This window comes from Triticum aestivum, chromosome 6B (assembly GCF_018294505.1).
Source record: "Triticum aestivum cultivar Chinese Spring chromosome 6B, IWGSC CS RefSeq v2.1, whole genome shotgun sequence".
Taxonomy (NCBI): Eukaryota; Viridiplantae; Streptophyta; class Magnoliopsida; order Poales; family Poaceae; genus Triticum; species Triticum aestivum.
The window spans coordinates 388,543,172-388,615,260 of record NC_057810.1 but is presented as its reverse complement, the minus strand read 5'-3'; the positions used below and the strand labels follow the sequence as shown (position 1 = coordinate 388,615,260).

Here is a 72,089-nt window from a genome sequence, read left to right as displayed (position 1 = left end):
CCGTGGAGAATAGTAGCTTGATCCCGACCTTTGGCGCATAGTGTCTTCCAAAAGTAGCTTAAGAACTTGACGTCTCGATCCGACACAATTGTCTTTGGCACGCTGTGCAACCTCAAGATTTCCCTACAAAAAAGATTGGCAACACGTGAAGCATCGTCTATCTTATTGCATGGGATAAAATGAGCCATTTTAGAGAAACGGTCCACAACAATAAAAACCGAATCCTTGCCATTTGAGTTCTAGGTAATCCAAGCACAAAATCCATGCTAATGTCTTCCCAAGGTTGATGTGGGATAGGTAAAGGCATATGTAAACCATGGGATTGAGAGTGTGACTTAGCTTTGCAACATGTAGAGCACCGGTTGGTGAAGCGGGCAACATCGCGAAACATCTTGGGCCAATAATAGTTCTTGGAGAGCGTGGTGAAATTCTTGTCGCGTCCAAAGTGTCCCATGAGTCCACCTCCATGAGCCTCTTGCAAAAGGAGCAAACGAAGAGAGAACTTGGGAATGCATAGTTTGTTAGATCTCATAAGGTAACCATCTTTGATATAATATTGTTCCCAAGAAGTATGCGTCACACACTTAGCGTAAGGAGTAGCAAAAGTCACATCACTCTCATACAAATCTTTGATATGATCAAATCCTGTGATATTCAATTCAAGTTGAGTAAGTAACATGCATTTGCGGGAAAGGGCATCCGCCACCACGTTTTCTTTGCCCTTAATGTACTTTATCACATAGGGAAAAGAATCAATGAATTCACTCCATTTAGCATGCCTTTTGTTCAACTTGGTTTGACCTTTGAGGTATTTAAGTGTTTCATGATCGGTATGTATGACAAACTCATGCGGTCTAAGGTAATGCTCCCACACATGTAACACACGCACTAAAGCAAACAATTCTTTGTCATAGATGGGATAGTTAAGTTGAGCACCGGAAAGTTTTTCACTAAAATAAGCAATAGCTCGTTTTTCTTGCATCAAAACTCCACCAATTCCGGTACCACTTGCATCGCAATGAACCTCAAAAGTTTTGTCAAAGTTGGGTAAAGCAAGAGTCGGAGCATGTGTAAGCAAAGATTTGAGCTCATCAAAAGCGGTTGATTGCAAAGGTCCCCAAACAAAAGGAGCATTCTTCTTGCTCAAAGCATGCAAAGGAGCGGCAATAGTGCTAAAATCTTTCACAAAGCGACGATAAAAACCCGCAAGACCAAGAAAACTTCGCACTTGTTGCAAATTGGTGGGTTGGGGCCAATTTTTAATTGCTTCAATTTTAGATTCATCAACATGGACACCCTTGGAAGATACAACGAAACACAAGAAAACCACTTTGTTAACACCAAATGTGCACTTTTTCATGTTGGCATAAAGACTTTCCTGGCGAAGGGTTTGCAAAACAGCCCTAACATGATTAATATGCTCTTTCATGGTTTTGCTAAACACAAGAATATCATCGAAGTAAACCACAACAAAAACTCCAATATAAGGGCGAAGTACGTGATGCATGAGACGCACGAAAGTACCAGGAGCCTCCGATAAACCCATAGGCATGACTAACCATTCATATAAGCCAAATTTGGTTTTGAAAGCAGTTTTCCATTCATCACCAACTGGTATGCGGATTTGATAATAGCCACTTTTAAGATCAATTTTTGAGAAAAAGTTGGCTCCACTAAGTTCATCAAGCATATCATCTAAGCGAGGAATGGGATGCCTATAGCAAACGGTAATAGCATTTATGGGTCTACAATCGGAACACAAGCGAAAGCTACCATCTTGCTTGGGCACAAGTATAATGGGAACGGCACAAGGGCTTAAGCTTTCACGTACATGACCGTTGTCGATGAGTTGTTGTACTTGCCGTTGAATCTCCTTTGTCTCGTCGGGGTTGACGCGGTAGGGAGCCTTGTTTGGAAGAGGAGCACCGGGGATGAGGTCGATTCGATGCTCAATGCCTCGAAGAGGAGGGAGACCCGGAGGTAGCTCATCGGGGAAAACATCTTGAAATTCCTGCAAAAGAGATTGAAACACCAAAGGTAGCTCATGAACGGTGTTAGTTTTTGGTTCTCCATCCTTGCACACAAGGACAAAGTGCATCACACTCAATGGGTTCTCACACACTTCTCTCATCTCACTTTTTGTGGCAAATAGTATGAGGTTTTTCTCTCTAGGCGAAGAGGCGCTCAAGTTTGGCTTGTGGCTCTCACTCACATTTGGGTGGCTCACTTTCTCACTCTTCTCTCCATGGTGGGTGGCTTGCTTGTCGGCTATCACTTGACTAGGAGACATAGGTCGTAGCACATATTCCTTCCCTTTCATCTTGAAGCTATAGTGATTGGTACGCCCATTGTGGATAACACCACGGTCGAATTGCCATGGTCGACCAAGAAGGAGGTGGCAAACGGTCATTGGGACCACATCACACTCCAAAGTGTCCTCATATGCACCAATTTTGAAGGAGACTTGTACCATATGCACAACTCGGATAGTGCTGGAGTCACTTAGCCATTGAACCCTATAAGGGTGCGGATGCTTCCTCTTGACCAATTGAAGCTTGGAGCATAGTTCCTCACTTGCCAATTTGTGGCAACTACCTCCATCGATGATGACCTTGATGGACCTTCCATTGATGTCGGCCTTGGTGTGGAAGATGTGGCACCGTTGGTCTTCTTCTTGGTGGTGCTGGAGCGTCAAGACCTCGGACACCACGAGAGAGGGACTTGAATCATTGTCACAAAAGACTTGGTCATCTTCATCTTCATTCACGCGCCGGTGCATGGCCACGTGCTCAATGGCTTCCATTTCTTCTTCACTCATTGAGTCATATGTGTCGTCATCGTTGAAGATCATCGTTCGCTTATTGGTGCATTGGAAGGACTTGTGGCCTCGGCCGCCACATGTGAAGCACTTGATTGAACTTGTCTTGACGGGATCATCGGGAGGCGCCGAAGATGAAGGAGTCTTGGATTTGTAGGTGCTTGCCGGAGGACGAGTCGAGGAAGGTGCCACTTGCTTGGAACTTGACTTGTCGCCGGTACTTGGTGATGCTCGAGTTGATGTAGGAGGTGCCGAAGTCGCGGGAGCTTGAGAGTAGGAGCCGTAGGTCTTGGACGAGTACTTGGCGTATTTGAAGTCATCTTGTACTTGTCGCTCGGCCTTGGTCGCTTGATGAACTAGCTCAAGAAGGTTGGAGTATGGTTGGAAGTCGGCGATCCGCTTGATTGGGTGGTTGAGGCCGTTCAAGAAACGTGCCATTGTTTGCTCGTCATCTTCCTTGACATTGGCTCGTATCATGGCAATCTCCATTTCTCGGTAGTATTCTTCCACCGTCTTGGTGCCTTGCTTGAGGAGTTGCAACTTCTTGAAAAGATCTCGAGTGTAGTGAGTAGGCACAAAGCGGGCTCTCATGACTTCCTTCATGGCTTCCCAAGTTGTGATTGGTGGTTCGCCTCTTGTATGTCGTCGCTCGATCACTTGTTCCCACCAAATGAGGACGTAGTCTTGGAATTCGAGGGAGGCCATTGCTATCTTCTTTTCTTCATCGTAGTTGTGGAGGCGAAAAATCTTGTCCACCTTCAATGCCCAAGAGAGATATTCTTCGGGATCATTACTTCCGGAGAACTTTGGCATGGTGAACTTGAGCTTGCCGTAGCGGAGTTCTTCATCTTGATAGCGGTTGTGATATCGCTCTTGTCTCGGAAAGTCCTCAAATGCTCGTTCCTCATGATGTCGCTCTTGGCATGGAGGAGGGTCTTGAAGCACTTGTTCCACTTGGTGTCACTCTTGTCTTGGAGGAGGGCGAGGAATGTGCGCTTGGTTGCGCCTTTCTTGTTGTTCTTCGCGTCGGGCGGCTTCTTCTTGTATCTCGCGTCGAAGAGCTTCCTCTTGTTCTCGCACTTGGCGGTTGCGGACTTCAACGGCTCTAGTGGCCTCGCGTAGAGCTTGTTGTGATTCAAGTGCTTGAGCTTCACGGTCGAGGGCTTGTGCTTCACGTTGCTCTTGTGCTTGTCGAAGTGCATCACCGTCTTGAGGGGCTTGAGGTGGTACTTGTGGAGGTATTTGCTCTTGCTCCATTGCTCCATGAGGGACTTGGTGTCGCATCCACGTGCTCGAACTCGGTCTTGTAATCCATTGCCATGGAATGGATTTTCTTGAGCTTGGTGAGCTTGATGATGATCACGTCGAGGAGGGCAAGCTCGTGGTGGACTTGCATCATAAGAAGATTAGTCCGAAGAGTGTCGACTTGTACGGTGACTTGAGTGGCGTCGTCTTGAAGAAGCCGATGAGGAAGACGGGCGTCGAACGATCATGTTGCGGAGCTCTTCCATTTGTGTGTTGAATTTGTCGTCGATGTTTTGACGAAGGTCGGAGGCGAGTTGTTCGAAGCGTTCACCCAAAGCGACGTTTTCTTGATGAAGCGCTCGTTGCGCGATGAAGAAGTGGTTCTTGGAGACATATTCGGAATCATCACCTTGCTCCTCGAAAAGTGGGTTCGACGACGTGCTTGGCCTATCCATCATAACCAAGTGGGGTGAGTAGGAAAGTGAGAGAACAATACCAAAGTTACCTTCTCCGAGGATTGAAGATGTAACAAGTGTCACTCAATGTAATGCCACGATAGGAGAATTGGAACCAGGTTTGTTTCTCACACCTACAAGTAAGAGGCTTATGGAGTAGCTCGGTTAGGATTGTGGCAAAAATTTCAAGCAAATGTTAGTTAAGATATCGATAAGGTTGAGAAGGTTCACAAAAATGCAAGTAAAGCAAATAGATCAAACCCAACGGTATCACTAGGTACACACGCACGGAAGATAGATGGGATCCGCACAACCAAGGAGTGAGCTCGAAATGTGCAACCACGAAAAATGATCTTGTTGTGCGAATGCTCGAGACACACTAGCTCGATTGCTCAAATGGGCAAGATACGCTCGTGCACCTACCTATGAGAGAACCGTTCCGTCTTCAATCCCAACTATGGTATATATGCGATGACCAAGATGATATAGGAATGCAAATGGCTCACTCTATTGCTTACAAGCTCTTTGTTTCTCCTCTTTTCTTAAAAGCTTTTCTTCTCTTTTTTTCTATGCTTGATGCTCGAGCCGAGTATGATATGAGACAAGTATGTATGATATGCACGGGAGAGACTTATGGCACTAAGATGATAACACGGTCACTACGATGCACAAAAAGCGTGGCCCGACAATTCTCAACTTGCTAGTCTCAATGGGTAAGCGACGCAAAGTGGCTCGGGCTATCAAAGCAAAAGCAAGGTAAGGAGTAAGTGTCGTCGAGGTTACCGTCCTTTCTTACGGTTAGCGATGAATATGACTCCGAGTCGATGATGGTGACGAAGATGTCACACGCTCCTAAGTAGCCGAAACACCTTAGGAAACGCAAATGGCAACACAAAATCGGTCAAATGCGGAAGGTTGGTGTTTTTGTGATGATTTTTTGGATGGGGGTTAATGGTGATGGTAGTGGGATGAGTGGATGGGGGATGTCAAGAGCTTCTAAACGAGCTAAAGAACACGAAAAACGGGCTTGGGAGGTGGAAGTTATGGCCAAAATGGTGTTGGTAGTGGGCTGATTTGGGTGGGTGCGGGCACCCAGGGGTGTGAGGTGCGGGTGCCCGGGGGTGGCTGGCGTGGTGCCGGTGCCCGGTGGTTCGAGGTGCGGGCACCCGGTGGTGGCCGATTTGGGCGGAAGTCTTTGGGGGAAAGGCCAAATTCGATGGATTTCATGGTGGGAAGGGTGGGGATTGTTGGGAAGGGGCTAGATCCACTTGCCAAACATCAAATCCATGGACCAAAACAACCAAATCTCACAAGATCCAACAAATTGCAACAAAAAATTTTGGGGCTATTTTTGTGGGGATTTTCGGATTTGGACGAAAAACAACAAAATCAAGCTAGCAAATGGGGGGATAGGACTCCAAGATGTGAATAAACCTTGCTCATGATACCAAGATCTTGTAGGGTCAAACCCTAGGAAGGATCTTTTCACACTTGGAGGGGGAAAAAGGAGGGAAAACTCAAGAACACCAAGGACAAATCTCTCAAACAAACCCAAGTATCACATCCACTAGAGTAGCACACATGAGATCCACAAGATTACAAGATCAATACAAGGAGATTAGCACTTGGTAAATTCTTCCCACTATGTGAGGTCTTGATGATCTTCTCCAAGAGGAGGCCTTGATAATCCAATGGATTCTTCCCTAGGTGGGGGCTTGAGCTCCTAAGAGGAGGGGATACAAGGAGCAAAGGCTCACAATGCTTAGTCTAATCTTTGCTACCCTTCCAAATGACCTAGGAGGTGTCCTTATATAGTCTAGGGGCAACACAATGCAAGAAAAGAGGGGTACAAGGCCAAAAAGGCCATCAACATGCGGCTGGGTGAAGGGGGCCGGGCACCCGGGCAACTTGGGCCGGGCACCCGGACGGCTCAGGGTCCGGCTGGCATGTGGCCGGGCACCCGGGGGCCCAAGTCCCGGGCACCCGGGGGTGGTGCTGGAGAGGACCGGGCGGGGCGGCTGGGCACCCGGGGGTGTCACTGGAGATGGCCGGGTGGAGCGGCCGGGCACCCGGGGCCTCAAGGCCGGGCACCCGGGGCCGAGCCCAGCTGCTGGGGCAGAGGGGGGGCGGGCACCCGGCCAGCCAAGGCCCGGGCACCCGGGGGTGCGGCTATAGGTGGCCAGGGGCCCGGGCACCCGAGGGCTGCAGGTGCCGGGCACCCGGGGCGTCCAGGGGGTTTGCCCCTTCTCCTTCCTCTTCGTCCTTCTCGTTCTCTTCTTCCTTCTCTTCCTTTCCTTGCTTCGAGGTCACTTGAGTCTCCGTCTTCTCCTTCTCTTGATCGTCTCCTTGGTATCCTAAAATGCGTAACATGTCCTTGTGAGGTAGAACCCAATTCTCATGTGAATTCAAATGAGACTCGAAGAGGAGAGAATCAACCTCGTTCTCGATGGTGCGTGCACGTGCTCGTGTCATTGGACCACTTGGAGCTTGCGGTGGTGATGGAGTGTCGGTGCAAGTAGTCGAGGGATGCTCCGCATGAGATACCCAACAAGTGTATGCATCATGCTCATCATAAGAAGGTACAAGGGAGCATTTCATAGTATGGAGGCATATGATGCGAGAACAACCAAATACAAGAGGCTCAAGTAAACAAGCATGCATCACAAGTAAGGTGTCAAGGTCTCCAAGATCAATAAGCATAGTATGGTTGCACTCAATATAAGTGGATATGAGAGAGGCAACTAATTGAGACATGAGACAATGATCAAGATATATCATGTGAGAGGCATGAGCATATATGTCATCAACCCAAGAAAGCGAGTAGTAGTGGAACATGGGTGATGCAACCAAGCAATCATAGTGATCAAGTTAAGCAAGCTAGTAGTGCGAAGATGCAACTTACTAGAAGGAATCATGGCAAGCATGTCATGTGTGCAAATAGTGGGCATGAATAATTCACATGACATAGCACAAGCATGAAAGCAAGATATGAGCAAAATATCATCAATGTATTGGCGAGGACCATATGTAAATAGCAATGTGTCATCATGACTCTCCCAACACAACAAGCATCAATAGCATGGGGCACATGATAAACATGACAATAGCAACAAGGATCTCCACCAAGCATGCAAATACACATAGAAGTAGCATAATGGTGAATCATGGGTAGATGCAAGCAAGGGTCACAATTGCATGGCAAAATCATGTAAAGAGGCATAACATGCAAAGTGAACATGACAGTATGGGCATAAGGTGAGAAGTGGTAAATAGCCCATAGCCGTGTGAGAGCCAAGTAGAAGAGATGCGCGTAGTCCTTGCGCAAAGGGAATGGTGGTAAGGATAGTCCGCGGGATCCCAAGTCATCGTTGCTCTCAAGAGCTTGTTTCGTCAACTCTTGGGATTGAGATGTTGACGAGTATATGTGAGTTCCTACACAAAACAAAGACAAAGGAAAAATTGTGTGTGCGTGATATATGTACACATCATCCATCATGATGCGCACATGCATGTGTCGGTTAGCACAAAATATCAAATGCTCAAATAAATGGGATGCGTGATATAGAAACATGTCATCCATCATGATGGGTTTGTTGTTATGTATGACATAATGGAGACTCAAATTGTGTAATGCATCATGAGCAATATCTAGAGCATTGTTATTCATGGAATGCATATGGTGCACGCAATCATGGGAATCATGCAAAGTATGAAATGCATCAAGATTTCAGAATATGTATGAGGAAACCATGGGGGTCTCCTCATGAGCATGAGTAGCAACATCACATGGAGAATATTGACAACATCCAAACAAAGCATATTTGGTTGAATGTGATCATGGCATGGCATAGTAGATGAATTGCGCAAATCATGTAAAGGAAGCATGGCAATATCATCACATGAAAAACAAAATCCAATGACCATCATCTCGTCATCTATGCCATAGGTGCAAATAGGATTTATTTTAATGGGGCATGCATAGTTACTATGTTGAGATTGAAATGATGCAATATGAGAGATCTCACTCATAGCATATGACAAGTTCAATGGGTTGTCAAACATGACGTGACCAAAAGAATTTTCACATGATATCCTATGGAGCATAGCATCACAACTAGGCAACTCAACATGCTCATCATCATATTCATCATAAATAGGTAAGTCAAGGCATGAAGAAGTCTCACTAGCATGAAGCATGGGAAATAGGTGGGTCAACATCATGGAAGCAATCAATGTCAAGATAGTCCACTAGTGGGATAAGAGAAGCACCATCACCTATGTTACCTTTGGAGCATCGCTCATGTGTTCTAGGTGAGGTGTCGAAGATCCACTCGTTGTCCTCTTCATCTTGATGGAACCATGTGGGGGGTGCATCATCGTCCATCATGGCCATCGTCATATCCATTGGAGGGATGGACTCATCGAGGGTAGGCATGTCGTCATGTAGGAGACCTAGCACCAAAGAAAACACACTCGGAGTAGAGGTTAACTCGTTAGAAATCACAGTGGCCTCACGTGCCGTGTCAACTACTTCACTCTCTAAGTGTTGTGGCTCACTCACTCCCTCAAGGATGCTTTCACTCATATGGTTGGTGGAGTCACTCAAATGGCGCTCAACCTCACATAGGATGTGTGGGCTCTCATGTGTGTGGCTAGTGGTGGTCACACTCATCCTCTCATAGGAAATGCTCTCAATGTCATATATGGTGGAGTCACTCATCTCACTCATGGGGTGGTGGCTCTCCCCACGAGACAAATGGGGCATCTCGACATATGTGGGTGTCGGAGAGATGTAGGTGCAAATGTCTCCATGCGTGGTCGCGTAGCTTGACTCCGAGTATGAGTCCAATATGGGCGTCATCTTCATGTGTTGTTGAAGAGGTTCGCGCTCGTCACTGTGGTCGAAGGGGATGGCCCTTGTTGGACCTTCTTGTCACCGTCTTGGTGTTGGAGGTCCATATGATGTGGCACCTCGTAGCTCGTCTCCATGACCTAAGGGAGTTTCCCATGATCGGTCATCTTCCTTGAGGGGCTTCCAAAGATGGAAGTGTCACCCTCGCTCGTAGGTAGTCGCCTTGTTGTTGAAGATGTCGGTGTAGGCAAACTCATGGGAAGTAGGCAAAGATGCCGTACGTCCAAAGGCGAAGATGCCTTGATAGCACTTGGCGAAGATGCCGAAGTGGTGGTGGTATTCGTAGCTCCGTCTTGGTGGTGCTAGTCTCGCGGTCTTCTCTTTTGATCATGAAGCTTCGACTTGGCGTGAAGTAGGGCTTGTTGGGACTTGTATGTTTGCGCTTGTGGAGCATCTTCATGATGATGGTGTCGTTGTCCTGCTTGAGCTCGTAGGCGTTCGTCGTCGTCGTGCACATGATGCTTGGAGGTGACTTGCCCTTCATGACGATGTTGATCACGAACGTGATGGTGGTCGCCATGGAGATGTGGATGAGGACGAATTGCGCTTGCATCATTTTCACGCTTCGAATACTTGTGGCTTGAATGTTGCTGCCTTGAAGATGACAAAGGGGAAGAAGACTTGATCAAGGCTCTAATCTCCTCCATCCTTGCATCTTGCTCCTCTTTATGTGCGGAAAGCTTCTTGTCGATGTAGTCCATTTTCCTTGCTTCAGAGTGACGAATGTCAATGGAGATGTTCTCGTTGCACTCTCGCAGTCTTGATTGTGCGCCTTGCATTTGTCATTGTAGATCGAAGATGGACGCTTTGTTGATGTAGTTGTTCACGCCGTCGTGGTTGTTGAAGACCGGAGATGAAATGCCTTGCCTATCCATCACAAGACTCGAGCAAATATGAGTGGTAGAAAGAGAAGAACTAGACCAAATGTACCTTGACCGATGTTGAAGATGGATCAATGATCACTCAAATGTGTAACAAGGAAATAGCACAATTGGTACCAATTCTTGTCGGTTCTCACACCTACACAAGTAAAGCTTATGGTGGAGCTCGGTGAGGATAGTGGCACAAAAAATTGATGCAAAATGTTAGCAAGAGTCAATAATGTTGAAAGAGATTCACAAATTTGCAAGCGAAACAAGTAGACCAATAGCAATGAAAGGTACACAGAAACACACACACGGATAGATAGATGGGGTCGTGCAACCAAGGAATGAGCACAAAATGTGGAATCCACCGAAAAGCGCTCGTGTTGCACAACTCAAGAGAGACGCTAGAACGATTGCTCTATAGGCGGATACGACACTTGTGCACAACCTATAAGGTGCAAAATGGATAAACTTTCTATCCCAAGTATGCTATGTATGTATGGTTCTGGGTGTTTCTCACAAGATGATCCAAGATGATCGGATATGACAATCTTATATGAAATGTGGTATGATGCTATGGCACTTTATTACAAGCTTCTTTGCTCTTTCTCTTTTGCTTAAAAGCTTTATTACTTTTTTTTTGTATGGCCACTTTTGCACAATGCACAAACCAAGATAGATATTATGTATATGCGGGAACAAACTTGTGACACAAGATATGATACCAATATATGCACCACGATGATATGGTATGTATGCTATGGGAAGTATGATAACTAATGTGCACAAGTCACATTGCCGACAATACTCAAATGGCTAGTCTCGATAGGCAAGTAACGCAAAATGGGCTAGGGGTTAACAATGCAATGGCAAGGGGAATATACAATGGAGGGATACCACGATACCAAGATGATATGGAGGTTACCGTCGAGTGTTTCTCGTATGTACGCCATGGACGGATGATGGTGAAGTGGTCAAAGTCGATGACGACCTCGAGGCGATGATGAGAGACGGTATTGTCGATGTCAACCCATTCCTAGTTAGCCGAAACACCCTAGGAAATGGAAAAACCGCAAACTCAAAATCTCAAACGTCAAATGTCAAGATGGTGGTAGCGGAAAGCGGTAGTGGCTTGCACTTGGCAATGCGGAAGTGAAATGATGGGCTATACACATGTCGTAGTTGAAGTTGTCGTCCCTAAGTAGCCGAAACACCTTAGGAGACACAAGCCTCAACTCAAAAAAACTCTAACAAAATTGGGTTAATGGGTTGGCGAAATGTATGGTGGGCAAGGCTATGTGGAAATGGTGGTGGTGGTCGATGAAGAAGTAATCGACCCTAAGTAGTCGAAACACCTTAGGAGACACAAATCACTACTCAAGCAACCACTAATGCTATATGGATCAAAATGAGTTAGGTTGCGGAAGTCGGTGGTGGTAATGCGGATTATATGGTGGAGGGCCTAGGCAAACTTGCCAAATTTCCAAATATTTGATGAACTCAAATGGTTATGGTGGTATTTTTGTGGGATGCGAGATGTCAATAGCTTCAAAACGAGCTAAAGAACATCAAAATCGGACTCCAGTTGAATTAGTTATGGTCAAAACGGTGAAAGGGGAAAAGCTGAAATGACAGCGGGCGGACATCCGGGGGTTTGGCCGGTGTCCGGGACCTGATGTCCAGAACCTTGCGCGAAAATGCGCTCCAGGACCTGGATGTCCGGGCTAATGGCCGGATGTCCGGGGGTCGGGCCGGATGTCCGGGCTCCAAATCCGAGGATGAACTCGAGGAACTCGATTTTGGGGCAAAAATTGATGATTTGGGGGGCAAAATTGGAGAGATTTCGTGGATGGAAAGTGGGGAAACTTGGGGAGATGCTAGATCCACTTGAAACCAAGCAAATCCATGGATCAAAATCAATAAAACATCATCAAACCAACAAATCATAAAAAAATTGGGGCTATTTTTGGTGGGGATTTTCGGATTTAGGATGAAATCAACAAAATCAAGCTAGAAAACAAAGGGTAGTGGCTCCAAAAACGTGATCAACGTGACTCATGATACCAAGATGATGTAGGGTGGAACCCTAGGGGCCGATCTTTCATGTTTGGAGAGAATCCCTACGAGGAACATGAAGAATGTGAGAAGTGGAACGAGGAAAATCACGGGGAAACACAAGAGGAAAACACTCAACCAACGAGAATATGATCACATATGTGCTAGATCCAAGAAACACAAAGAGATACACGGTCCAAATCCAACAAAGGATGATACAAGTGGCGGTAGTTCATCTCCGAGAGGAGGTCTTGAATCCACAAGGGATCTTCCCGTAAAGGGGTCTTGAATCCATGGTGGATCTTCTCCGAAGAGGCCGTCGTCTCTCACGAGGAGAAGATCCGTATGGATGAGCAAAGCTCTATCTCAAATGAGTTAATCCTTTGCTAACCCTAAAACGTAGGTGGAGGGGGAGTATATATAGTCTAAGGGGCGAAGGGGTACATGGGCCTCGGCCCAGACGCGCTGCACGCAGGCAGGGGAGGCCGGATGTCCGGGCCTTCACGAGGTGCGGGATGTCCGGGCTAGCGAGCCGGATGTCCGAGCTGGAGTGGCCGGTCTCGGAGCTCTCTGGATAGGCGGGGTCCGGATGTCCGGGCTGGGGGCTGGATGTCTGGCAGCTCGGGAAGAGCCGGATGTCTGGGCCTCTGGACAGATGTCCGGGCAGACAGGGTTCAACTTCGGGTGCGTTCTGTGATGGGCACCGGATTTCCGGGGGTCGGGCCGGATGTCCGGGCTGGTCCGGATGTCCGAGGCCTGTAGCAACTGGCTCTTCTTCCTTCTCCTTCCTTTGCTTCCGTGCATGCTTGGCCTTGGTCCTTGGGTTCTCCATGGTCTCCTCGGATGTACCTGAGTATGCACAAGGTCCGCGTTTGAAGTAGCAGCCATGTCTTACATGCGGAAAGGGAAGATTCGAAAAGGAGCGAATTCACCTTAGGTCCAATGGCGTATGTTAGAGGTCTCATCATATGTCCTCTTGGGGCTTGGAGAGTAGTCGGAGTGTACATGGGGATGAACATGGGATGCTCCGCATCAACCTCCCCGGCAACGGCGCCAGAAATCCTTCTTGCTACGTCTTGAGCTTCCGTTGGTTTTCCTTGAAGAGGAAAGGGTGATGCAGCAATAATAGCGTAAGTATTTCCCTCAGTTTTTGAGAACCAAGGTATCAATCCAGTAGGAGGCTCCTCAATAGTCCCATGCACCTACACAAACAAACAAGAACTCGCAACCACCGCAATAAAGGGGTTGTCAATCCCTTCTAGGCCACTTGCGAAAGTGAGATCTGATAGAGATAATATGATAAGATAAATATTTTTGGTATTTTATGATATAGATGGGAAAAGTAAAAGATGCAAATAAAAGTAGATTGAAAGCTTATATGATAAGAGATAGACCCGGGAGCCATAGGTTTCACTAGTGGCTTCTCTCAAGATAGCATAAGTATTACGGTGGGTGAACAAATTACTGTCGAGCAATTGATAGAAAAGCGAATAATTATGAGATTATCTAGGCATGATCATGTATATAGGCATCACGTCTGTGACAAGTAGACCAACTCCTGCCTGCATCTACTACTATTACTCCACACATCGACCGCTATCCAGCATGCATCTAGAGTATTAAGTTCATAAAGAACAGAGTAACACATTAAGAAAGATGACATGACATAGAGGGATAAACTCATGCAATATGATATAAACCCCATCTTTTTATCCTCAATGGCAACAATACAATACATGCCTTGCTGCCCCTTCTTTCACTGGGAAAGGACACCGCAAGATTGAACCCAAAGCTAAGCACTTCTCCCATTGCAAGAAAGATCAATCTAGTAGGCCAAACCAAACTGATAATTCAAAGAGACTTGCAAAGATAAATTAATCACACATAAAAGAATTCAGAGGAGATTCAAATATTTCTCATAGATAAACTTGATCATAAACCCACAATTCATCGGATCTCGACAAACACACCACAAAAAGAGTTACATCGAATAGGTCTCCAAGAAGATCGAGTAGAACATGGTATTGAGATCCAAAGAGAGAGAAGAAGCCATCTAGCTAATAACTATGGACCCGAAGGTCTATGGTAAACTACTCACAACTCATCGGAGAGGCTTGGAGTTGATGTAGAGGCCCTCCGTGATTGATTCCCCCTCCGACGGAGCGCCGGCGAAGGATCCAAGATGGGATCTCGCGGATACAGAAGGTTACGACGGTGGAAATAGTTTTTCGTGGTCGCTTCTGATGTTTTCGGGGTACATGGGTGTATATAGGAGGAAGAAGTAGGTCGGTGGACGCTCGAGGGGCCCACGAGGGTGGGGGCGCGCCCAGCCCTAGGGGGCGCGCCGGGCACCCTCGTGGCCGCCTCCCTTGTTTCTTGACTTCCACTCCAAGTCCTCTGGATCACGTTTGTTCCAAAAAGATCGCTCCCGAATGTTTCATTCCGTTTGGACTCCATTTGATATTCCTTTTCTTCAAAACACTGAAATAGGCAAAAAACAGCAATTCGGGATGGGCCTCCGGTTAGTAGGTTAGTCCCAAAAATGATATAAAAGTGTAAAGTAAAGCCCATAAACATCCAAAATGGGCAATATAATAGCATGGAACAATAAAAAATTATAGATACGTTGGAGACGTATCAAGTGGCATCTTGTATATTTCGTCCAAGGCTTCATGCACTCATTATGGTGGCTTCAAAGTCCTGAAATCATCACTTGTAACTTTGTTCTTGTTCCCCTTGCACATGCCATTGTCTCCATGCTTGGTCTTGCTCCAGTGTTCATCCCTCTTATCCATGCCAGGCCCTTCATTTGTAAGCAAAACAAATGTATCCGATTTAGGCAGCATCATATTCTCATGAACATTAGAATTATTACCAAAAAACGGAAGTACTTGATAATTTAATTGGCGTGCGCGAGCTCTAGTAATTGGTCCAGTATATGTAGCAGTAGGGGCTGTGGGTGTAACAATGGTATTGATGCCCTCATCATTGACGTAATGGGACTTCATCTTCATCCGAGCTCATCTCCTCCTTTCCCTTAGGCTCGTAGTCTTCTTCTTCCTTAGTGGTCCAGCCATAATGCTCCAAGTCCCCATAGACCTTAGGGTCTGCAAGGTAATCAGCCACATAGCTTTCTCCCTCCGAATCCTGGGACGACATATTGCTCTAATCTGTGGCAGAAACAACTCAAAACAAAAAAAGAGGATTTCGTTGTGGCACGGTGCTCAAAACCTTCGAGAGATCATATAATGATTTTTTACCGACAAAAAGAAGTACCATGTAAGAAAACGGAGTCCGGAGAGCACACGAGGTGCCCACGAGGCAGGGGGCGCGCCCTCCACCCTCGTGGATGCCTCGTGTCCTTCCCGAACGACTTCTTATTTTCCTATTCTCTTAAATATTCCAAAACGGAGAAAAACTGCTATTAGAACTGTTTTGGGGTCGGTTTACTTACCGTACCACATACCTATCCTTTTCGGAGTCTGAAACGTTCTGGAAAGTGTCCCTTATGTATTCCTCCGGGGTTACGATTTCAATAACATTGGTTTGAACATTTATGGGATTACCTGAGATATAATGTTTGATCCTTTGACCGTTCACCACCTTCGAATTTGTGCCTTCGAAGTTGTTGATTTTTATGGCACCGGAACGCTCCTCGATAACGTAAGGACCTTCCCATTTAGAGAGGATTTTTCCTACAAAAAATCTTAAACGAGAGTGAAAAGCAACACATAATCACCTACATTAAACTCACGCTTTTGTATCCTTTTGTCATGCCATCTTTTAACTTTTTCTTTAAACAGTTTGGCATTCTCATAGGCTTGAGTTCTCCATTCATCAAGTGAGCTAATGTCAAACAACCTCTTCTCACCGGCAAGTTTGAAATAATAATTGAGCTCTTTAATGGCCCAATATGCCTTATGTTCTAGTTCAAGAGATAAGTGACATGCTTTTCCATAAACCATTTTATATGGAGACATACCCATAGGATTTTTATATGCAGTTCTATAAGCCAATAATGCATCATCAAGTTTCTTGGACCAATTCTTTCTAGATCTATTAACAGTCTTTTGCAAAATCAATTTAAGCTCTTTGTTACTCAGTTCTACTTGGCCACTAGACTGTGGGTGATATGGAGATGCAATTCTATGATTAACATCAGACTTAGCAAGCATTTTACGAAAAGCACCATGAATAAAATGTGAACCACCATCGGTCATTAGGTATCTGGGGACTCCATACCTTGGAAAAATAACTTCTTTAAGCATCTTAATAGAGGTGTTATGATCAGCACTACTAGTTGGAATAGCTTCTACCCATTTATTAATGTAATCAACAGCAACTAAAAAATGTGTGTACCCATTAGAGGAAGGAAATGGTCCCATATAATCAAAGCCCCAAACATCAAATGGTTCAATAACAAGAGAATAATTCATAGGCATTTCTTGACGTCTACTAATATTACCAATTATTTGACATTCATCAAGACAAGAGAAACTTACGAGCATCCTTGAAGAGAGTAGGCCAATAAAAACCGGATTGCAATACCTTATGCGTAGTTCTATCTCCAGCGTGGTGTCCTCCATAAGCCTCGGAGTGACACTTGCGTAGGATCTGTTCCTGTTCATGCTCAGGTACACAACGTCTAATAACACCATCTACTCCTTATTTATAAAGGTGTGGGTCATCCCAGAAGTAATGTCTTAAATCATAGAAAAACTTTTTCTTTTCCTAGTACGTGAAACTAGGTGGTATAAATTTAGCAACAATGTAATTAGCATAATCGGTATACCATGGAGCAGTACGAGAAGCATTTATGACAACTAATTGTTCGCCAGGAAAGCTATCATCAATAGGTAGTGGGTCATCAAGAACATTCTCTAACCTAGACAAGTTGTCTGCAATGGGGTTCTCAGCTCCCTTTCTGTCAATAATATGCAAATCAAATTCTTGTAGTAGGAGAACCCGTCTAATAAGTCTAGGTTTAGCATATTTATTTTCCATAAGATATTTAATAGCAGCATGATCAGTGTGAACAGTTGCTTTAGAGTCAACAATATAAGGTCTAAACTTATCACAAGCAAATACAACTACTAAAAATTCTTTTTCAGTAGTAGCATAATTTCTCTGGGCATTGTCTAGAGTTTTACTAGCATATTGAATAACATTTAGTTTCTTATCAACTCTTTGTCCTAGAACAACACCTACAGCATAATAACTAGCATCACACATAATTTCAAAGGGTAAATTCCAATCAGGTGGCTGAACAATAGGTGCAGAAATCAAAGCTTTCTTAAGTATTTCAAATGCTTCTACACAATCATCATGGAAGACAAAAGGAATATCTTTTTATAAGAGACTAGTCAGAGGCCTAGAAATTTTAGAGAAGTCCTTAATGAACCTCCTATAAAAACCGGCATGACCAAGGAAACTTCTTATACCTTTAGTGTCCTTGGGACATGGCATCTTTTCAATAGCATCAACTTTAGCTTTATCAACTTCGATACCTCTTTCAGAAATTTTATGCCCCAAGACAATACCTTCATTAACCATAAAGTGGCACTTCTCCTAATTCAAGACAAGATTATTTTCTTCACATCTCTGCAAAACTCGATCAAGGTTGCTCAAGCAATCATCAAAAGAAGATCCATAAATGGAGAAATCATCCATGAAAATCTCAACAATCTTTTCACAAAAGTCATAGAATATAGCCATCATGCATCTTTGAAAGGTAGCAAGTGCATTACATAAACCAAAAGGCATATGTCTATAAGGAAAAGTACCAAAAGGGCAAGTAAAAGTGGTCTTTTCCTGATCTTCTTTTGACACAAGTATTTGAGAGAAACCAGAGTAACCATCTAGAAAGCAAAAATGTGTATGTTTGGATAATCTTTCTAGCATTTGATCAATAAAAGGCAAAGCGTAATGATCATTTATAGTAGCTTTATTTAATTTGCGTAAATCAATTACCATGCTATAACATGTAACAATTCTTTGCAGGATCAATTCATCTTTATCATTAGGAATGATAGTAATACCTCCCTTCTTAGGGACACAATGGACAGGACTTACCCACTAACTATCAGCAGGGGGTTAAATTATACCTGCCTCCAGGAGCTTTAGTATTTCTTTTCTTACCACTTCTTTCATCTTAGGATTTAACCGTCATTGGTGATCAACAACTGGTTTGGCGTCTTACTCCAATTTTATTTTGTGTTGGCATAGAGTGGGACTAATGCCCTTAAGATCATCAAGAGTATATCCAATAGCAGCACGGTGCTTCTTGAGAGTTTTCAATAATTTCTCCTCTTCCTGCTCTGAAAGGTTAGCACTAATAATAACAGGATATATCTTCTTTTCATCAAGATAAGCATATTCAAGAGTATTAGGTAGCGGTTTAAGCTTAAACACGGGATCACCATTGGGTGGTGGAGGATCCTCTAGAATTTCAATAGGCAAGTTGTGTTTCAAAATAGGTCCTTGTATAAAGAATACTTCATCTATTTCCCTTCTTTCATTCATAAACATATCATTTTCATGGTCTAGCAAATATTGTTCTAAAGGATCATTAGGAGGCACGGCAATAGAAGCAAGACCAATAATTTCATCCTTACTAGGCAATTCTTTATCATGGGGTTGTCTACGAAATTTACCAAAATTAAACTCATGAGACATATCCCCCAAACCAATAGTAACAACATCCTTTTTGCAGTCTATCTTAGCACTAGCAGTATTCAAGAAGGGTCTACCAAATATAGTGGGATAAAAGTCATCTTGTGGTGGGCAAGGCTATGTGGAAATGGAGGTGGTGGTTGATGAAGAAGTAATCGACCCTAAGTAGCTGAAACACCTTAGGAGACACAAATCACTACTCAAGCAACCACTAATGCTATATGGATCAAAATGAGTTAGGTTGCGGAAGTCGGTGGTGGTAATGCGGATTATATGGTGGAGGGCCTAGGCAAACTTGCCAAATTTCCAAATATTTGATGGACTCAAATGGTTATGGTGGTATTTTTGTGGGATGCGGGATGTCAATAGCTTCAAAACGAGCTAAAGAACATCAAAATCGGACTCCAGTTGAATTAGTTATGGTCAAAACGGTGAAACGGGAAAAGCTGAAATGACAGCGGGCGGACATCCGGGGGTTTGGCCGGTGTCCGGGACCTGATGTCCAGAACCTTGCGCGAAAATGCGCTCCAGGAGCTGGATGTCCGGGCTAATGGCCGGATGTCCGGGGGTCGGGCCGGATGTCCGGGCTCCAAATCCGAGGATGAACTCGAGGAACTCGATTTTGGGGCAAAAATTGATGATTTGGGGGGCAAAATTGGAGAGATTTCGTGGATGGAAAGTGGGGAAACTTGGGGAGATGCTAGATCCACTTGAAACCAAGCAAATCCATGGATCAAAATCAACAAAACATCATCAAACCAACAAATCATAAAAAAATTGGGGCTATTTTTGGTGGGGATTTTCAGATTTAGGATGAAATCAACAAAATCAAGCTAGAAAACAAAGGGTAGTGGCTCCAAAAACGTGATCAACGTGACTCGTAATACCAAGATGATGTAGGGTGGAACCCTAGGGGCCGATCTTTCACGTTTGGAGAGAATCCCTATGAGGAACATGAAGAATGTGAGAAGTGGAACGAGGAAAATCACGGGGAAACACAAGAGGAAAACACTCAACCAACGAGAATATGATCACATATGTGCTAGATCCAAGAAACACAAAGAGATACACAGTCCAAATCCAACAAAGGATGATACAAGTGGCGGTAGTTCATCTCCGAGAGGAGGTCTTGAATCCACAAGGAATCTTCCCGTAAAGGGGTCTTGAATCCATGGTGGATCTTCTCCGAAGAGGCCGTCGTCTCTCACGAGGAGGAGATCCGTATGGATGAGCAAAGCTCTATCTCAAATGAGTTAATCCTTTGCTAACCCTAAAACGTAGGTGGAGGGGAGTATATATAGTCTAAGGGGCGAAGGGTACATGGGCCTCGGCCCAGACGCGCTGCACGCAGGCAGGGGAGGCCGGATGTCCGGGCCTTCACGAGGTGCGGGATGTCCGGGCTAGCGAGCCGGATGTCCGAGCTGGAGTGGCCGGTCTCGGAGCTCTCTGGATAGGCGGGGTCCGGATGTCCGGGCTCGGGGCTGGATGTCTGGCAGCTCGGGAAGAGCCGGATGTCCGGGCCTCTGGACAGATGTCCGGGCAGACGGGGTTCAACTTCGGGTGCGTTCTGTGATGGGCACCGGATTTCCGGGGGTCGGGCCGGATGTCCGGGCTGGTCCGGATGTCCGGGGCCTGTAGCAACTGGCTCTTCTTCCTTCTCCTTCCTTTGCTTCCGTGCACGCTTGGCCTTGGTCCTTGGGTTCTCCATGGTCTCCTCGGGTGTACCTGAGTATGCACAAGGTCCGCGTTTGAAGTAGCAGCCATGTCTTACATGCGGAAAGGGAAGATTCGAAAAGGAGCGAATTCACCTTAGGTCCAATGGCGTATGTTAGAGGTCTCATCATATGTCCTCTTGGGGCTTGGAGAGTAGTCGGAGTGTACATGGGGATGAACGTGGGATGCTCCACATCAACCTCCCCGGCAACGGCGCCAGAAATCCTTCTTGCTACGTCTTGAGCTTCCGTTGGTTTTCCTTGAAGAGGAAAAGGTGATGCAGCAATAATAGCGTAAGTATTTCCCTCAGTTTTTGAGAACCAAGGTATCAATCCAGTAGGAGGCTCCTCAAAAGTCCCACGCACCTACACAAACAAACAAGAACTCGCAACCACCGCAATAAAGGGGTTGTCAATCCCTTCTAGGCCACTTGCGAAAGTGAGATCTGATAGAGATAATATGATAAGATAAATATTTTTGGTATTTTATGATATAGATGGGAAAAGTAAAAGATGCAAATAAAAGTAGATTGAAAGCTTATATGATAAGAGATAGACCCGGGAGCCATAGGTTTCACTAGTGGCTTCTCTCAAGATAGCATAAGTATTACGGTGGGTGAACAAATTATTGTCGAGCAATTGATAGAAAAGCGAATAATTATGAGATTATCTAGGCATGATCATGTATATAGGCATCACGTCTGTGACAAGTAGACCAACTCCTGCCTGCATCTACTACTATTACTCCACACATCGACCGCTATCCAGCATGCATCTAGAGTATTAAGTTCATAAAGAACAGAGTAACACATTAAGAAAGATGACATGATGTAGAGGGATAAACTCATGCAATATGATATAAACCCCATCTTTTTATCCTCAATGGCAACAATACAATACGTGCCTTGCTGCCCCTGCTGTCACTGGGAAAGGACACCGCAAGATTGAACCCAAAGCTAAGCACTTCTCCCATTGCAAGAAAGATCAATCTAGTAGGCCAAACCAAACTGATAATTCAAAGAGACTTGCAAAGATAAATTAATCACACATAAAAGAATTCAGAGGAGATTCAAATATTTCTCATAGATAAACTTGATCATAAACCCACAATTCATCGGATCTCGACAAACACACCGCAAAAAGAGTTACATCGAATAGGTCTCCAAGAAAATCGAGGAGAACATGGTATTGAGATCCAAAGAGAGAGAAGAAGCCATCTAGCTAATAACTATGGACCCGAAGGTCTGTGGTAAACTACTCACAACTCATCGGAGAGGCTTGGAGTTGACGTAGAGGCCCTCCGTGATTGATTCCCCCTCCGACGGAGCGCCGGCGAAGGCTCCAAGATGGGATCTCGCGGATACAGAAGGTTACGACGGTGGAAATAGTTTTTCGTGGTCGCTTCTGATGTTTTCGGGGTACATGGGTGTATATAGGAGGAAGAAGTAGGTCGGTGGACGCTCGAGGGGCCCACGAGGGTGGGGGCGCCCAGCCCTATGGGGCGCGCCGGGCACCCTCGTGGCCGCCTCCCTTGTTTCTTGACTTCCACTCCAAGTCCTCTGGATCACGTTTGTTCCAAAAAGATCGCTCCCGAATGTTTCATTCCGTTTGGACTCCATTTGATATTCCTTTTCTTCAAAACACTGAAATAGGCAAAAAAAACAGCAATTCGGGCTGGGCCTCCGGTTAGTAGGTTAGTCCCAAAAATGATATAAAAGTGTAAAGTAAAGCCCATAAACATGCAAAATGGGCAATATAATAGCATGGAACAATAAAAAATTATAGATACGTTGGAGACGTATCAAGTGGCATCTTGTATATTTCGTCCAAGGCTTCATGCACTCATTATGGTGGCTTCAAAGTCCTGAAATCATCACTTGTAACTCTGTTCTTGTTCCCCTTGCGCATGCCATTGTCTCCATGCTTGGTCTTGCTCCAGTGTTCATCCCTCTTATCCATGCCAGGCCCTTCATTTGTAAGCAAAACAAATGTATCCGATTTAGGCAACATCATATTCTCATGAACATTAGAATTATTACCAAGAAACGGAAGTACCTGATAATTTAATTGGCGTGCGCGAGCTCTAGTAATTGGTCCAGTATATGTAGCAGTAGGGGCTGTGGGTGTAACAATGGTATTGATGCCCTCATCATTGACGTAATGGGGCTTCATCTTCATCCGAGCTCATCTCCTCCTTTCCCTTAGGCTCGTAGTCTTCTTCTTCCTTAGTGGTCCAGCCATAATGCTCCAAGTCCCCATAGACCTTAGGGTCTGCAAGGTAATCAGCCACATAGCTTTCTCCCTTCGAATCCTAGGACGACATATTGCTCTAATCTGTGGCAGAAACAACTCAAAACAAAAAAAGAGGATTTCGTTGTGGCACGGTGCTCAAAACCTTCGAGAGATCATATAATGATTTTTTACCGACAAAAAGAAGTACCATGCAAGAAAACGGAGTCCGGAGAGCACACGAGGTGCCCACGAGGCAGGGGGCGCGCCCTCCACCCTCGTGGATGCCTCGTGTCCTTCCCGAACGACTTCTTATTTTCCTATTCTCTTAAATATTCCAAAACGGAGAAAAACTGCTATTAGAACTGTTTTGGGGTCGGTTTACTTACCGTACCACATACCTATCCTTTTCGGAGTCTGAAACGTTCTGGAAAGTGTCCCTTATGTATTCCTCCGGGGTTACGATTTCAATAACATTGGTTTGAACATTTATGGGATTACCTGAGATATAATGTTTGATCCTTTGACCGTTCACCACCTTCGAATTTGTGCCTTCGAAGTTGTTGATTTTTATGGCACCGGAACGCTCCTCGATAACGTAAGGACCTTCCCATTTAGAGAGGATTTTTCCTACAAAAAATCTTAAACGAGAGTGAAAAGCAACACATAATCACCTACATTAAACTCACGCTTTTGTATCCTTTTGTCATGCCATCTTTTAACTTTTTCTTTAAACAGTTTGGCATTCTCATAGGCTTGAGTTCTCCATTCATCAAGTGAGCTAATGTCAAACAACCTCTTCTCACCGGCAAGTTTGAAATAATAATTGAGCTCTTTAATGGCCCAATATGCCTTATGTTCTAGTTCAAGAGATAAGTGACATGCTTTTCCATAAACCATTTTATATGGAGACATACCCATAGGATTTTTATATGCAGTTCTATAAGCCCATAATGCATCATCAAGTTTCTTGGACCAATTCTTTCTAGATCTATTAACAGTCTTTTGCAAAATCAATTTAAGCTCTTTGTTACTCAGTTCTACTTGGCCACTAGACTGTGGGTGATATGGAGATGCAATTCTATGATTAACATCAGACTTAGCAAGCATTTTACGAAAAGCACCATGAATAAAATGTGAACCACCATCGGTCATTAGGTATCTGGGGACTCCATACCTTGGAAAAATAACTTCTTTAAGCATCTTAATAGAGGTGTTATGATCAGCACTACTAGTTGGAATAGCTTCTACCCATTTATTAATGTAATCAACAGCAACTAAAAAATGTGTGTACCCATTAGAGGAAGGAAATGGTCCCATATAATCAAAGCCCCAAACATCAGATGGTTCAATAACAAGAGAATAATTCATAGGCATTTCTTGACGTCTACTAATATTACCAATTCTTTGACATTCATCAAGACAAGAGAAACTTACGAGCATCCTTGAAGAGAGTAGGCCAATAAAAACCGGATTGCAATACCTTATGCGTAGTTCTATCTCCAGCGTGGTGTCCTCCATAAGCCTCGGAGTGACACTTGCGTAGGATCTGTTCCTGTTCATGCTCAGGTACACAACGTCTAATAACACCATCTACTCCTTATTTATAAAGGTGTGGGTCATCCCAGAAGTAATGTCTTAAATCATAGAAAAACTTTTTCTTTTCCTAGTACGTGAAACTAGGTGGTATAAATTTAGCAACAATGTAATTAGCATAATCGGTATACCATGGAGCAGTACGAGAAGCATTTATGACAACTAATTGTTCGCCAGGAAAGCTATCATCAATAGGTAGTGGGTCATCAAGAACATTCTCTAACCTAGACAAGTTGTCTGCAACGGGGTTCTCAGCTCCCTTTCTGTCAATAATATGCAAATCAAATTCTTGTAGTAGGAGAACCCGTCTAATAAGTCTAGATTTAGCATATTTATTTTCCATAAGATATTTAATAGCAGCATGATCAGTGTGAACAGTTGCTTTAGAGTCAACAATATAAGGTCTAAACTTATCACAAGCAAATACAACTACTAAAAATTCTTTTTCAGTAGTAGCATAATTTCTCTGGGCATTGTCTAGAGTTTTACTAGCATATTGAATAACATTTAGTTTTTTATCAACTCTTTGTCCTAGAATAACACCTACAGCATAATCACTAGCATCACACATAATTTCAAAGGGTAAATTCCAATCAGGTGGCTGAACAATAGGTGCAGAAATCAAAGCTTTCTTAAGTATTTCAAATGCTTCTACACAATCATCATGGAAGACAAAAGGAATATCTTTTTATAAGAGACTAGTCAGAGGCCTAGAAATTTTAGAGAAGTCCTTAATGAACCTCCTATAAAAACCGGCATGACCAAGGAAACTTCTTATACCTTTAGTGTCCTTGGGACATGGCATCTTTTCAATAGCATCAACTTTAGCTTTATCAACTTCGATACCTCTTTCAGAAATTTTATGCCCCAAGACAATACCTTCATTAACCATAAAGTGGCACTTCTCCTAATTCAAGACAAGATTAGTTTCTTCGCATCTCTGCAAAACTCGATCAAGGTTGCTCAAGCAATCATCAAAAGAAGATCCATAAATGGAGAAATCATCCATGAAAACCTCAACAATCTTTTCACAAAAGTCATAGAATATAGCCATCATGCATCTTTGAAAGGTAGCAAGTGCATTACATAAACCAAAAGGCATATGTCTATAAGGAAAAGTACCAAAAGGGCAAGTAAAAGTGGTCTTTTCCTGATCCTCTTTTGACACAAGTATTTGAGAGAAACCAGAGTAACCATCTAGAAAGCAAAAATGTGTATGTTTGGATAATCTTTCTAGCATTTGATCGATAAAAGGCAAAGCGTAATGATCCTTTATAGTAGCTTTATTTAATTTGCATAAATCAATTACCATGCTATAACATGTAACAATTCTTTGCAGGATCAATTCATCTTTATCATTAGGAATGACAGTAATACCTCCCTTCTTAGGGACACAATGGACAGGACTTACCCACTAACTATCAGCAGGGGGTTAAATTATACCTGCCTCCAGGAGCTTTAGTATTTCTTTTCTTATCACTTCTTTCATCTTAGGATTTAACCGTCATTGGCGATCAACAACTGGTTTGGCGTCTTATTCCAATTTTATTTTGTGTTGGCATAGAGTGGGACTAATGCCCTTAAGATCATCAAGAGTATATCCAATAGCAGCACGGTGCTTCTTGAGAGTTTTCAACAATTTCTCCTCTTCCTGCTCTGAAAGGTTAGCACTAATAATAACAGGATATATCTTCTTTTCATCAAGATAAGCATATTCAAGAGTATCAGGTAGCGGTTTAAGCTCAAACGCGGGATCACCCTTGGGTGGTGGAGGATCCCCTAGAATTTCAACAGGCAAGTTGTGTTTCAAAATAGGTCCTTGTTTAAAGAATACTTCATCTATTTCCCTTCTTTCATTCATAAACATATCATTTTCATGCTCTAGCAAATATTGTTCTAAAGGATCATTAGGAGGCACGGCAATAGAAGCAAGACCAATAATTTCATCCTTACTAGGCAATTCTTTATCATGGGGTTGTCTACGAAATTTAGCAAAATTAAACTCATGAGATATATCCCCCAAACCAATAGTAACAACATCCTTTTTGCAGTCTATCTTAGCACTAGCAGTATTCAAGAAGGGTCTACCAAATATAGTGGGATAAAAGTCATCTTGTGGGGAACCAAGAACAAGAAAATCAACAGGATATTTAACTTTCCCACACAAGATTTCAACATCTCTAACAATCCCAACTAGTGAAATAGTATCTCTATTGGCAAGTTTAATTGTAACATCAATTTCTTCCATCTCAGCAGGTGCAATATCATGCATAATTTCTTTGTATAAGGAATGAGGTATTGCACTAGCACTAGCACCCATATCACATAAGCCATGATAACAATGATCTCCTATTTTAACAGAAATAACAGGCATGCCTACAACAGGTCTATGTTTATTTTTAGTATCAGGTCTAGCAATTTTAGCAGCTTCATCACAGAAGTAAATAACATGCCCATCAATATTATCAGCCAAGAGATCTTTAACCATAGCAATACTAGGTTCAACTTTAATTTGCTCAGGTGGTGTAGGTGTTCTAGTATTACTCTTACGAACCACAGTTGAAGCTTTAGTATGATCTTTTATCCTAACAGGGAAAGGTGGTTTCTCAATATAGCTAGTAGGAACAATAGTATCATTATAAGTGATAGTCTTTTCTTCAACTTTAATAGGTGCAACTACTTCTACTTCAATGGGAGGATTATATTTAAACCACTTCTCCTTAGGGAGGTCAACATGAGTAGCAAATGATTCAAAGAAAGAAGCTACTATCTTAGAGTCAAGTCCATATTTAGTACTAAATTCACGAAAAGCATCGGTATCTATAAAAGATTTAACACAATCAAACTTAGGTGTTATACCCGACTCCTTACTTTCGTCGAGATCCCAATCTTCAGAGTTGCGTTTAGTTATTTCCAATAAATCGCATCTGAATTTAATAGTCTTCATCATAAAGAACAAGTACAAGAAGTATCGAGCATGGAGCGATTGTTGAGAGAAAGCCGAGCATAAATTTTTTGAATAATCATTTCTCTTGAGAGCTCATGATTGGGGCATGAATATAACATTGACTTAAGCCTCCCCCAAGCTTGAGCGATGCTTTCTCCTTTGCGAGGCAAAAAATTATATATATAATTACGATCACGATGAACAAGATGCATAGAATAAAACTTCTGATGAAATTCCAATTTCAGTCGGTTGTAGTTCCATGATCCCATATCATCACATAGCCTAAACCATGTCAATGCCTCTCCCTTCAAAGATAAAGGGAAGACCTTCTTCTTGATAACATCGTCGGGCACACCTGCAAGCTTAAATAATCCACAAACTTCATCCGCATAGATTAGGTGTAAATCGGGATGCAATGTTCCATCTCCTATAAAAGGATTAGCTAGCAGTTTCTCTATCATACCCGAAGGAATTTCAAAGTAAACATTTTCAGTAGGTTCAGTAGGTTCAGTAGGTTGAGGAGCAACATTTTTCTCTACTGGCCGGGGTGAAGATACCCCGAACAAGCCCCTCAAAGGATTATGTTCCATAGTAACAAGTGATAGTAAATTTTAGCACACTATATACGTTTTTCCTTACCAAGTTCCACTTACCAAAGGCGCTTCACTCCCCGACAACGGCGCCAGAAAAGAGTCTTGATGACCCACAAGTGTAGGGGATCTATCATAGTCCTTTCGATAAGTAAGAGTGTCGAACCCAATGAGGAGCAGAAGGAAATGACAAGCGGTTTTTAGTAAGGTATTCTCTGCAAGCACTGAAATTATTGGTAACAGATAGTTTTGTGATAAGGTAATTCATAACGGGTAACAAGTAACAAAAGTAAATAAGGTGTAGCAAGGTGACCCAATCCTTTTTGTAGCAAAGGACAAGTCTGGACAAATTCTTATATGAAGGAAAACGCTCCCGAGGACACATGGGAATTATCGTCAAGCTAGTTTTCATCACACTCATATGATTCGCGTTCGTTAATTTGATATGTGGGTGGACCGGTGCTTGGGTACTGCCCTTTCTTGGACAAGCATCCCACTTATGATTAACCCCTATTGCAAGCATCCGCAACTACAAAAGAAGTATTAAGGTAAACCTAATCATAGCATGAAACATATGGATCCAAATCAGCCCCTTACGAAGCAACTCATAAACTAGGGTTTAAGCTTCTGTCACTCTAGCAATCCATCATCTACTTATTACTTCCCAATGCCTTCCTCTAGGCCCAAACAATGGTGAAGTGTCATGTAGTCGATGTTCACATAACACCACTAGAGGAGAGACAACATACATCTCATCAAAATATCGAACGATTACCAAATTCACATGACTACTTATAGCAAGACTTCTCCCATGTCCTCAGGAACAAACGTAACTACTCACAAATCATATTCATGTTCATAATCAGAGGGGTATTAATATGCATACAGGATCTGAACATATGATCTTCCACCGAATAAACCAACTAGCATCAACTACAAGGAGTAATCAACACTACTAGCAACCCACAGGTACCAATCCGAGGTTTTGGGACAAAGATTGGATACAAGAGATGAACTAAGGTTTGAGAGGAAATGGTGCTGGTGAAGATGTGGATGGAGATTGACCCCCTCCCGCTGAGAGGATCGATGGTGATGACGATGGTGATGATTTCTCCCTCCCGGAGGGATGTTTCCCCGGCAGAACAGCTCCGCCAGAGCCCTAGATTGGTTCCGCCAAGGTTCCGCCTCGTGACGGCGGTGTTTCGTCCCGAAAGCTTGCTTATGATTTTTTCTAGGGTAAAAGACTTCATATAGCAAAAGATGGCCATTGGAGGACTGCCAGGGAGCCCACGAGGCAGGGGCGCGCGCCCAAGGGGGTAGGGCGCGCCCCCCACCCTCGTGGCCAGGGTGTGGGCCCCCTCTAGTACTTTCTTTGCTCAGTATTTTTTATTAATTCCAAAAGTAACTTCCCTGGAGCTTCAGGACTTTGGGAGTTGTGCAGAATAGGTCTATAATATTTGCTCCTTTTCCAGCCCAGAATTCCAACTGCCGGGATTCTCCCTCTTCATGTAAACCTTGTGAAATAAGAGAGAATAGGCATAAGTATTGTGACATAACGTGAAATAATAGCCCATAATGCAATAAGTATCGATATAAAAGCATGATGCAAAATGGACGTATCAAGGTGTCAAAAATTGTTGAACGGTTGTTGTCAATGGCGAGTCCGCGGCGAAGATGAGCGGTGGTGATGTTGATGTCGAACTGTACCTATATAGCCAAAACACAATAGGACACGGAAATCACAACTCAAATTCTCAAAGACCAAAACATGTTAAAATTGTGTCGGAGTTGGTAGCGGGTAAGCGATGGTGGTGCTTGCGAAAAGCGGTGGTGGTATCGGAGTGTGTATGCGGAGGTGGAAGTGGAGAGGTGGTGGTGGCCGAACTGAACTTTTTCAGTTTCGTCGGGAAACAGCGAACGTCCGGTGGTGGAGCGGTCGTCCGGTCGTCGGATATCTAGTAGCTAGCGGACGTCCGGTGCCTGGGCGATTTCGGGCACGGGATGAACAGCTAGGGTTCGTGAAGGAGGTGGCAAAATTGGTCAAATCCGAGTGGTTTTGTGGATGGGAATGGTGGAGATGATGGGGGAAAGCTGATCCACTCGTGGCAAAGCAAATCCATGGATTAAATCCAACAAAACTTCATCACACCAACAAATCACAAAAAAATTTGGGGCTATTTTTGGTGGGCATTTTCGAAATTGGGGAAGAACACAACAAAATCAAGCTAGAAAACAAAGGGTAGGGCCTCCAAATACGTGATCAACATGGCTCATGATACCAAGATGATGTAGGGTAGGACCCTAGATGCCCGATCTTCACGATTGGAGGGAATCCTACGAAGAACACGAAGAACACGAGGGGAAACATGAGAGAATCAATCAAACCAACAAGATTCGATTACACATGTGCTAGATTCTCGAAACACAAAGAGATACACGATTCAAATCCAACAATGGACGATACAAGTAGCTAGTTCATCTCCATGAGGAGGTCTTGAGGGGTCTTCCCAAGAAGGGGTCTTGAATCCGCTTGGGGGATCTTCTCTGAAGAGGTCGTGAACTCCGATGGAGAAGTAACCAAGTGGATGAGCAAAGCTCTATCTCTAATATGAGCTAAACCAATGCTAACCCTAACTAGGAGGAGGAGGAGATCTATTTATAGTCTAAGTGCAAATGGAGGCGAATTGAATGGGTACATGAAACTCGGGCCCGAAACTGTGCACAGACGGGCAGCGGACGTCCGGCCTCTACTGGTCGTCCGATGGCTCGCGAGGGTCCGGACTCCGGTAGGGTTCGGACTTCCGCTATTTTCGTTCTGTTGAAGTGGTACCGGACGCCCGGAGACGGTCGGTCGTCCGGAGAAGGCCGGACGTCCGCTCGCCGGTAGGTGTTGCCGGTTGTCCGGTCCTGCACGGACGCCCGCTCGCTGTAGCTTGCGTCGGCTGGGACTTGGGTCAGCTGGGCCTTCAGGCGCCGGACGTCCGGTCCTGACCGGTCGTCGGGTGGCTGGAGCTTCAGGCGCTGGACGTCCTGTCTCGCCCGGTCGTCTGGTGGCTGGAGTTTCTTCGGTAGCTCTTCTTCTTGTCCCTCATGCTCAGTGTCCTCACCATCTTGTCCATTGGATGTAGTTGCTCCGTGGCCTTCCTCCAAGTAACTGATCACACATAGTGTTTCCGCTTGAGGTAGTTGCCATGTCTCATGTGTAGAAAGTGGTAGTTTGGAGAGGAGCGAGTTCACCTTATCTTCGATGACCTTTGCTCTAGCTCTTGTCATTGGTCCAAGTGGTGTCGTAGGAGATGTAGATGTGTCCATGGTGATGATCGTGGGATGCTCCGCATTAGATTTTCAACATCAAAACGCAAAAAAGCTCGGATTCTTCAGAAAGCGAGACTTACTATACACAGGGGTGGCGCCCCTTCTGCACGACGAACAGGGGCCATCGCCGCCGCCTCCCACGGGAAGAATGCGTGCGGCGGCAGCGCCTCTACAACCACTGAGAAATCAACCGCTCTCCTCGCCTCTACCACCGATGATCGCCGGGGCGACATCACCTATGAAGCGAGTCCCCTTTCTCCAACCAAAGACGAAGATGCGACGTGGGTGGAGGAGGGATGAACGGGGGATTCGGTCATGCCCGAGGGGCCTTGGGCATATTTCCACAGCGGCGCCTCTGCGGTTTGCCACCTGTCCCCAACTACCAGTCAACATGTGGTCAAAGAGCCTGTACGCACCGCATACATGCTACAGTGACCATATTTTCACATCCAATCGTATTCAGTGACCGTAAGAGTGCATTTCAAAGTTGGGTGACCGTATCGTGCTTTCATCACAATTATAGTGACCCTGAGTGTATTTATCTCTTTTAATACGAAAATGAAGCAAAAAAGAGAATCAACAATTTGGTATCTTTTTGAACGTTTCCTCCTCTTGTGATCGTTTTCTTCCTGTAGCGAAACCTAGCCACCGTCACCAGGAGAGCCCTCCTTCCTGCACCGTCTTCCGGCAGCTCTCCTCCGCCGGTGACCTTTTGGTCGTCGGTGGTGAGGGGGGTCGCCGGATCCCGCACATGTTGATCGTTTTAGCTTTAGGTTTTAGGGCCCAAGAAGCTTAGGGTTTTGGATCGTTCGACGTCTTGGCTTCGGCGGCGACAACGACGATGCTGAATAAAGAAACTCTGAATTCTTCTCCGGCGAGGTGATCGTCTCTATTGTTGGTGAGGGATCTGGGATCCAGTCTGTTCAAGCGGGGATGTCGTGGCGGCGGCATCCTTGTAGTGGACATGTGTCCTCGGGCTCCGCGGTTGCGACGACGTCTGCTCCAATGTCGGCACAGACTTGTGAGGTAGTCGAGGAGCGGATGCAAATTATGGTCTGCATCAACGACATCTGGAAGACGGAGTGTGTGTTGGGTTCGTGGTTCGTGGATGGCAGGTATGGTTTCTCCTCGATGTCTTAGTCATGTGGGGGTGCGAGATCTGGAATTCGATGGTGTGTCTGGGGTGTTGTCCCAGTCTGATTCGTTCAACGGTAATGGTTTCGTCTTTGGTGAGCCACCTTGGAGGTTCGCAAAGCTGCATATCAGCGATGGAGCCGCGTTGAGCTTGAGTGAGAAGGTGAATCGTCATTTCTTTTCGGTGTCTGCTATGGTGGTGCGGGATGTTGGTGTCAAGCGCAAAGCCGTTTTACTGTCTTTTCAGTTTTGTCACGTCGATCTTTATGTGACTTGTACTTTAATCTTTATGATATAAATAAGACACATATTATTATGAAAAAAATTTGATATCTATTGAGCTCCGTGCCAGGATTGTGTAGTTGCATAAGTCGGGCCGCACCAACAGCGGAAACAAGGCAACTCGGGTCACCCACCGTTTCCTTCAATCGGAAGATAGCTATAGGGGAAAAGAAGCCGCCAGGGAGAAGAAACAGAACGGAGCGAGGAGCCATGGCCGCCAGGAATTTCTTAGTCCGATCCCCCAAGGAGGAGGAATCCAGCGCTGCCGTCCGAGGTACCCCAAAGACCCTCTCGCTCTTCCTCTCTCAGTTCCACCACCGGGCCACACCATCGCAGATCCATCGGGAAACCAAGGCGGAACGCGGTTGTTTGGTCCAACCGGATGGATAGATTCTTGTTCTTGCGCACCTACATGGGGTCGTGTCTGCCTGGATTCCCTGATGCGTGATTTCTGCTCTCAGTGTGGGAAGCGGAAGATGATTTCTGTCTTGGTTTCTCTGCTCGTGGCTGCCAGGATTGTGTAGTCGCATGCCTTCCTTCATCTAATGTCCCAACTCTCAGCACAATTCGCTTGTGTAGTTGATATACAGTGGCACGTAGACAATGCTGGTGATTTTGTGTTTTCTCCCTCTTATGTTTGTTTCTTGCGTTATCTTGTTGCAGAGGCTGTCTTGTTGGGAGGGAAGAACGCCGCCATTGCTGGTACTGTGGTCGCGGTTCCCACGGTGCGTATTTGTGTGCTGAATTCTTGTGTGCATACTTGCATATATTTGACTTCTGTCAAATTTAATTTTGTGCAGTTGGTTGCTTGCCGTGTCCTTCCTTGGGCTAAGCATAATCTGAACTACACCGCACAAGCACTCATCATATCGGCAGGTACTATGCTACTCAAAACTGTCTTTGTCGAGCTAGTGTAGTTTTGGCTGTAGTCTACTTTCATGCACTGGCAACATCATATAGACCTTATTTTGCATATAACAATATCATTGTCCCCTTATTCAGTTATGTGCATGGCCATATATCTTCTTATGCCACCTGGCCCTGTTTTCACAAACAATGCTAGTCTTCAATAATTTTCAATGCACCGGTTCTCTATGATTGACATACACTTTTCTTTGTTCATTTTTTTGACCAATCTCATGCACTTTGGCAGCTTCGGGATGCAGATTATGTGTTCCAGTTTATCATTTTACTGCTGTTTCCTGTTTGTGTGTTTATAATTATCTACTCTAGATTGGATTAACTTTACATATCCTGTTAGAGTGGCTCATCATGTTGATGTAAAACATAACTTTCACGTCCAGCAAAAAGCATTCTGCAATTCTTTCATGGTTGACTCTTTTACACACGCATATCTATATTTATACCAATATAAAAAGACCCAAGGGGCAGATCCAACTAATCTTGGCCATCAAATCAGGTCAATCCAACGATCTAGATTGCTTCAATGGTGAGCGCTCAACATTTTTAACATGCAACCAATATCATACCAAATATAAACATCAGCGCTAATCACATAATTGACGCGCAAATAATATCCTACCTAATATCCCCATGTAATAAATATATAGCCTAATATCAACGTGCATTGCTACACATTTACTTGTACTAACAAAAGGTGAGATATTGGATTTAACTCTTTAATTTGTGAAGTATTTACTTTTGTAAAGAAAATTCCGTTGGCTACTGTCATTATCTTGTGCTGACCAGTGAGGAGTAAGATGGTATGCATTTTCTAAGCATATCACCGAGAACCGGAGTCCCAAACCAAAGAACCATGACCAAAACCGAACATTTCGTTACCTGATTTGGTCATCACTTTTGGTGAACCAAAATTAGTTAGGCTTTGTTTTGATGTAGATATTCTGCCCCAGGAATTGAACTAGGTCGCAATACCAATTCAACCAAGGCAAGGTTTTTTTTAATGTACATGTATTGGGAGTTTGGAATCTTAGGAGAGCGATCGTCAATTGCACATTAGTGGTACTAGGCCTGGTCAAGCCCATTCTAAGCTTGTCATCTTCTCTGTCTCTCTCCCGTACACTATTCTCTCTCCTTGGTATAGAACGATGCAGCTGCCCTGATACGGGGCAAGCCGCTAGGGTGGCTCGATCTTCACGAATTGGAGGTCAATTTGAGAAGCAACACAAGAATCAAGGGCGAAAAATGGGAAACCAAGATGAAAATCATTCAAAGGACAAGATCCACTCCAATTACTCCTCAAAACGCAAGTCAATCTAAGAGGTGCATCTTAGATCCAAGAACAACAGAAGACACGAAGGTAAACAGGGATAGTTCTTCTCCAAATCTCTAGCAGAGTTGGAGGTCTTGAGAGATAGTTCTTCCAACTTCTAAGATGTTGAGGTTTTGAAATCCATAGGATTCTTCCCCAATGAGGAAGCCTTGATCCTACTAAGAGGATATAGATTGAGCAAAGCTCCCTCAAGTTTTACTCTATGCTTAGCTAACCCAAGAAAAAGGAGGTACACAATATATAGGTAATAGGGAAGAGAGAAGGGAGGGGTACAAGGAACATTTCCCATCATTTGCACGCCGACAAGACCAGGGCCACAGGGTACACTGTGGACACGGGGACCCGGGGGTTATGGAACCTGTGGACCTAGTATCTAGAAAGTTGGTCGGCAGGGGGTTGTGGACCTGGGGGTTTGGAGGCCAGGGACCCGAGGTATCCAGAGAATTTCTCCCGGTTGCCAGAGCCTCGGGGTGTCCAGAGGCTTTTCCAGTCTTGGATCTTTGGGCTCCAGCTTCTTCTCTTTGCTCCTCCTCATGGACTTTGCAATCCTTCCTCACTTCTCCGTGGTGGTCATCGTCATACCTAATCAAACACAAGGTTCCACTCTTGAGGTAGTAGCCATGCCTCATCCAAATGCGTAGGGAGCTCAAGTAGGAGTGAACCCACCTCGGCTTCAATGGCTTTTGCACGACATATATTGTCATTGGTCCACTTGGCCTTGGTCTTGAACCTTGATCTATCATTCCCAGCCATCCTCGGTGATACCATCAAATTCCCCTACCTAATCCCCTCAGCCGCTACAGCCATCGCCCCTAGAACTACCCCAAAAGCAACTCCTCTTCATCATCTTCGATTATTCCACTCAGAAGTCCAAAGAGACTGCACCGTAAGGCGTCAAGGCTGAGGTGCCTGAGGACCTATTTGTGGACGCCGTCGATTCTGGAGAGAGAGATCAAGGGCCGTGCATGTGCGGGTGCAGTTGCCGTCGTCAAGCACCTTGGATGCACCCTGTCGATGTAAGGAGGAACACCTGAGTATAGTAAGGAGGAACACTCGATTAAAGTCAAGGAGGAACACCCGAGTATAGTCAAGGAGGACGAATAAGGGCAAATAACCATGGGGTAGGCCAGGCCCATGACTTGAGTCTTCCTAGAAGATTTGGGTGGGTCACCATCTTATAGTACAAGAGAAGTCATCTACGCATCCAGAACTGGCTGACCACCCATTTGTAAATCAACCTGGACCATGATGTGCAAGACTCGAGACAAGATGCCGAGTCTGTCACAAATTGGAGGGAGACAACCTCACTTCCATCGCCGACAACAACGACTGTCGCATCAACAAGCCCCATCGTTCCCCGAGTCCTCCGGGCGCACCATACGTGGGGCGAAGATGTTTGGCTCCTGTATCCGTGCAGCAGTACCTTGTCAATGTATTAAGAATTGGGTCTTTAATACCCCAGACTTGTGCACATGCAGTAGTAGCCTTCCCGAGTCCCGACGACAAGGCTTGCCGGAGGATAACTAAAGCTAAAACTCAAGATCAGATTACAAGCATACAAAGGAGATCTCCGAGCCAGAGATTAGAAATACTGAAGATATGGCTCGAGGACCCGGCAGGATCCTTGCCGGGGAGAACCCGTCAAGATTCAAGCCCGGCAAGAATACCACCGCCTTGCCACTGCTCCACCTTGATCAGGTTGTCACTTGTCGATTAGGTGTCGTGTGGGCAGGTAGTTAGGTGAGCTTTGTCTGGGCACGTGGCTGCTCGCCTCTGAAGATACAACTTTAATAACACCCGTCCAAATGATGTGTCAAGGAAATAGAAGGTAGATGGGCGAACGACACAGGAGGAGAGACCAACCTTGCCGGGGAGCTCCATCCACAAGACACCTCACGGTGCATTTAATGCGTTTGTCCTAACCCGACAGAGTTGGGTATTTGGCACTGTAGCCACTATTTACAGTGTTTATTTACCATTTTGCTAGTGTGGTGACCCCTTAGTCTATAAAAGGAGGCCCATGGCTACCTTGACAAAGGTCGAAATCCTGTCCATTTGCACGCGTAGCGGCATTTTCTGAGCACCTTGCCGGACGTGCGCTCTTTGTAACTGGACATATACATATCCAATATACAAAGCAGGAGTAGGGTTTTACGCTTCACAGCAGCCCGAACCTGGGTAAACCTTGTGCATTTTTTGCTAATTCTGCTCTTTGTGCTTGTCGATCTCTCCAGTCGAACCGCAAAGGGATCGCCATGATCCCATAGATGGTCATACACACAACATCCATGGCGCGCCAGGTAGGAGGATCGCTTGTGCGAACCAGAATTAGCAGTTAGCGCGTCAGATTCTTCACCGTCTTCGTCGCCATGGCTCCCAAGAAGAAGGGCACCGCGATGGTCGGTCCGTCGACGTCCAAGCCACCAGTGCCTTCGCAGACAAGCGACGGCACAGGCGGCGGCGCGAGTGGCGGAGGTGGAGGCCAAGATCAACCTCCGCGGCGTTCTGGCGATCACAGCCAGGCGAGCGGCATCGTCCGCAACAGGAACAACGACACACACGCCACGAGGTCCAAGGACGGGGCCGTGCCGCCCGCGGGTGGTGCGGCGAACTCCAGGGAGAACAGGGCGCACTTCAAGACGCCCATGCCGCGGCCATCTCAGGCCGCGCGCGACGAACAACGCCACGATGTCGGTGGCTCTAAGCGTCCCCACGGCAAGGGCCCTGCGGATCTTCCTAAAGACACGCAAGGCCAACATGCATGCCAGCACACTGGCGACAACATGCCAATGTCCAGGTTCGAGACGGGCTGCTTCTAGATCAGTTGGAAGCAAGAACACCTCTCATTCCTCGCACCTTTCCATGCCGTCCACGCCAGAAGAAGCACTGGCTCGTGCTCAGTTACTTCTGAAGTTTCCTCTTGCCGCGGAGAAGATGGAGTGGAGAACCACCATCTAGAGTCTTGTTGGCTTCGCCATCAATGACAAACCGCAGTGGGCGGGACCTTCACAGCAGCAGCCCACCGCTCCGGTGCGTGCTGCCGGAGAGAGGACTGGAGGTGGAGCAGCCACGGTGCAATCCCCTCCATGACAGCAACAACCTTAGCGGCGGAGCTAGCGGGTCGATGCCCATGACGACGTGTCCATGGCGTCGTCCGATCCGCGAGTTCACCGCGACCAGCGCCAAGTTCTCCAAGAACGGCGCGGAGAAGATGCCCGTACTACCATCAAATGGCGACGGGAAGCGCGACGTCAATTTGATAGGCGTGCAGGGTCTGCTGTTGATGAGCCTGCACTGGGGAACAATGGCGGCCTACCTTACAAGGTCGGTTGTTCAACGTTCACCTGTGAGTTGCGGCAAGTCTAGTGGCCTAGTTCCTGGAACTTCAAGCCAGAGGTGGAGAAGTATGACGGCAAGACACACCCGCCAGAGTTCCTAAGCATTTACACCATTGCGGTGCAAGTTGCTGGGGCTCCGCAAAGTTCCAGGCCAAGAAACTGATCCGCAGTTGATACCGCAGAAAGAAGATGAGTCGCTCCACAAGTACATACAGAGATTCAGCCTTGTACAACGCAACATTCCCTATGTCCACCCCGCAACAACCATTGCCGCGTTCCGACAGAACGTGAGAAACTGCAAGATGCAGGAAGAGATGGCCATGAACAAGGTGGGGGACGTCGCTGAGCTCTATGCTCTGGCTGACAAGTGTGCATGGGCTGAGGAAGGAAGGAGACTTCCTGGGGAGGAGGTTGGCGCAGGGTCTGATTCAAAAGACAATGATGCTGCCACCGCCCCGAAGAAGAAGAACCGCAAGTGCAACAGGAATCGCAAGGATAAAGTTGTGCTCGCCGTAGAGGGATCCAGCAACAGTGGCCTCGCTAAGAAGGCTAAGGCTGAGAGCTCCGGCAAGGAGGTTGCCGGGTGCGCCTCGTGCCAAGTCTTGGCGGCTGCTGACCAGACCGGGGGCTCCGGCAAGCAGTATTGCAAGATCCACCGCACCAAGAGCCATGACCTTCAAGACTGCCGGCAAGTTGAGCAGCTTGCTGAGAAGTAGAAGGCTGAGTATGAGAAGAGAGATAAGGAGAAGGCTGACGGTGCAAGTGGGTCCGGCAAGAAACGTGGTGGCCGAGGAGGTCGCCGCGACAAGACCAAGCAACAGAGGGAGAAGCTTGCTAGAGGTCGAGACAAGAAAGAGGATGATGATGACGAGGACGAAGAGGATGAAGACGAGTCCAGTGAACTCCAGAAAGCCACAAAAGCAATGTGCATTGACGAAGGTGCATCTTTGCACTTCTCTCACTGCCAACTCAAGGAGTGGGCGCGTGAAGTCAATGTGGCAGAACCAGCAATTGATGCCCAGAAGGCATTGAGATGGTCCAACATGCCCATCATTTTTGACGTCGAGGATCACCCTGATTGCACAAGTATGGTCGGGTGCTTGCTGTTTTTCACCAACAATCCACAACCTCAAAGTGACAAAAATGTTGGTTGATGATGGGGTCGGTCTCAACTTGATTTCACATGATGTGATCAAGAAGCTACAGATTTCTAATGATGATCTGATGAAGAAGACTGGCACGTTCCAAGGGATCAATCCAGGAAGGAGCCAGCCAAAGGGCAAGATCACTCTGCCGGTGACATTTGGCAGCGAACTCAACTACAGGACAAAGATGATTGTCTTCGACGTCATCAAGATTCCATTGCCATGTAATGGGATCTTTGGCCGCCCGGCCCTGGCAAAATTCATGGCAGCATCCCACTATGCATACAACACGTTGAAGATGCTAGGGCCGATAGGCGTCATCACCATCCATTCTGACAAGAAGGATGCGCTGGTTTGCGCTGAACAACTTTACCGGTAAGCAGTTGCAACATCTCCCGCCAAGGCACTTGCTCCTGCCGACCAAGCTCCCCTAGGGAAGAAGAGGAAGAAGACCGACAAGACTACCGACTCCGGCAAGCGTGCCTCTTCGGAGTGCTGCGCTCCCGTCGAAGAAGAACAAGGCTGCTCCACCAAAGACCAAGAAGGTGCCCGCAAGGAGGACGACACGGGGGGGGGGGAGGGGGACTTTCACCATAAGTTTCACCCTTGACGACAAATAGGAAAGCACGCTCGTTGTCTTCCTGCGGGCGAATGTCGATGTGTTTGCATGGCAACCATCTGACATCCCCGATGTTCCCAAGGAGGTAACTGAGCACCACCTTGCCGTCTGCCCTCACGCGCGGCCCGTCAAGCAGAAGGTGCGGAAGCAAGCTTTGGAACGGGAACGGTTTATTGCCAAAGAAATAAAGAAGTTGGAAGCGGCAAGTTTGGTCAGAGGTGTACTCCATCCTACGTGGTTGGCCAATTCAGTTGTTGTGCGCAAGGCGAATGGCAAGTGGCGTCTTTGCATTGACTAAACAGATGCCAATAAAGCTTGTTGGAAAGACCCATTTCCCTTGCCGCGCATCGACCAAATTGTTGACACCATTGCTGAATGTGACTTGCTGTCGTTTCTTGATGCCTACTCCGGGTATCACCAGATTTTCATGTCAAAAGAAGATGAAGAGAAGACCGCATTTATTACTCCATGTGGCATGTACTGCTTCATACATATGCCTTTCAGATTGAAAAGTAAAGTACTGGTTCAATATTTGCAAGAGCAGTCCAGATTGGTTTTTAACATCAGCTGCACAGAAATGTGGAAGCATATATGGATGATATAGTGGTCAAAACTAAGGACAAGACAACACTAATACAGGATTTAGGAGATGTTTGTTAATCTGCGCAAGATCAATCTGAAGCTCAACCCCGAGAAGTGTGTGTTTGCTGTTCCATCCGGCAAGCTTCTCGGGTTATTTGTTTCTCAGCGTGGAATTACAGCCAATCCCGACAAGATCAAAGCGATTGAGTAGATTGAAGCATCGAAGCGCGTCAAGGATGTGCGTCGCCTTCCCGGCTACATTGCTGTACTAAGCAGGTTCATCTCCAAGTCTGTTGAGCGCGCCCTGCCATTTTTCAAAATCGTGAAAAAGGCAGGTCCAATGAAATGGACTTCAGAAGCGGAGGCAGTGCTTTAAGACTTGAAGAAGTACCTCTCTTGTGCGCCAACACTGGTTGCACCAAGACCGCAAGAACCGTTGCTGTTATACTTGGCGGCAACGAATCAAGTGGCCAGTGCTTCACTGGTGGCGGAGAGGGAAGCTGAAGGCGAAGAAGTAGCAGATGTAGGCCCGTCAAGCGACAAGCCAGAATCTTCTCCAGCAAGTCTTGTTGCCGACAAGTCAAGTGCAGAGCAAGCAGATGGATCAGAACAACAAGTTGTGCAGAAGAAGTTGGTGAAGTGCCCAGTCTATTTTGTCAGTTCCCTTCTCCAGGGGGCTAGATCAAGATACTCTGGCGTGCAAAAATTGCTTTTTGGTCTTCTTGTGGCCTCAAGGAAGCTGCGCCACTACTTTCAAGCACACCAAATCACCGTCGTCACTTGCTTTCGGATGCAAAGGATTTTAAGAATTCCAGATGCAACAGGCAGGATTGTTGAGTGGGCGTTGGAATTGTCAAAGCTTTGTTCTCAAGTTTGAAAGCACTTCAACAACTCAGGGCAGAGCCTTGGCGGAGTTTATTGCAGAGTGGACGCCAACGCCAGACGAAGAAATTTCAGAAACATCTCTCCCCGGCAAGGAAACAAATCAAGATTGGATTATGTACTTTGATGGGGCCTTCTCGCTGCAAGGCGCCGGCGCTGGAGTGCTGCTTGTCGCACCCACCGGAGAGCTCCTCAAGTATGTGATTCAGATGCACTTCCTCAGGGAGAAGGCGACAAACAACACTGCTGAGTATGAAGGACTGCTTGCCGGTCTCAGGATCGCGACAGACCTTGAAATCAGAAAGTTGATTATCAGAGGCGACTCGCGGTTGGTTGTGAAGAAAGTCAACAAAGATTATCAGAGTCCACTGATGGAAGCATATGTTAATGAAGTGAGAAAATTGGAAGAGCACTTTGACGGATTGCAAACAGAGCACATTCCTTGTGTAGAGAACAACATTGCAGATGATCTATCAAAGCGTGCCGCACTGAAGCTACCTGTGGAACCAGGAACTTTTATGCTCCACTTGACTCAGCCGTCCGTAACACCATCAGTTGGGCAGAACAAAAGAAGAAAGTTGAATTCCAGCAAGTACTTTCCTGCTGAGCTCCCAGAAGCTGTCGGCAAGGAGGTTGCCGGAGACAATGACAAGGTTACCGGTGAGCAGCAGGCTCCGACAAGGAACCAAGTTCTTGCCGTCGATACAAGCGCTCCTGCAGCAGAAGAAATGCATTTAGTCCTTGCCGTCGAACCGCAAGCTCCGGCATGGGCACAACAGATTGTCGAATTCCTTTAGATAGGATAACTTCCCGAAGATCAAGAAGAAGCTAAAAGAGTAGCCCTTCAGTCTAGTATGTATCAGTTTCTCGGCAACGACCTATACAGAAAGAGACAAAATGGGATGAAATTGAAGTGTATTTATCGGGAAGATGGACAAAAGCTATTGGCGGAGATACATGGGGAATATATGGCTCACACATAGGATCAAGGGCCCTTGTTGGCAAAGCTTTCTTTTGGCCCACTGCTCTCCAGGATGCAACTGAGCTAGTAACCAAGTGTGAAGCATGCCAATTTCATTCAAAGCAATCATATCAGCCAACCCAAGCTCTTCAAACGATCCCTCTCTCCTGGCCCTTCTTGGTCTGGGGGCTTGATAGACTGGGCCCCTTCCCACGCGCTGTCGGGGCTTTGAGTACTTGTATGGTGCAATCGACAAGTTCACAAAGTGGTCAGAGGTGGAGCCGGTGAGGAAGGTGACAACACAGTCAGCCGTGAAGTTTTTCAGAGGACTAGTTTTTCGTTTTGGAGTGCCCAACAGGGTTATCACTGACAACAACACACAGTTCACGAGCCGCACCTTCATGTAGTACCTTGACAACCTTGGCAGCAAGATATGTTTTGCATCAGTTGCTCACCCAAGGAGCAATGGCCAGGCGGAAAGAGCAAATGCTGAAGTGCTGTGTGGGCTCAAGACGAGAACTTTCGACAAGCTGCAGAAGTGTGGAAGACGCTGGATTGATGAGTTGCCGGCGTTCTTTGGTCAATTAGGACGACACCAAATCGAGCCACTGCCAGACACCTTTCTCCCTAGTCTATGGGCCAGAAGCAGTGCTCCCCACGAAATTGTACAGGTCACCTCGAGTGCTCACTTATGGTGAGCTTGAGCAAGAGCAGCTGCGCCAAGATGATGCCACGCTCATTGAGGAAGATCGTCTCCAGGCTGCTGTACGTGCTACACGTTACGAACAAGCTTTGCGCCTCTATCACAACCGCAAGGTTAACGCCCGGAGCCTTGAGGAAGTCGACCTTGTTCTTCGGCGAGTTCAGTTCACCAAGAATTCAAACAAGTTGACGCCGAAGTGGGAAGGCCCTTACCGGGTGGTACGAGTCACTAGGCCTGGTGCAGTCCGCCTAGAGACCGAAGATGGCACTCTAGTGCATAACTCATGGAATATTGAGCATCTTCGCAAGTTCTACCCGTAAGACGCGGGTTGCCGGGCCACCCGGCAACCACCTTTTGTACAAGTTTGCTGGCGAAGCATGTAAACCTTTGTACAAAGCCAGGCGCAGACCCTGTGCATAGTGAAATAAAGCTAAGTGGTCCACAACTCTTGTCAATTCACATGTTTAATTATATGTGTTTCTCTGTGATGTTGTGATATGCTTGCCTTGCATGGATAATTAACGAACCGTCAAGGTTCCATATCGTTATTTTCTCTTCTTTCTTTTTCTCAAAAGGACAGAAGGTTCCCTCACGTGCATGTTTGCCGGGGGGAGTGATAGTATGGACACCAACAAGTGATGTTCAACTTATTATTCCACGACAAGCAGTACACCAAAGAGAGAAGCTAAGTTGAAAAACTTTCAAACAATTTTCTTTATTATAGAGCTAGCTTTCTTGAATGTTTTTGGCTTTTGTATGGAAAACCTGCACCCGAGGGAACCTTGTCGCGATTAGCTGCGCTCTTATTTTGTTTCGAGTCCGCTCAACAATCTAAGCAGCTGCACTGAGACCGCCAAGAGACCTTGCCGGCGACGACATTTCCAGCAAGCTGCTAAGGATCTGTTCCTCAAGCGCTCGCGGCAAGTGCGCACCGACAAGTTTCCAGAAAGCGTAGGGAACATACCATGCAAAAACGGAATCGAACAAGGGGAAACAACACATATTCATCAAACACAGATAATTTATATTACATCAGATAACTTGCTGCAGTTCTAACTTAAGATAAATATTGTCTTTTACATGGACTGTTGGTGGCAAGACAAGGCGAGGCGTGGCAACTAGTCCCTACGCTGGCCTTCAACCCTCTTCACTTGGCTTACCTTGTCAACGATGGGCTGGATGGCTTCTTCAATGGCCTTGGTGTCAGCATCCTCCGGCAGGCTTGCGAGAACATTGGAGAAGTCAGTGCCAGGATTCCAGTAACCAACCTTGACGTGCACCTTTCGGAGAAGGGTTTGACAGAGTTTACGGTCTCATATGCTTGAGGGCGTCAACAACACATTCGAAGAACAGGGTCAACCTGGCGCTGGTGCTCACATTCTCGTTGGCGGAGTACTTGAAGTTCTGAAGACACATGCTGGCTAGCTGTGTAGTAAGCTTCTCAGCTGCACTGACAAGCCGCTCGGTCCAGAGTGTCACACTCTTTTCATAGTCATTATATGTGGCGGCGGCGCTGATGAGCAAGTCCTTCTCTTTTTGAAGATCCTTGAGCAAGCTCTTCTCGCGAGCTTTGCTCTTCTCCAAGTTCTTCTCGTGTCTCGCCACAGTCAGCTGCAAGTCTTTTATGGAGTTGTTGGCGGCAGTGAGGTCTTTGTCCTTGCTGGATATGGTGGCCTCCATCTCCGCCAGATCATGGAGTATTTTCTCCCTTTCTTCCTGAAAGGTTGAGATTTGCTTGCTGAAGTCCTCAAGGTTTGCCTGCTGCTTCTTCACCTTCTCCACCAACTCACTCTTGGCGTCCTCTGCGGCTTTGGCAGCATCGATGGCCTCCTTGAGCTTGCTGGCGTGGTCCACAGACTGGGCTGCAAGTTCTTCTTTATACTTCAGCTCCAGCTCCTGCTTCGCCGCACAACAAGATTTTCAATCTCTTCATCCTTGGCGCGGAGCTTGGCAGCCACTGCTTCCTCGCGAGCGGCAAGGTCTTCCTCATGAGAGTTGAGCTCAGCCCTGCGCTCGTTCAGCTTGCCTTCTTTTGCTGACATTCTCTGCGCAGCCTCCTTTTGTGCTTTCTCAGCATCAGATTTCTCCAGCAAAAACTTTTCCCATTCTTTAGCCAGTTGCTCTCGTTGGGCACTCAGCTCTTGGAGAGATTCAGCATACTCAGTTTGCGCCTCTTCAACGTGCTTAAGGAACCCTATTTCCGCTGCTCCTACAATTGCCGCCCTCGAGTCCAGACTGTCAGACCGGTTGCGGAAAAGTGCTTGAAGTTGTTGGAAATTGCTGTTCATCGCTTGGAGGAGCTCTTCTTTTGACTTGCTACCGCCTATAAGTGGTTGGTCAACGATCCTCAGTCCAGCAGCAACAATAACATTTTCAAAATCCTCTCCTTCAATTGGCGCTCCAGTGTTGGCCGTTCCCGGGATGCAGACGTATAAGTTGTCGCCAACCTTGAGAAGCTTGCTTGCTGGGGGCTCTTTAGATGTGGAGGGATCATCCCTGACAACTGCTTTGCCGGCAACTGATGCCTTCGCGTCTGGGTCAGCGCCAAGCGTTCCTGTGGCAGGAATGCCGTCAGTGCCCCTGTGGATTCGTTGCCGGCTCCCCCATCAACTCTCTTGGTGGTCTCGTCGGCGGCAATCCTGTCAGCCTCTGCAACAGCGTCCTTGACTATCCCCTCAACATCAACATCAACATTCATGTCGGTTGGAGGTGGATCTAAGATGAAGGAGAAAGGCAAATTAGATTCAAAGCCAAGTTCAAGAAAACAAAAACAATGAAAGAAAAATGAATGCTCAAAAGCAAGTGGATTATCTGTGTGAGTCTGTTGAGGGGTAACTTCTTCCCTTCCGACAACATCGATTGCCGTTGCATGGCTGCCGACATCCTTGCTTGCCGGCTTCTCGACGCTGGAGGCCCTTGCCGAAGAGTCATCTTCAAGTAGTGTGGTTGAGGAGGACGGCACATCAAGGGTGACTTCAGGCTGGCCTTCTTGGCACCGCTCTTCTCCTACAAGCTCGCTGATGTCAGCAGTGAAGATCTCCACGCCCAAGGCTTGCAAGCGGGAAATGAGTGATGGACTCACATTGGGGGCTGGACTGGGGACTCGAGGACTGGGCTCGGGAATGATGACGATGGTCTCTGGACCTGCCATGGTACTTGTCGGGGGCTCGTCGGCCGTCGAGGTCTTCGCCCTCTTCGTCCGCCTTTGCGCCAAGGTTTCCGCGTCTGCAGAAATCAAGTCAAGACAAGTCAGATCAACAAGTCAAGAATTAAAGGGGATGACAAGAATCCTTACTCTGCTTCGCCCTTCGCTGAAAACAAAAACGTCAAAATCGACATCTGCTCCGGTGGTTGTGCTAGGGGTGGGAGTTCTTGTGCATTTGGCAGCAGCAGCAGATCGAGATGATCTTGCGGCTCCGGTTGCTGGCGGGTTGCATTCGACGATCTTGACGCTCCAGCTGTTGACATGGCGGTCTGTCTTGTGCGCCGCGCAGGTTGCTATTGAGCTCCTTGCCGCTGCGAAGTCTTGCTGGCTGGTCCCTTGTCAACAGTTTTACCACTTGAAGATGATGGACGTGCTGGGTCATTAGAAGTAGCGGAGGATGCGTTGCTTCCTTGGCGGAACAAGGGGCTCTTCGTGTTCCTGCTCTTCGGTTGTCCCCTTGCCAGTGGAACTCCTGGCAACTTCATCGCCCTGCTCACAGGCAACCACATCTTCGCCAGCAAGATCTTCTTCAGGCATCCATACTTCTTCTTCGCCAGTTTCGGTCGCTAAATGACCAAAGACACCGGCCGCCGCAGCAAGCTGAGCTTTCTCTGCTCTGCTCGCAATATAGGCGACCTCCTTGCCGGGGGTGTCGCGGATGAGATCTATTTCTTCTCTGAGAACTCTCTCCAAAAGGGTATCAAAGAATTCCTGCACGCCTTCTTTGGGCGGCTTCGCCCAGTTTCCAACAACTCCATGTGCATTGCACTATGGCATCATCGCAATGATTGCGGTCAAGGCCGAGTTGTTGCACAAGGGGACGACGCTTGCCGGCAATTTGGTCTGCCGTCTGACCTAAACAACGCGTGGCATAGAGCATTGCTGCAGGACCGTCAAATTGGTGTCAATCCGGGGTGCAGCCTCATGACATCCGCAACATTCTTGTATTACCAAGCTGGTTGTTTCCTGTTTTGCAGAGGGGCGATTCGGCGGCGAAGGAAGTTTGCACCAACTGCTTCAATGGTGAGCTTGGCAAAACTGAGATGGTGGATCTTGGTGATGGCAATCACGAGCTTCTGGTCATCCTTGTCATGGCCGCTCCAATCTATGCCGCGATCTGGTTTGGTCTGCCGGGGCAAACAAAAATGGGGGAAATCATCGTCCTTGATCCAGCACCACTCGCCCCGCCATTCTTCCCATTTCTTATGTCCTGCTCCTTCAAGATATATATCCTTGGTCCCAGGCCTAGGAATCCAAGAGATGGAGCCAGAAAGGGCATCTCCAAATTCGATATGGGGAATGAAATAGTGGCGGAAGAGTGGAGTGTTTGGAATCACCCCAGCAAAATTTTCGCAAAGATGTGCAAAAACCAACATGCAAGTGATTGCATTTGGTGTGAAATCAAGCAGATGGAAGCCATATGTATGCATGATGTCGTTGAAGAAATCAGAAAAAGGGAGACAGAGCCCACAATAGAAATAGGCAACAAAGAAGCGATATTTGATTGTGTTGCTCTTGGTGGAGCCAGGAAGAACATGCGGGGCAGAGTGAGCTCTCATCTCTCCCCCACATGTAGGCGTACCGTTCAACAAGATCACTCTTGTCCAGAACTAGGTCAAAGACGATGTGCTGCTTCCGCGCTTCTGCCAAGGCCTTCGCGTCTGTGCTGAGGATCTTCTCCACCTTGTCCTTGCTCGCTTTCAGCGCCATGGCGGTTCTGGAAGTAAGGATTGAGGAGTGGGAGTGTGGAGCGGTGGATGGATGCAGAGTGCTTTGTTCTGAGGGCGTAAGGAAGAAGTCGATGGCAACTGCTAGATTGGAAAGAGGGAAGGTAAATGAGGAGCACCCCTGCGGATTCCTTTTTACAAGGAAGAAGCGGGGCTGGCTCTTTACGATCCGACGTGGATGTGCTTTTGCAGGCGCATTACCGCAGCAGCCGTTTTCATCCACCTCTCCCATGTTCTGCATTTAATGCGCGTGGTGGGAGGCGCAGTAAAAGAGAAGATTATGATAGATTGTAGCAGTTATTCTCTGCACGCGTGCCTGTGCATTGTTTGGGCCTAGCCCAACGACGCCTCGCATGCGTGTGTGGCCCAGCCCCGGGGCTCCTGTCGGTGTATTAAGAATTGGGTTTTCAATACCCCAGACTTATGCACAGGCAGTAGTAGCCTTCCCGATGGCAAGGCTTGCCGGAGGATAACTAAAGCTAAAACTCAAGATCAGATTACAAGCATACAAAGGAGATCTCCGAGCTAGAGGTCAGAAATACTGAAGATACGGCTCGAGGACCCGGCAAGATCCTTGCCTGGGAGAACCCGGCAAGAATCCCACTACCTTGCCACCGCTCCACCTCATCGATCAGGTTGTCACTTGTCGATTAGGTGTCGAGTGGGTAGGTAGTTAGGTGAGCTTTGTCTGGGCACGTGGCAGCTCGCCTCTGAAGATACAACTTTAATGACACCCGTCCAAATGATATGTCAAGGCAATAGAAGGTAGATGGGTGAACGGCACAGAAGGAGAGACCAACCTTGCCGGGGAGCTCCATCCACAAGACACCTCATGGTGCATTTAATGCGTTTGTTCTAACCCATCAGAGTTAGGTATTTGGCACTATAGCCACTATCTACAATGTTTATTTATCATTTTGCCACTGTGGTGACCCCTTGGTCTATAAAAGGAGGCCCATGGCTACCTTGACAAAGGTCGAAACCCTGTCCGTTTGCACGGGTAGCAGCATTTCCTGAGCACCTTGCCGGACGTGCGCTCCTTGTAACTGGATATACACATCCAATATACAAAGTAGGAGTAGGGTTCTACGCTTCACAGCGGCCCGAACCTGGGTAAACTTTGTGCGTTTCTGCTAATTCTTCTCTTTGTGCTCGAACCAAAAGGGATCACCATGATCCCATTGATGGTCGTATGCACGACATACCACGACCACATTTTCGAGTCAACGACATCGACAAGTGCACAGGTGAGGCGCTGCCGTATATCTGATTGGTTGATTATCACATGGTGTGCGTGCGTGCCCTCTGGCGGCAACGCCTACGTCGTGATCCGACACCTGTCCTTGAACTTGGGTAGACTCGGCTCTAGCCTGGCTCACCATTATGCCTTAGGACAACATCAAGGACTGGATAGTCCTCAAGACCTTCTTCGTCAACAACTTCCAAGGTACCTACAACAAGCGTAGGAATTATTAGACCTAACTGATCCTCAGGAGTTACATCCAAGCTTATCCAAGGTGAAGAACTCCTCGAGGAAGGCCTCAAGAGCAAGGAACTCAATCACAAGATGGCATGTAAGGCTCCCCGGACAACTCGTGAGCTCTTCGACATCGCCAACAGCTACGCTACCGGTGAAGAAGTTGTCCGGAACAAGATGAATTACGGCAAGGGCAAGAGCAAGGACCAATTCGAGTCCACGAAGGCCAAGGGCAGCCGGGTCGTCTAGGAGTAACAACCGTAAGCGCGGGAGTGGACAAAGTGAGATCTTGTCGTGGTCACTGACCGCTCCTCAACGTCGTCCTTGGCGCAGCAGTGCCACTTTTAGTGAGATGATGGACAGGACATGCCACTTCCACGCGTCACTGCAATCTCTTGAGGAATCTATCTGCGGGGTCCCTTGGAAGACAGGGAGATCCCCAATAAACTCCAAGTAGCCAGAGCTACTGGTTCAAATAGAGTAGCATTACAACGGAAAGCAAATAAACTCTAATGAGGCCCATCTATGCCATAGGCGAACCATGTCGAGTGGAGACTCACGACGCCACACTACTCTTACTCATCGGGATCTCTTGCAAGGTGCTTTCCGAGTCCAAGGCACGGTACCCACAGATATACAAGATCATCTATAGGGTGTTCATGGCATCTCGCAAGATGGTCCACTACTTTCAACCGCATCCAATCCAATGATCAGCTGCGTCCTGATTATTGAGGTCTCAACAACCGGGACGCCGCTGGGCAGATTGCCAAGTGGGCGATGGAGCTTGGCATTCTCCCTCGTCTACACCCCACACACGACTAGCAAGTCCCAAGCTTATCCTTAGGCTTTGGAGCGAGGGTTGCAAGGAGTGGCTCATCCTTTGCTGCAGCCACAATGAACTCTGATGCTGCTGCTGTCCTATGGAGGAGCAGTGCAGGAAACAAAGGTGTTGCTGGTGGCTTGGGAAGAGGAGTGGTCGTTGCTACTGGGGAGGGAGCAATCTACTGATGCTCCACTACCCCAACCGGAGAGAACTCTGCTACCACTGTTGTTGTGTGTGTTGCTGCCCTTCCGATTGGTGGCATGGCTGCCTCTGGAGGGCACTCCATCTCTACTGCTGGAGGTTCCTCCGCTGCTGTTGTAGGTCGCACTCATCGGCTTGTATTAGGTGCCGATTTTGCTGCTTTCGTAGGGGTAGGCGTAGGCGTGGTCCTCTAGATCAGAGGAGGAACTGCAGCAGTTGTGCTTGTCCTTGTTGAAGGTCTGACTAGGGCTGCCCTTCTCCAGGCATGCAATGACAACCTGTTGGCTGCTGCTTGCTCCTTGGGTTCTTCAATATCTGCCTCAAATTCCTTCTTCAGCACAGAGCTTCTTGTCTAGGAGCTTGACAATCTATGGAAGGGAGGCCTTGGAGGTCGGTGGTGGGATGCGCCGAGGACCAGTATGTCTGATACCAAGTCGTCACGTGCTAGGATTGATACTGGTCCTAAGACCGATGAACATGACACAGTGGGGCTCCGAGGTGCGAAGGTTGGCCAACCATAGTGTCGGGGATGATAGAGAGAGAAGGTTGGGGGCGGGGATTAGATCTTTACTATTTCAGTTTCATCTATTCCATAATCCTTGTGTGGCACATGGTGTCCCTTTAGGGAAGACTCGATTGATGCCTAAGAATGGAATTTCGAGTTCCCTAACAGAGACGATATCTTTATCTTTCTAGCTGAACCAGTCACCTCCCTAACAAAAAGATATCCTTACTAATCTCACACTTAATAATATTAAAGGCAGGATTGATTTGTCCTGTTTTTCCATACGTCATTGCAATTGCCCCTAGAGCTGCCAAAATTTACCCCAATGCCACCAGCAAGTGAAAAATAAGGTCCGAGTCTTCTTAGTTCGTCTCGCCCGAACGCCCCACGCCACTGCACTGAGAAACCGTGCGTCACGACTCCCTGTCATTCTCGTGTCGTGACTCCCCGTCGTTCTCGCGTGGCGAGGGTAGCCGCCTGACGCTCCTAGCCTTAGGAAATTGCAAGTTCCTATTGAAGCTTGGCTTCCCCACTGCCGCCAGCCTTATGCCTCCCCGTTGTTCTCGTGTTACGAGGGCGCACCCGCTCGACGCTCGCGCCTCTTTTTTCGTCCGTCGTCAGGCAGTACTCCGAGCTGAGACAGACTCTTCCTCTCCGCCTTCGCTGACACATGACCCCTATTCTTTCTTCCTTGTCTGCTTGCCCCATGCAGGAAGTCCGCGGCTGCGTCCCGCATCAAGGTGTCGCAGTTCTCGGTGTTGTCGTCGATGGCCAGCAGCAGCGCGCGAGACTCGTTGTTCGTCGACCGCAGGCTAAGGGTGCAAAGCGGGCGGTGAGCTCGAGACCTGCTGTGCCCGTCACTGCCGCCGCCGACGCACTGTGTCCGGCTGGCCACCAAGGTGTCCCCCAACCTATCCCGATATGCGTCATGGTCCTGAGCACATCAAACGTCAAATGTGATCAAACATCAAACATGAGCGGCTGGCCCAGCCTCGCCATGGAGCACGTGAGCTTGGCAGGCGGAGATGTAGCCTTTGTTGTCGTGGTCGAAGGCACAAAAGACCTTGAGCAGCTGCACCTATAGTCAACGAGGAGCGGCATGTGGGCCATCAGCAGGGCGTGCGCCAGCTTGTAAAACTTGACGGTCCCGCTGCCTGCCGCGCCAATGGGCAGCTCCAGTGCGTGAGACTCTTTGCCTGATGACCGTAGGCCGAGAGTGGCCAGCTCCAGACTGGTGCACGAAAGACAGGATCGGGGTCCCACAACGGTGACCCATAGAAAGAATACACAATGACGTAGGTGTCATCATCGGCGTGGAGGAGGAAGGAGGTGGCGAGCAGCATGTACGTGCTGGCGTAAAGCAGAGGCGTTGCTCTGCCGAGGCCAGGAGAAGGTTGCGGAGGAAGGCAGCCGCCATTCTCTGAGTGGTAATCGATCAACGCGAACATTAGCACGACCTGGACCTGATTGCATTTTTAGTTCTCGGTACGTTAAATTGGCATCGTATCTACATATATTATTCTCTTCTCTGCGTTCACATAATCAAATCAATGCAATCATCTTTATTCTTTTCATCCAATTTTTTCCAAACGGTAACGACATTTGCCTCGACAGATGTCCTGGTGAAAAGGACTTAGTCGCGAGGCCAACGCATCTAACTGGTAGCTTGAGAGGGGTTGAACGGGACGAGGGACGCGAGGTTTTACCTAGGTTCGGCCCCTCACGGTGGAGGTAAAAGCTTACATCCTGCTTCATTGATATTCATGATGACGATGCTCACGATTACAAGGGTGCTCTTTCGCTACCTCTATCTCGAGAGCTATTGACTTGTCTGCCTCAACTTGTCCCTCTTGGGGTGCTCCGCCCCTCCTTATATAAGTTGAAGGGGCGGGTTACATAACTAGTCCTAGTAGGATTATGATTACTCTATTACAAGTGGAGTCCTATTTTTGCTTCCTTTGTAAGGGAATATTCCTTATGCCTTTTCCTCTAAAGCGGGCCTACCATAACATGAGCCGGCCTACTGGGCCTTGGGCCTTGTCATCCATCTGACCCGCCGTCGGGGTCATTAGTGAGTCGCCAGACCAGTGAGTCGCCAACCTTCAGGCGGGTTACCGGTGAAGCGCCAAGTCTTGGCCGGGTCATATATCCGGCCGGGTCATACCTCGGGGTATATCCCCGACAGACTGAAAAGATAGATATGTTACTGGAACTTCCGACCGAGAAAACACACATTGGCCAATGGACATATCTGTATGGAGAGAGAGATTAGCAGGTTAAAAGCAGGATCTTAGGCGTGACCACATCAACAATTTCCATGTAAGCCTAAATATTAAGAAATGCATTGACTCTGCGTAGGGCAACCTGATGGTGCAAGAGCAAATCTCGCTGGAAGGCAAATCAATGAACGTTTGTGCTCGAGAACTCTTGTAGGTTCTTTTATCTCTGCCACACCTGCCGAGACCAATTCTTGTGCCTTGCACGCAGTATATTCTTTTAGTACGATGGTGCCGAGTTACCTTTTATCCCTTTGCATCGCACGGGCATATTTGCTACTCCCTTTGTTTTTAAATATAAGCCTTTTTAGATATTCCAACAAGTTACCACATATGGAGCAAAGTGAGTGAATCTACACTCGAAAATATGTCTACATACATCCTTACGTTGTAGTCCATTTGAAATGTCTAAAAAGACTTATATTTAGGAACGGAGGAAGTAGTTATCCCTGATGGACTAAGAGATGAGATCCACGCCTCTGACACCACTGAAGAACCACACTGATCGTTCAGTCTAACCGAATGCCCAGCCTATTGCTGCAGTCTGGACCAGATCCAGTGCAATTTTTTCCTACTTAGAATTGACCGTAGATGCAACATTTTTCGTTGTCTGTTTAGAGGTTAATAATTTACACAAGGGCCACCGCTTAAATCTTAATTCAACTAGTGAGTTCGTGAACAATATCTGGTACTGGATTTTCGCTTCTACTAATTATTCCTTCGTTTAAGGTGCAAATTAATCATTGCAAACTCCACATGTTTTGCTAGATTTATGCGATTATGTCTGTTTATTCGCACTGAATGATTTGGCTATCCCGATGAGATTAGTATCAAGTTGCTGGCAGGGCTTCACACAATAGAAGTTGCTATCGTACTTCAGATCGATCATAGCCATTTGTTCAAGGATCATGCCTATTGCTTCATCTGTAGCTCAGAAAGATGATCATTCTTGTTTGCCATGCTCACGCAACACAAAATTGGGAGTTTACTATAACAATATCCTTGTTTTTATTGGACAGCCTGTATCGCTGGCTTCTTCATCACCGTAGATAAAACCATCCTACGAAACGCAAGACAGAACACCATTGGGAGGATTGACAAGTCGACTTGATCCAGGACTGTACAGAACCGAGGCTGATGCGAATCGCGTCAAACTCCCCTCTGTTCCATCTATGGATGGTGATGCACGACCGTACGGCGATTTTCAGTTTCAGGCTTATTTTGTACCTAACCTTGCAATGTAAAGACTAAAGAGAGTTGCTGCCTGCTAGGGCAGTGGACCCCGTTTGCTCCCAATTGGAAGTGGAATAAAAGACGGGATGCTAAGTTAAAACTGTTGTTGTGCTGTCAGTCTACTTCAGTTCTGTTTAGTTAAAACTAATAACTGAACCGAAATTTCATATCCAAAATAATTTGGTTCTTGATCTGCCAAAGAAGGGATAGGTCAACAATTTTGGAAGACCAAGTTGACCGTTCGCTCGATATCTGGAGTGGCCGACCATATTCAAAAATAGTTTGTCTCTCTAATCCATATTAGGAAAAAACACTAAAACATACTCTTGCCCGAAAATCCCGAAAATCCAACTCGGTGCCCAGGCTCATCTGCTCTCAGGAAAAAAAAATCAAAACAAATGCTAGAAAAATTAAAAAAAAAATCCATTTTTTTGTCCGGTAGGTAATTTGATGTCCGCTTCAAATCTCAGCCCATTTGGACATCTTAGCAGCTCTTGGCAAAAAAAAGAAAATAAATCGGGTCAAAACAATATGAACAGTGATTTTTTTTACATACCCCGATTTTGTCTTTTCTGCCGAGAGTTACTCAAATGTCCAAATGAGATGAAGTTTTCAGCGGACCTCACACATCAAATTATCTACCACACAAAAAAAACTGATTTTTTTTGAATTTTTCTAGTATTTGTTTTGATTTTTTTTTGTCAACACGGGTGTGGCTGAGCCTGGAGCAGAAACGCCCCACTCACTCTTGTCTCCCTAATCCATATTAAAAAAAGCACTAATACATACTCCCTCCATTACTAAATATAAGTCTTTTAAGAGATTCCAATAAAAATTACATACGAAGGAAAATGAGTGAATCCACACTAAATACGTTTATATACATCAGTACGTAGTTTATATTGAAATATTTTAAAAAATTTATATTTAGGAACATAAGGAGTATTAGGAAAAATATCATGTGAACATATGATGTCACCGTGCTAGTTGGGCTCGCATGGAGCGAGCTAGCCCACCCTCGTTCGAGTCTGGAGTGGTGGTGCTTAGAGACTTTTTCTATAAAAACTAAGACAATGCCTCGCAGTGGTGGAGCCAGCGAGCTAAAGGAGCCGGGGCAAAGTCTTTACACAGCGTTGTTGTCCCGCATTTGCCCAAGTAATTAGTAATGCTAATCATGGTTTCTTATGATTTCTTTGTATTGTTTAGTAAAGAATGGCTGGAGCAGCCCGACAGCTGCCCCAGGTCGCCGGGAGCTAGCTCCACCATTGATGCCTCGAGCACATTACAACGTATTATTTTTACTAAATGATCCCTGGAGGGTTTTGTGTCACCCACTGAACCCCCAAAACACTTATTCCGTTGCCTGACCCCCCCCCCCCCCCCCCGGCCTAGCTGATAGGCGTGTCACTTGTACGTCGCAACACCGACCAAAGGCACCTTTGACCACTCACGGTCCACGATCGTCGATCATGCCGCTAGCGTGACGCCGACATGACGCGCCCAATGAAACGGCGTGTTTACTATCACGTCATACGATTAGGCGTCTTATATTAGTGACATGTCTTTTCCCTAGGCGTTTATACTTACAATACCGGAGTGCCTGACTTTATCTAGATACCTTCATTGTCCCGTTGACCAGCTGGACAGACTGACGCATCTTATTTGCCAGATAGTCTAATATATTGACACATGGCAAATCATCTAATAAATTGTGTGATGCTTCATAGGCGCGTTTGGTCTCTTTAAATATGTTTGCCCTTGCGTCCACCCATCCCCATTCGCCCGCGAAATCCCTCATTTCTTCCTGCCTGAGCTTCTTCCCTTCCCAGTTTGCCCACCTGAGCTTCTTCGCGTACCAACAAGGAAAGATGTCACCATTCCTTATTATGAAGGACGTCGCCAAACCCTCTGGCCATAGGAGCTGCAAGCAGGTATTTGTCTTCTCTGACGCCATCAACTCCTTGTGTTACAAGTAACACTGGTGACGTCCCCCCTCCGATCTGCCTCTAGGGCAAGTGTTTATTGTGTGATGAGAAGAACGATGGACTCTGTGAGTAGGTACAAAGTCCGTGGCCCTAGTGTTTTAGAATATCTGTTTGGGCCCTTTTTCGATCTGCCTATCTGCCTCGAGGGCAAGTTTTTTTGTGTGCTGAGATGAATCATGAACCTCTTCTGCGAGTTAGTGGGTCCATGAACTGTTTATATTGTCTACTGCAGATTGATAAGCCATGGATGGTTAGGTTCATTGTGCATAAAGCATCTTTCTGTCAACCAGCACCTGAGCCATGGCTGGAAGACTCAATCACTGTTAAAAATCTGAAGGAACAATTGGTGCAGCACAAGTTAGGCCAAAATTATTTTATCTACTATCGAAGCAGGGTGATGCCAAGTGACAGGATCATGTGGAAGTTTAGTGGCATGAATAGGTTCAGTTGAAGTTACCGGAGGATGTTAAAGTCAAGGTGCAGGACGAGGATGGGCTAAGTGGGTGGTTAAGGTGGAACATAGGTGGCAGGATGACCATGGCAGAACTAACCAATGATTCCACAGTTCGGAAGATGATCAAAGAATACAAGGCATTTCAGATGGTTGACTTGCATTGTTACAACATACCTGAGGGATTTGTAGAGCCTGCTCCAATTATAGATGTTGTCACTGTGGAGTAGCCACTCTCCTTCCATGCCCATGGCTCGGCGATGCTATATGATGTTGTCAACAAGTTTGAACTCATGTACCCCACCCATGGCATCTTAGGCCTCGCCAGCTGGTCGGCGGTACAGCTGTTCGCCCACCCTAAGCTGGCACCGACCTGTCGTCAGCATCGTAAATAGTCCAGGCGGCATGAAATGTGTACAGAGGCTACGGTTTCCCGTGAGAATCAACCGTGGGAGGAAGTAAGTGAGCGTAATCGCCAAACCTTTTCAATTTTGCCCGCTGAACGGTGGAATTAGTTGGGTCATTCCTAAGGTCACATGTAGGCTTGTCAGTAGAACCCTGTTTATTTTTCAATTTGTACCGTGTTTAGTTTAGTTAACGAGAAAGTTATCTTAGATCTGGCTCCACTCCTGCTGTATTGAACACTGACAATAGTTAGTCATGTTCTTGCGTAGCATACGTACGTGAATCAATTCTCATGTGGTAGCTAAATTGCGGATCCGGTCCCCCCTTCGTACCAAACAACATCTTATTTGAGGACGATGGTAACGCTCTTTCTGATCTTTCCTTTGCGGACGAGTGTCTTGCCAGTACGCTTGGTCCATCACCGTTTGGTGATTTTGGTAACGATGTTTCATTTATAGACGATTGTTGAGTTCCTGGTATGCCCATGCTCGAGCAAGTTTGAATTGTGTCAACCACAACTTCTACCTGCTCACAACGAAGCCGGGCACATGATTAGGCTACAAGTTCATTGCACCGTTAGTGGAGGGGGAGATCTCCGGCGAGACAACTATCATGGTATGTGCCTTGCATCTTAATGCCGGGGGTGTGGGTGGGGTGGTAAGTACATTACGTTCTATCCATTATCTAAGATCTAAGAGTAACCACCACTTGGGGTTGATATCATGCTTGCTAGGTAATGGCCCATGACCAAGTCTCCAACGTTGGACCCATGACCTAAGACCAGGATCTGTTTCCTCTGTCTGATATGCTAGCAACATGGTGAGTATTCCTTATAACCCGTGTATTGTCGTGGTTCAATGGTAGTTGTATTCTATCAATAACAACCTGCTTATGTTGTCTTCTTGGTAGGAAACCATAAATTTTTGGTTGAATTACCTTGACAGCCAAGTGAAACTGGCCTTGGCAGAGAATAAACAGCTCACCGATGACTTGGTGGAGCTGCGTGGTCTGTACTTGCAGGACATTGCTAAACACATGCATGCAATAGAAGAGATGGGCCAGTCCATGAAGTTGACTCATCAGGTGGTAATGATGCTCAGTGAGGAGAATCAGAGGCTAAGGAATGATCGCCGTGGAATCGAGGCTAAGATGGACTCCATGGAGGAGGATATCAAAGCGACTATGAATGATGTTCACGAGATGAGAGAAGCATGGGGTTCGACAATGCTTACATGAAATCAATGAAACACGAAGCTGTACTAACCGGGTCATCACCTTTCGTACTCTCTGGTGATGGTTAAGTTACTAGTTTGTGCAATGATGCTTGGTTAGCACTATATGCCACCTCTTCATTACATATTTTGTTGGTCTTCTACCTGGACCAGCTCTTGTATCACTGTCAATGAATTTGTGGCGTCATGCAATGTACTAATGCTTTCATGGTTCTCAAATTTGATCGACTTATTTTGCATAACATCGCCATATTTTGCCCACCGGGATCAGTCATGTAGGCCGTCTAGCTTGGTTGCAATGACAATGCACCTGTCGTCTATACATTCATGCCCACATTTATCAGGCCGTTCGACTTAGTTGCAATGAAGCACCTGGTGTGTACACATTCATGTCTGCGTTTATCAGGCATTCCGGCTTGGTTGAAACGACAATGCACCTGGTGTGTATACATTCATGCTTGCGTTTATCCGGCCATTCGGCTTGGTTGCACTGATAATGCACCTAGCGTGTATGCGTTGGTAATATCTAATGCGACGCCAGGTTTGATGCTTATCGATTATTTCTCTCAGCCTCTCCTACACCACCCTCACACAAACCTGGACCCCAAACCACCCCCACCAACACCAACCCAACAAGCGAGCGGAGTCGCAAGCTCGACATACCGCCGTGTATGCACGGGGAAATCTCTAACGAATCAAGCTTCAAGGTGCGTGCTTGTAACTTGTATTCGTATTTCTGGACGACCCGTATTCCGTTTGGATCTACGAAGCCTTGTCCTTATCGTCAGTGCATTCATCAAGTTAATAGACAAGCTCAAGTTGACAAACAAGCCTTAATCCTGTAATGGTTTAACTTCTATTTTGAAGGGCGTGCTTTATTCTAGGGTGGATCCCATGGAGAATCTTTTCAATGCAGTGTTGGCACACAATAAGAAGCTGGAGAATGAACTGGCAGAACTGCGAGCATTTTTCTTGTGGGACATAACAAGCAGATAGGAAGTCTCCGTCAGATGCTGGAGAAGAATAATGAACTCATTACCAAGCTAATGGAGGACTATGCAGAGTTTCATAAAGAGAGGCGTACTGCTGATGAGTTGCGAGTAGGGATCGCGTAGAGCCTGTTAAATTTAAAGTGAACATGATAGGCATGGGGGTTGCCCCCTCTGCCATGAAATATATGACGTCGAACTATGTTATGTTTAGAGACATATGGCACTAAATTCCATATGGTACTGAATATCAATATCCCCTCGTGGAGTATTTCAAGACTCCTGTCAACATGATTTGTAAGAGCTAGATATCTTAATTTGTAGGGCGTTTGATGTAGGGTGGAACCCTAGAGGCCGATCTTTCATGATTGGAGCGGATCCCGCGAAGAACACGAAGAATACACGAGGGGAAAACACGAGGGAAATGAGAGGAAACCACTCAAATCAACGAGATTCGATTACACGTGCTAGATCCGAGTACAACAAGACACAGGATCCAAACACAACAAGGGACGATACAAGCAGTCGGTAGGTCTTCCCAATACATGAGGAGATGGGGTCTTGAATTCATGAGGGGATCTTCCCTTGACGGGGTCTTGAATCCACTTGGGGGATCTTCTCCTAGGAGGCCTTGGTCTCCAATGGAGTAGGGGTACAAGTGGATGAGCAATGCTCTAATCTCCAAAATGAGCTAAGACAATGCTAACCCTAACAAGAGGAGGAGGTGGTCTATTTATAGTCTAGGACGAAGTTGGGGCGAATTGCAGTGATACATGGGCCGGAGGCTTGTTACACTATGCGCAGACAGGGGCCGGATGTCTGGGCCTTCATGTCGGGCCGAATGTCCGGGCTGAGGGTGCCGGATGTCCGGGGTGGCCTTGGTTGCGTTCTGTGAAGAGTGTCGGATTTCCGGGCTGGGGCCGGATGTCCGGGGCACGCGTCGGGCCGGATCTCCGGGCCCTGTAGCTTGTCGGCTGGGCTGCTGCTGGTGACACCTCCGGGGGCCAGATGTCCAGGGTCTTGGGCCGGATGTCCGGGCCCTGTAGCTTGAGGCTGTTGGCCTTTGGCCAGGCTGCACGTTCCAGGGGCGGCTGGGGCCGGATGTCCGGGTCTTGGGAGCTGTCTTCGGTCCTTTCCGTCGTTCCTCTTCATCCTTGTACTTGGGGACTTGTCCATCTTCATGTACATCTCAGAGAGGGTTCTCTTGATACCTCATCATGCATAACGTTCCGGACTTAGGTAGTAGTCATGTCTCGAGTGGGTCATATGGAATATCAATAAGGAGAGATGTCACCTCGGTTTTGAGAGCTCTAGCTCTAGCTTGTGTCATCTGTCCTCTTGGCATTTGGTGAGATGATGGTAGGTCCATGGGGATGACCATAGGATGCTCCGCATCAGCGTTTTTTTATTTAGGCTCACTTCAAGAACGAGATTAGCAATACGTAAGGAGCTTTCGAACGTCTGATACAACACTGATAGAAATGCCACCGTAGATTAATCGCTGGCAAACAATGATACACCGAGGAGTACAAATGCAACTGATGATATTATTTCATCAACATTACAAAAAGCATCATAAAGCATAGCACCAAACCCTGAGCACCAAACCCTGAGCAAGGCCTAACTTCATGAGGAATAACATCTCTCTTGCTATCAGTAACAAAGCATTCGTCATCCTCAATGGCCCGACATCATCAGCGCCATTGCTGCAGATGCTGGTTGTAGCAATGGTTGCTTTTGCCACTTTCCCTCGCTCCAACCCTTCCCTTTTAGCTCTAATGTACAGTAGTGCATCAGCAGCAGCTTCACCTACAAGGTACCGATGCTGAATCAGATACTCCACGCACTGTAGCCCCAATGCTAGAATTTACAACCAGTCTGTAATTGGGGAAAATAAGCAACCATGAAGAAAATTAGTAATGTCGTGCCAGGATGCGTAACCAAAACCTGAAAGGGATCAAGAAGAAGAGCTTACTCTGTTCATGTGGCACTTGTAGAACACCCAACCGTCATGAGGATGCTTCTTTGAGACGAGCACCAGAACCTACTGATGACACCTGGGGAAGAGCACAAGGGGAAGTGGGTAAGCTGGAGTTAGGCAATGGCGGTCGGATGCAGAAGAACTAGCAGTGGACATCACAAGAGAATAAAGCACAGGAAGCCTAGGTGTCCAAGATTTGGGGATCTAGATATTTCGGGAGGAAACGGGTGTGTACTGAGGTCTTACAGCGATGGGCCGGCTAAATATAATATATATATGTGATACACTAGCTCCCTTGACGTTAGAAATAGTGGTAACGCCCAGCTGCTAGATGTGTATAAGTTGGCCTTGCAGTACTGATGTGACTGAATGAGGATGCGCCAGGAAGGTGAGTAGGCGTGTCAGTATGTGTACTAGAAACACCGATGCATCGGGCGCGTCAACACTGTCTGACATACCGTGCGTGTGCTTAGTTGTTAAGTTTCGGGCGAAACCAAGAGTTTACCCGCAGGGAGAGCATGGCAGGTGGGCACTGGCCGCTTTAACTGCGAGTGGGGCCCCTCCGATGGAATTACGCCCTTCGAGTTGGCGTGTATACAAAAAAGGCATACCTGGAAGCTCTATGTTTTTTGCACTGATATACTATACACCAAAATCTCTACTCTTCCACACATCCCGCAACCGGCCACGCGCTTCCTTCTACCTATAACAACACAAGGGGAGAGGCCATACGGGGTCAACACTTCTCTTAGCGTGCCACTACACTGTCACAATGCCATCACTGGCTTCCAGCATGGAGAGCGTCATTGAGGGGACAATCAAACATGAGGGGGATGCTGCTGCCGACGTGTTGCCTCAGCTTCCCCAGGACATGATCACCGGCAAGGGAATTTTCTTTCTACTGATGTACATTAGGCTGTGTGAGGAACCTCGCGACGAGCTCGCTCGCATGTTGGATGGACGTGCGGCAACCCACGAGGAGCGCCTTGTCGCAAACATTAGCTGGTCACAGTTCTTTGAATAGGAGAGTTGTCTGTGTGCATTGCAGGCGGTTTGTTGCGGAGCATCCCACGTTCATCCCCATGTACACTCCAACTACTCTCCAAGCTCCAAGAGGACATATGACAAGACCTTCAACATATGCCATTGGACACAAGGTGAACTCGCTCCTCTTAGAATCGTCACTTTCCACATGTGATACATGGCTACTGCCTCAAACATATGTGCTATGCATGACCAGAAACCAAGAGGAAGGCCATGGAACAACTACGAGCTTGAACAAGACGATGAGGATCCCAAGCGCGAGGAACAAAAGGAAGAGATGCGAGGAAGCTACAGTTCTCGGACGGACGACGACCTCCTGACAACCGACGCCTATCGGACGTCCGACCCCTAGAGTCTTCACCAGCCAGCCCAAGTCCCAACCAACAAGACCTACAGCGGTCGGACGACCGACGCCGACCGGACGTGCGACATCCTCCAGTGCCCGGACGACCGACAAATCCACACCTGAGCCGCAACATCGGACTTCCGATGCTTCTCGGACGTCCAGTCCCTCGCGAGCCACGGATGTCCGGTAATTGTTGGACGTCCGACGCCTGTCTGTGTGCAGAGTATCGGGCCGAGGCCCATGTACCCCTTCACTTTGCCCCCCAATTGCACTATGACTATAAATAGGACACCCCCTCCTCCTAGTTAAGATTAGCAATGGTTTAACTCATTTGTGAGATAGAGGTTTGCTCATCCATCTGGATCTACTCCACCGAGAGAGAGAGACCGCTCCCTTTTCGGAGAAGATCCACCTTGGATCGAAGACCCCTTCATGGGAAGACCCCTCAAGACCTCCTCACGAAGATGAACTTGCTACTTTACTCGTCCTTTGTTGGATTTGGATCATGTATCTCGTTGTGTTTCGAGGATCTAGCACATGTGTAATCGAATCTTGTTGGTTTGAGTGATTTCTCTCCTCGTGTTTCCCCCTCGCGTTCCTCGTATTCTTTGTAGGATCCCCTCCAATTGTGAAAGATCGGACATCTAGGGTTCTACCCTACATCATCTTGGATCAGAGAAAGGTTGATCACGAATTTGGAGCCCCTACCCCTCTTTTTCTAGCTAATTTTGTTGTGTTCTTCCCCAATTTCGAAAATCCCCACCAAAAGTAGCCTTTTTTGTGATTTGTTGGTTTGATGATGTTTTGTTGATTTTGATCCATGGATTTGCTTGGTTTCAAGTGGATCTAGCATCCTCCCAAGTTTCCCCATTTTTCATCCATGAAATCTCATCAATTTTGACCCCAAAATCTCCATTTTCCGCTCAAAATCGCGTCCCGAAACTCGCATCTCGCGTTGACCCAGACCCACCGGACGATCGACGCTTTCTCGGACGTCCGACCCCTCGGAACCATCGGACGACCGACCCTTACCGGACGTCCGACACCCCCGATCCAGAACCAAAACATCGGATTTCCGGCCATTTTCGGACGTCCGCCCCGCGCTCCAGCCTCCGGTCATCTGACCCTTATCGGACGTCCGACACTTGTAGTTTTAGACTTTAGCTGATTTCTGTTTCGCCCATAACTAATGCATCGGAACTCCGATTTTGACGTTCTTTAGCTCATTTCGAAGCTATTAACATCCTCCATCCCACAAAAATACTTCCAACATTATTTGACTCCATCAAAGTTTTGGAATTTTGGCATCTTTGCCTAGGGCTTCCACCACATCATCCGCTATACCACCACCGACTTCCGCAACCTAACCCTTTTTGCTTGCCATAGCATTAGTGGTTGCTTGAGTAGTGATTCAAGTCTCCTAAGGTGTTTATGCTACTTAGGAACGAGTTGCTTCTTCATCAACGATCACCACCACTTCCGCATAACCTTGCCCACGATACACTTCCGCCACCCAAACTTAACCCAATTTTGTTTGAGGTTTTTTTGAGTTGTGTCTCTTAAGGTGTTTAACCTACTTAGGGACGACAACTTCAACTTCGAATCGCATAACCCATCATTCCACTTTCACATTGCCAAGTTCAAACCACCTCCGCTTTCTGCTACCACCATTGGACATTTGGCCTTTGAGATTTTGAGTTTGCGGGTTTTCCGTTTCCTAGGGTGTTTCGGCTAACTAGGAACGGTTCGACATCGACAACAGCGCCGCTCAACCTCGTCAAGGATTCGACATCGACCACTTCACCATTTTGACACCCTAACCGTACGCAAGAATGGTAACCTCTATATCACCTTGGTATCATGGTATCCCACCATTGTACATTCTTCTTGCCATTGCATTGATAACTCCTAGCCCATTTTGCGTCACTTGCCTATCGAGACTGGCCATTGAGTATTGTCGCCAACGTTACTTGTGCACATTAGTGATAATGATCTACACCTCCCATTGCATACATACCATATCATATTGGTATCGTCATATCATATCTTGTGTCACAAGATTGTTCCCGCATATACACAATTGCTATCTTGGTTTGTGCATTGTGAAAAAGTGGCTATACAAAAAAGAAGAATAAGCTTTTAAGCAAAGAAAAAGAATGAACAAAGAGCTTGTAAGCAAGTGCCATAGCATCATACCACATTGCATATAAGATCATCTTGGGTCATCTTGAGAGAAACACCGGGAACCATATATACATAGCACACTTGGGATAGAAAGTTGATATATTTTTGCATCTTATAGGTTGTGCACAAGTGTCGTATCCGCCTATAGAGCAATCGTGCTAGCGTCTCTGTTGAGTTGTGCAACACGAGCGTTTTCCGTGGATTCCACATTTTGTGCTCATTCCTTGGTTGCACGAGCCCATTTATCTACCAGTATGTGTGTTTCCGTGTGCCACCCATTGCTATTGGTCTACTTGTTTCACTTGCAAATTTGTGAATCTCTTTCAACATTATTGACTCTTGCTAAAATTTTGCATCTAATTTTTGTGCCACTATCCTCACCGAGCTCCAAGCCTTATTTGTGTAGGTGTTTGAAATCGACGAGATCGGTACCAATTGTGCTATTTCCTTATTACATCATTGAGTGATCATTGATCCATTCTCAACATCGGTCATGGTACATTTGGTATAGTTCTCTCCTTTCTTCCACTCATATTTGCTTGAGTTTTGTGATGGATAGGAAAGGCATTTCATCTCCGGTCTTCCATGACAACAACAGTGCGAACAAGTACATCACCAAAGCGTCCATCGTCGGTCTACAACAACAAATGCAAGGCACACATTCTACCTTGCGAGAGCGCATCGAGAACCTCTCCAGCAACATTCGTCACTCTGAAGCAAGGAAAAGGGACCACATCGACAACAAGCTTTCCGCACAAAAAGAGGAGCAAGATGCAAACATGGAGGAGATTCGGGCCTTGTTGGTCAACCGTTCTTCCCCTTCGTCATGCTCAAGGCGGTGGCAAACAAATCGATCATCTTCGGAGCGCCCAAGCGATGCAAGCGCAAGTCATCCATGTCCACATCTCCATGGCAATCATCATCAACATCGTCATGAAGGGCAAGTCACCTCCAAGCAACATGTGCACGACAACGACGAACGACATCTACTACGAGCTCAAGCACGACAACAACATCATCATCATGAAGATGCTCCACACGCGCAAACGTACAAGTACCAACAAGCCCTACTTCATGCCAAGGCCAAGATTCAAGAGCACAAGAAAAGACCGCGAGACAAGCACCACCAAGAGCAAGCTACGGATACCATCACCACTTCGGCATCTTCACCAAGTGTTATCAAGGCATATTCGCCTTTGGACGTACGGCATCTTTGCCTACTTCCCACGAGTTCGCCTACATCAACATCTTCAACAACAACGCGACCACCTACGAGCAAGGGCGATAGTTCCATCTTTGGAAGCCCCTCAAGGACGACGGCCAAGCATGGGAAATTCCCTTCGGTCATGAAGACGAGCTATGAGGTGCCATATCATATAGGCCTCCAACAACAAGACGATGACAAGAAGGTTGAGCAAGGGCCATCCCCTTCGACCACAACGACGAGCGCGAACCTCTTAAAAAACATGAAGACAACGCCCCAATGGGACTCCTACTCCGAGTCAAGCCATGAGACCGCACATGAGACTTTCTCTTTTGTCTTGGAGGAGAGTGATGATTTGCCACATCCTACGACATTCATCTTTGGAGGCGTTTTGGATGAGGAGGTTGAGCATGGAGACATTTGCACCTCCATCTCTCCGACACCCACATATGATGAGATGCCTCAATTGCCATGTGAGGAGAGCCACTATCACATGAGTGACATGAGTGACTCCACCATACGTGACATTGAGAGCATTTCCTATGAGAGGATGAGTGTGACCACCACTGGCCCCACACATGAGAGCATGCCACACATCCTATGTGAGGTTGAGAGCCATTTGAGTGACTCGACCAACCATATGAGTGAGAGCATCCTTGAGGGAGTGAGTGAGCCACAACACTTAGCGAGTGAGGTAGTTGACACGGCATGTGAGGCCACTATGATTTCTAATGACTTACCCTCTGCTCTGAGTGTGTTTTCCTTTTTGGTGCCAGGTCTCCTACATGATGACATGACTATCCTCGACGAGTCCATACCCCCAATGGTGACGATGATGGCCATCGTGGACGATGATGCACCGCCCACATGCTTCCATCAAGATGAAGATGACAACGAGTGGATCTTCGACACCTCACCTACAACACATGAGCAACGCTCCAAAGGTAAGATAGGTGATGGTGATTCTCTTGTCCCACTCGTGGACTCTCTTGACATCGATTGCTCCCATGATGTTGATCATCCTATGAATGCATCACATAATATGTCTTGTTTTGATATGGCACCCATTTATGATGAATATGATGATGCGCATGTTGAATTGCCTACTTGTGATGCTATGCTCCATAGGATATCATGTGAAAATTCTATTGGTCACTTCATGTTTGACAATCCTTTGAACTTGTCATATGCTATGAGTGAGATCTCCCATATTGCATCATTACAATCTCAACATAGTAACTATGCATGCCCCATTAAAATAAATCCTATTTGCACTTATGGCATAGATGACGAGATGATGGTCATTGGCTTTTGTTTTTCATGTGATGATATTGCCATCCTTCCTTTACATGATTTGTGCAATTCATCTACTATGCCATGCCACGATCACATTCAACCAAATATGCTTTGTTTTGGATGTTGTAAATATTCTCCATGTGATGTTTCCATTCATGCTCATGAGGAGACCCCCATAGTTTCCTCATACATATTAGGAGATTTTGATGCATTCCATACTTTGCATGTTTGCCATGATTGTGTGCACCATATGCATTCCATGAATAAAAATGCCTTACATATTTCTCATGATGCATTACATCCTTCTAGTCTCCATTATGCTATACATAACAACAAACCTATCATGATGGATGACATGTTTCTATATCACACATCTCATTTATTTGAGCATTGGATATTTTGTGCTAACCAACACATGCACGTGCGCATCATGATGGATGATGTGTACATCTACCACGCACACACGATTTTCCCTTTGCCTTTGTTTTGTGTAGGTACTCACGTATACTCGTCAACCTGTCAATCCCAAGAGCTGAAGAAACTAGATCTTGAGAGAAACGATGACTTGGGTTCCCGTGGACTATCCTTACCACCGTTCTCTTCGCGCAACGACTACACGCATCTCATTTACTTGGCTCTCACACGGCTATGGGCTATATATCAATTGTCACCTTATGCTCATTTTACCATGTTCACTTTGCATGTTTTGCTTGCTCCTATGCCTTTGCCATGCAACTGTGACCCTTGCTTGCATCTACCCATGATTCACCATTATGCTACTCCTATGTGTATTTGCATGATTGGTGGAGATCCTAGTAGCTATTGCCATGATTTATTTGTGCCCCATACTATTTATGCTTGTTGTGTTGGGAGAGTCATGATGTCCCATTGCTATTTACATATGGCTTCTCGCCAATACATTGATGATATTTTGCTCATATCTTGCTTTCATGCTTGTGATATGTCATGTGTAGTATTCATGACCACTATTTGCACACATGACATGCTTGCCATGATTCCTTCTAGTACATTGCATCTTTGCACTACTAGCTTGCTTGACTTGATCACTATGATTGCTTGCTTTGTTGCATCACCCATGTTCCATTCTTACTCGCTTTCTTGGGTTGATGACATATATGTTCATGCCTCTCACATGATATATCTTGATCATTGTCTCTTGTGTCCATTAGTTGCCTCTCTCATAACCACTTGTAGTGAGTGCAACCATACTATGATTGTTGATCTTGGAGACTTTGACACCTTATGTGCGATGCATGATTGTTTGATTGAGCCTATTGTATTTGGTTGTTAGCGCATCATATGCCTCCATACAATGAAATACTCCCTTATCCTTTCTTATGATGAGCATGATGCATACACTTGTTGGGTATCTTACCACACGAATGATTGGTTTTGCACTTCCGCTAACCTCATCTGTTTTTCCGTGTGTTTGTCACATTCTTTCATTTTGAAGGATTCACAAGGCGGTACCATCATTAGGCATATTGGTCATGCACAGTTCTACATGATGCGTGACACCAACATTTTTGACATCCTCATAAAGGTGAACTCCTTCCCTTTGAGCCATCCTCAAATATGCATATTGGATGGGTCATTCTTTCATTGTTGTATCCTTCTTCTTGTCTACACGTTACATCTATTGGATGGAGGAGCAACATTGCAGATTGGCTCTATGGACCCTCACATTGAGGAGCGCTCACACTTATTGGATGCACCTTCGGAACTCCACTCATGCCACAACATCAAGCATTGGTACATCAACACTCTTTTGACACATTGCACCAACATATCCATATTTGTTGATTGTGCTCCCACATGTCATGCTCGATGGACATATCATACTCACCACAAGTTTGCACCCTATGCATGGATTGACTCACATTATGCTTGCCTTGTTGCATCTATTTCCATGTCATCCATGATATATGAGATTGTGCATTTCCATAGCAAATTTGTTGTGATCTTTCTTGATGGCATATTCATACATCATGACCATATTGCCCACTATCATTTGCATGATCACATAGTCACTTTGAGCACCAATTACCATGTTCATGCTTTTGATACACCGTCACACTATGACATCATTTTGCACAATGGTAGAATTTGTAGTTTTGTGCACCATGCAACTTACCATACCTTTGTGTGCATGACAAATGAATTTGATCCCATGATTTGATTACACATCATTCTACATCTTTTGGATAAGCATCATGTGTCTTGCCACGCACAATCTTGCTGCACGGACTCATACTTACTTGATGGACACTTTGGGTGCGCTAGTTCCAAGTGTCATTTGTGTTTGATATTCTTGCATGTATACCACTCCGGAGACACCTTGGAGTACTTGGATTGCGCAATGTCTTCAACTCCGTCCAACTACAAGTCCCCCCACGACAACCATTTCCATGGTGATGAGGATCACGATCCGGGGTCGGATCTTTCCCAAGGGGGGGGGGAGATGATGTGGAGCATCCCATGTTCATCCCCATGTACACTCGGACTACTCTCCAAGCCCCAAGAGGACATATGAGGAGACCTTGAACATACGCCATTGGACACAAGGTGAACTCGCTCCTCTCCGAATCGTCACTTTCCACATGTGAGACATGGCTACTACCTCAAACATATGTGCTATGCATGACCAAGAACCAAGAGGAAGGCCATGGAACAACTACGAGCATTGAACAAGACGACGAGGACCTCAAGCACGAAGAACAAGAGGAAAAGCTGCAAGGAAGCTACAACTCTCGGACGTCCGACGACCTCTGTACGACCGATGCTTGTCGGACGTCCAACCCTTGGAGTCTTCACTAGCCAGCCCAAGTCCCAGCCAGCAAGACCTACAACGGTCGGACGACCGATGCTAAATGTATGTCCGACATCCTCCAGCGCCTGGACGACCGGCCCCGACCGGACGACTGAAAAATCCACACCCGAGCCGAAACATCGGACTTCCGACGCTTCTCGGACGTCCGGTCCCTCATGAGCCAACAGAAGTCCGGTAGCCGTCGGACGTCTAACGTCTGTCTGTGTGTAGAGTATCCGGCCGAGTCCCATGTACCCCTTCACTTCGCCCCCAATTACACTATGATTATAAATAGGACACCCCCTCCTCCTAGCTAGGGCTAGCAATGGTTTAGCTCATTTGTGAGATAGAGCTTTGCTCATCCATCCGGATCTACTCCACCTAGAGAGAGACCGCTCCCTCTTCGGAGAAGATCCACCTTGGATTGAAGACCCCTTCATGGGAAGACCCCTCAAGACCTCCTCATGGAGATGGGCTTGCTACTTGTATCATCCTTTGTTGGATTTGGATCATGTATCTCTTTGTGTTTTGAGGATCTAGCACATGTGTCATCGAATCTTGTTGGTTTGAGTGATTTCTCTCCTTGTGTTTTCCCCTCGTGTTCCTCGTGTTCTTCGTAGGATCCCCTCCAATCATGAAAGATCGGGCATCTAGGGTTCTACCCTACATCATGGTTGGTCCCGAACACTTGCAGGTTGCGCGTGAATACGTGAACTTCATGAAGACTCTTGCAAGCCTGGAGGCCGAGACCGATGCGAATGCCCATGTTATGTGGCTCGCCAGGGACCGCGTTTGGTGTGCAAGGGAACACCTTGCTGGTGTTGAAGCTCAAGCGGACGCTGGTCGCGCACTGGGCCAATCGGGAGATGCTCCTCAGTAGGAAAGGATGTAACTACATATCCAGATGTTTAGCAATCTAGTTGAGTTGTGTGTGTTTGCTCGAAAAAATTAGGTTAATGTATCTTCTGCTATCGTTCTAGGTTTGTATTTCCGTTATGCTGGTAGTCATTGGATCCTCTTCAATCTTCACTATAGAATTAAGGGTGTGTTGATACTAGTGGAACATCGATTTTAAGTTCCATGTTTATCGCATAGGTTAGTGCAATAGCACGATGTTCTTGTTACGAGTGAATGGCCTCTAGTAATGAGTGCACCGCATTAAAACAAGTTACTCATCGAAACGTAGCAGCAGCCGAATCCTCTGATATGTTGATCGGGATGGCTGATACGAGTAAATGGATGTGGTGAATGTGCGATGGTAGTAAACCTTAACCCTCCAACTACAACTATCGTGGTTTTGTCATGACATATGTCCTCATGAAAGGACTTAGTCGTGAGGCCATCGCCGCTAAGTAGTAGCTTGGACCGGGTTGATTGGAATCG

General features: G+C 46.5%; 1 protein-coding gene and 1 long non-coding RNA gene across 2 annotated transcripts; one reads left to right on the top strand and one right to left on the bottom strand.

The window, feature by feature from the left end:
- Positions 1 to 32,901: 32,901 nt before the first annotated feature.
- On the top strand, positions 32,902 to 54,876 carry LOC123137232 (early nodulin-93). Its single transcript, XM_044556883.1, has 4 exons — positions 32,902 to 33,102; positions 33,492 to 33,553; positions 33,629 to 33,704; positions 54,546 to 54,876. The coding sequence occupies exons 1-4, from the start codon at positions 33,039 to 33,041 to the stop codon at positions 54,635 to 54,637; spliced, it is 294 nt and encodes a 97-aa protein (XP_044412818.1). The 5' UTR covers positions 32,902 to 33,038; the 3' UTR covers positions 54,638 to 54,876.
- Positions 54,877 to 61,297: 6,421 nt separating this feature from the next.
- LOC123134158 (uncharacterized) lies at positions 61,298 to 62,031 on the bottom strand. Its single transcript, XR_006465545.1, has 2 exons — positions 61,797 to 62,031; positions 61,298 to 61,699 (listed from the first exon to the last, which is right to left on the bottom strand). It is a non-coding gene; the product is annotated as an uncharacterized lncRNA (long non-coding RNA).
- Positions 62,032 to 72,089: the final 10,058 nt, after the last annotated feature.

Coding starts and splice junctions, on each gene's coding strand:
- LOC123137232 (XM_044556883.1), top strand. CDS start 33,039: ATGGCCGCCAGGAATTTCTTAGTCCGATCCCCCAAGGAGGAGGAATCC. Junction 33,554..33,628: donor CTGTGGTCGCGGTTCCCACG/GTGCGTATTTGT, acceptor AATTTTGTGCAG/TTGGTTGCTTGCCGTGTCCT. Junction 33,705..54,545: donor AGCACTCATCATATCGGCAG/GTACTATGCTAC, acceptor TTTATTGGACAG/CCTGTATCGCTGGCTTCTTC.